This window comes from Apium graveolens, chromosome 3 (assembly GCF_009905375.1).
Source record: "Apium graveolens cultivar Ventura chromosome 3, ASM990537v1, whole genome shotgun sequence".
Taxonomy (NCBI): Eukaryota; Viridiplantae; Streptophyta; class Magnoliopsida; order Apiales; family Apiaceae; genus Apium; species Apium graveolens.
In genome coordinates, this window is record NC_133649.1 from 107,139,944 (window position 1) to 107,212,032 (window position 72,089).

At 35.4% G+C, this 72,089-nt stretch overlaps 3 protein-coding genes, 1 long non-coding RNA gene and 1 pseudogene across 4 annotated transcripts; 3 read left to right on the plus strand and 2 right to left on the minus strand.

Annotated features, from left to right (window-relative positions):
* Window positions 1–16,971: 16,971 nt before the first annotated feature.
* LOC141714509 (protein FAR1-RELATED SEQUENCE 5-like) lies at window positions 16,972–17,430 on the plus strand. Its single transcript, XM_074518025.1, has one exon. The coding sequence runs from the start codon at window positions 16,972–16,974 to the stop codon at window positions 17,428–17,430; it is 459 nt and encodes a 152-aa protein (XP_074374126.1).
* Window positions 17,431–26,311: 8,881 nt separating this feature from the next.
* On the plus strand, window positions 26,312–31,270 carry LOC141712683 (uncharacterized; annotated as a pseudogene).
* Window positions 31,271–33,680: 2,410 nt separating this feature from the next.
* Window positions 33,681–42,707, minus strand: LOC141714510 (uncharacterized). The gene is made up of 3 exons (XM_074518026.1): window positions 42,440–42,707; window positions 41,963–42,360; window positions 33,681–33,695 (listed from the first exon to the last, which is right to left on the minus strand). The coding sequence occupies exons 2-3, from the start codon at window positions 42,305–42,307 to the stop codon at window positions 33,681–33,683; spliced, it is 360 nt and encodes a 119-aa protein (XP_074374127.1). The 5' UTR covers window positions 42,308–42,360; window positions 42,440–42,707.
* Window positions 42,708–45,894: 3,187 nt separating this feature from the next.
* Window positions 45,895–48,534, minus strand: LOC141710850 (uncharacterized). The gene is made up of 5 exons (XR_012571094.1): window positions 48,268–48,534; window positions 47,604–47,832; window positions 46,435–46,520; window positions 46,307–46,348; window positions 45,895–46,221 (listed from the first exon to the last, which is right to left on the minus strand). It is a non-coding gene; the product is annotated as an uncharacterized LOC141710850 (long non-coding RNA).
* A 12,181-nt stretch (window positions 48,535–60,715) lies between these two features.
* On the plus strand, window positions 60,716–64,139 carry LOC141712684 (protein DJ-1 homolog D). Its single transcript, XM_074515715.1, has 5 exons — window positions 60,716–61,080; window positions 61,160–61,276; window positions 61,666–62,106; window positions 62,632–62,994; window positions 63,764–64,139. The coding sequence occupies exons 1-5, from the start codon at window positions 61,024–61,026 to the stop codon at window positions 63,950–63,952; spliced, it is 1,167 nt and encodes a 388-aa protein (XP_074371816.1). The 5' UTR covers window positions 60,716–61,023; the 3' UTR covers window positions 63,953–64,139.
* The last annotated feature ends 7,950 nt before the right edge of the window (window positions 64,140–72,089 follow it).

A 72,089-nucleotide genomic window follows, 5' to 3' on the forward strand; every position in this document is an offset into this window, starting at 1 on the left:
TTATAAAATCCTCTCCCAAGGTAGATAATAGTGTTTACAATTATCCCTTGAAATTCACTCTCATGGTCCTACAAAGTACAATTATAGACTATTAAAAACCAAGGATGACATGTTTCATAATTTGTATATTAATCTCCCGATCCAATACTTAAATTGTGTATATCATATCATGTACTAGAATTAAAACTCCTCTCCCGATTCGTTATAATTCCTATAGATACAATCAAAGGTTCGCGACTCCCTCAATTGTGTTAAGCCCTCAATGACAGATTATAAATCACAAGAAAATCACAATACAACTAAATAAACACAACAAGCCAAAGAATTCTACCCAACTCTTGGATTAAGGGATTAGCTACTCATGATATATGAAGAAAACAATTATATATTAAAACCATAAATCATGAGTTAAGAATTTGAATAGAGAGAATACAACTTGAAGAGTTTCTTTGAAATCCGGACGAATCCCTTCACTCCTTCCAATCTCCCTCTCAAGATGCTTCTATCCCTTCTCTCAAGAGTTGCAATTATCTAACTATTCTCTAATACGTTCTGTTCTTGTTCTCTATACAATATATAAAATCTAATATATAATAAAGAGTTTTTTTTTCTTTTCCCAAAATAAATTGGACTTTGATGTAAAATTCGTAGGCTGTCTTCCAGGCCTGATTCTGGGCTTCTCCAGTTGGATTCTTGATGATGGACTCTTTTAAACTGTAGATAATTATGTTAGCTTCGCGTGGACTATAAGATCGCCCAATTCTGATGTCTAGAACTCAAGTTACGGCCCAAATAGTGATGTATGCGCGTGGAGCCCAATAAATCCGAATTTCCTTATGATTTAAGTCCAAATAAGCCCAATTCCATATAAAGTTGGGAATTCTTTATTTCCTGTCATAAAATAATAAAATCTAATTAATAATATCCAATTAATAATGTAATATTTTAAATATGAGAATAAAATCCTTTAAAATATATATAAATATATACTCTATCAATAATCAGTTAGTGTGGTCACAATTGACACTGTGAAAGTGTTTACGAACTAATGACCTCAAAATAGTAAAAAAACTTAATTAGATCATATATTATACTACTTATGCTAGATTAATGGCTCTATCACAAATTCAAGGTAATAGGACTTAATATCATCATATACAACCTCCTTTTTGTTCAATGTCCACCATCTTATATTCCGGAAGAGCTGATAACCTAACAACCCAATATCAAAGACAAACCAATATCTAAGCTATCAACAATATCTTTGCTTGGAAACTTAGAAATTAGTTTTTTTTTCCTGCTAGATTGAACTAACACATAAGTTTCTTTTCGGACTTCAAACCTTGCTCTTTTTATAAGAACGGGTTGGGGTACTGATGAAATTATGTTTGTGGGTACATACTCTTTAATTTATATCATCATCATCATATTATTAGGTACTTTGTCTCCCATTTTGTGTCTGTTTATATGTTTATTGGTTATTGCGGAGGTAATAACGCAACCAGGGTGGAACCAAGATTATGGTTGAGGGGCAACAACTCTTACCACGTTTTTTAATCTCTTACCCTCAAATATACTTGACTTTGGCATTTTATCAAACAATATAAAAGAAATAAAAATATTTTAAAGAATCATAACTAATTCGAAGAAGCAAGAAAACAACAGTAGATAACAAAAGAAATCAATTTAAACTAATTCAAAGCAGAATTTAGTTCATGTGGAATCCTGAGAATTTGAACTAATTGTAATGATAAAATCCAAACAAAGTGGAAGACCTGTATGTATAGAGTGACGCATATGAAGCGGTAGCGGTGCAAAAGGCCGTGTGCAGAATGAGTTGCTCAGAGAATGAACTGCAGAGAGAGTGTGTAGAATGAATTGCTGAGGGAATGAACTGCAGAGGCGTCCGTGCCGTGGCGTGTGCATTCTCTAAAAGAAATTATTTACACTTATTTAATTATTATATAATAATTTTAAAAAGGATAACCAAACCCTGTTTTAGCTATTATAGTTTAGTAAGTTTAGTATAAATAGATTAGTTAATGGTGAAATTTAGCAGGATTGACAACTAGTCACCACTCTATAATTAACTCTCTTAAAAAAGCTAAAATATTAGTAATGGGTTGTTTGGTTCGTCAAAATCTGGAATCAGGCCAAATTCTGAAATCAGGTCGGTCAATTCGTGCTGCGTGGTTAAAAAGAAGTTTAATACTCATTCCTCAAATCCTTTTGGTACCCAAGTGGGGAGGTGGTTACGAGAGAGCGGTACGAGAATCAATTTCATAACTACTATTTTAATTTTTATTTAAGCATTTAAATGTAATTTTTTAATATCAAAATAAATATATAAACCAAAAATATATTAAAATAATAATAAAATTATATATTTAATTAAATTAAAATTATTAACTTAAAATATTTTAAATTAAAGACATTCATTCCGGGACTCAACCAAATACATAATATCTCGATCCCATACCGAATTTGTGGCGTCCTCCAAACCCGGGTCAGAAGTTTGGGGTCCACAACACATAATCAATATATAAACCTGTATATATAAAATATTATTTGTAATGACCCTGCTTTACATAACCACGGATCGCAACAGGTTAAAGTATGAAAATAAGCCACCACCTTAACTTTTATTACAACTTACCATATCCCAACTAATTTAATTTACAACTGGTAAAAAAAAATTATTCTTCAACCTTGCTATCTCACTACTGCCATAAGCTTTTGCTAGCTCGATCAATCATAATCTGGAATCCTAGCTCGAACATTGAACTGGGAAACCTCGCTATCAACCGTATCCTTCTTAACTGTAGAATACATAAAAAGATTCGCAAGAGTGAGCTAACTAGCTCAGCAAGTCATATTATCAATAACTGAGGTTAAACAATAATAAACGAGGTGATTCAAAAGAATCAAGTTTCCTGTTAAACAGTCAATAGAATTGGATATTCATTTTAAGTTTTTAAAACCAAGGTTAGGCTGCTGATCAGTCACGCACTAACCTCGAGCAAAGCACACAGCACTGCTCTAACTACTGGATCCAAGGCACACATTGGCCTAACTTAACCATCGATATGGTCTGACCACGAATCTGGTCCACACAAAGAAAACTATCCAATTCTAAAGCTTTCAATATGATAAACAATAGAGTTCAATAAAACCAGATCATAATCAATAACCATAAAACATTTGTAAAAGAGCATGGTAAAAATTCATAGTTACCAAAAAGGGTATGTCAAAATACATAAAAGAAGTGGCCTACAGCCGGTAGGATAATCGGATATTAGATGAATAGTGTTTTTACAAGGTTTTAGTACTTTGATATCGCAAGGTATGGTTGAGTATAAAAGTTTCTGTATGTGTAAACAATTCTGTTCTAGTGTTTTGTATATATGATGGATATATATTTGTGGAGTAGTATCTTATTTGTGTGGTTTAGTATCTGGTAAACCAACAAGAAATGGTTTACAAAGAATAAGGCTTACGGCTCAAAGATCAAATGTTGTGGCTCAGGTTCAAGGCTGAAGGATTCAAAATGTGTACAGTATAAAACAGAACTATTTTGGGTATTAACAATATGTCACAAGAGAATTTAGAAATATTTGCATTGTATTTTGAGAAAGGTTTAGAAATACTTGCCTTATCATAATCGATTTCAACTTCACTTGTACTTGTCTAATGACCCCATTCAACAATCACTCGTTTGTTTCTCTTATGCCTCGCTTCTATCCTCTGATCACTTGCGGTATTTTCTACATGTCAATTCTATTTTCTGACACCTGCTTCTCTTTCTTACGCCTTGCTTACTCTGCTAGGCATCATAAGTATCTATTAATATTTAACTCATACCATTCTATTCGACATACACTTCTATCTACCCTTCGTTTTACTCAAATCCGATTAACGGATTGAAAGTTACGCTATAAACAAGTAATCACCGAACATATAGACCGACAGTCAACCAACAAGTCACATATAACACATAACACGTTAAATAATCAATGTCATCCCATTTATAAAGAAGTCTCGGGTCATAAACATGCTTTCGGTTACTTAAAATGATTTTTAAAACATTTTTCGGAATTAAAACGGGTCGTTGGATCAATTTTGGAGTAATAAACAGGGTTCGGTTGGCCAATTCTAGCTCCGAAATAATTTTAGAATAATTATCGAGCCTTGAAAATAATTTAGAATAATATTTTAAAGCTCGAAACTATTTTTCGGAATTTTTAAATCATTTCTAAATAATTAAATCTAATTAAATAAGTAATTAAAATCAATTAATAATTAATTAAATCAATTAATCAATTAATTTTCGAATTAATTGACCAATTAATCAATTAAAAATTAATTGAAATTAATTAACTAATTAATTCAGATTTATTTTTGAATTAAAAATAATTTTCGGAATTAAAATACTAATTTTTAGAATTTTCAGAAATTAAAAACGAATTTTTATAATAAAAATAAATAGGAAATATGATTTTTAAACATTTTTAAAACAGGAATCCAACTTTTGCAAACTCTGGAAAGTTCAGGGACTGAACTTCATCGTTTTCAAAAGTTGGGGTATTAAACTGCAATTTTCCAGCCCTTCGCCGGAAAACAGTCGGGTTCGCCGGAGAACTCAACTCCGGCCTCCTCCCACCACCACAAACTCCAGATTTAATCTATACTTTACAAGGAACACAACCATGCCATCAATTCATTCCAATCATCCCGGAATTAGCCGGAAAATGATCAAGAATCTCGCCGGTTTCAGGCGAGTTCGACGAAAACTTTAAAACCTAACTCCCTCTTTTACAGACCTCGTTGATTCATGAAACTTATACGACTAGATTGCAAATTTCACAGAGAACACAACCCACTATAACACAACATCAATCTATCACAGAATAAGAAACCCCCAAATTTCAATTAAAAACATTCATACTGGTTATAAACCCTAATTTTAAAATTCGAAAATCAAACTCAAATTTGAACATGTTATTGAACTCCAAATCAGACGTATGACATATGAAAATTATCAGGAAAACAAGCTCTACAACATGCAATCATCAAATCATACAAACAATCATCCGAACAAAAATTCATATTTTTAATAATTTTAATTCGAAAATAAATAAATTTTCAGAAAATAAACCTTTGGTTCTGCAGTGAAACAAAGCTCAGAATCTGATAGAACACTTCAAATCCTTCGTTTTGGTTACTCAAGCTTTGAAAACAGAGATCGGTAACGCCTTCGTTTTGCTGTTTGATTCTTAGAACAGTTTATGTAATTAGGGTTTTTCTCTGAAAATTATAGAATTAACTATCTGCAAATGATTTTGATACGAAATAAAATACGGTAAAAGGCTATTTATAATTACGGAAAATTAGTATCCCGTTGGATCATTCCGGATATAAAATGGTACGTTTATTTGTAAAAACTGATCCAAACGGTATCGGTTTTCGAGATAATTATCCAAATCAGTACAATTTGTACTGCGGTCTTGGTCTCAGCGCCTGGTTACACGTATTACGAGGTGATAATTGTGATAGTTTAATAAAAAGCTCCCGTTTCTCGAAAATACAAGTTTTATTGATTTACCGAAACGAATACTGTATCGAAAATGTTGCGCCGGGACCCGCGCAGGACAAACCGTACGCCGGATCGAAAAAGTCGAAACATGGAATATGCTCGGAATATTACAATTAGGTTAGGAAGGAGTTCTCGGAAAAGTTTCGGGTTCTAAAAACGTAACAACGGATGACGTCGGTTGGTTCCCGTTTTTATAAAATAGATTTTAAATACTCGCAAAAAGATTTTAGAAATTTCAGATGATTCTTATAAATCCATAACCCAACATAAAAATAATTAGGAAGATATGACAATTATCTATATTTTATTTTGGACATATAAAAATTAAAATACTCAATTAATATTATTTTTGAATATCCAAGTACAGATAACATTTAACAATTAACTCACAGAATAGATACTGTACACACATAATAATTGTATAATAGCAAAAATAATTACACGATATATCCCGGATATTACATCCTTCCCCCCTTAAAAGGATTCTGTCCTCAAAATCTCCTAAGAAAACAAATGAGGGTACTTTTCTCTCATATCAACTCCCAGGTTGACTCTTCAACCTTTGGGTTTCTCTACAATACTCTTACTAACTTTACCACTTTATTCCTCAATATTTTCTCTCTATTCTCTAGAATCTCTACCGGATTCTCTACATATGACAAATCTGCCTGAAGCTCTATTGGCTCATATTCTATTACATGCCTGGAGTCTGGATTATATTTCTTAAGCATTGATATGTGAAAAATATTATGAATGTGCTCCATGTGCGGAGGTAACGTTATCTCGAAAGCTATTTTGCCAACGTGCTTTAAGATTTCAAAAGGTCCGACATATCTTAGGCTCGGTTTTTCTTTCTTTCCAAACCTCGTTAATCCCTTCCACGGCGCTACTTTCAGTAGTACTAAGCTTCCTTCTTCGAATTCCATGTCTTTCCTTGATTGATCTGTTTATTTCCTTTGACGGTCTGGTACGGCTATCAATCTCTTCTGGATAACTTCAATAACTTCCTTTGTCTGCTGTACTAATTCAGGTCCAAGTATTTTACGCTCTACTGCTCCGTCTTAATACACTAGAGATCTGTATTTGCGTCCATAAAGGGCTTCTTAGGGTGACATCCCGATACTAGCGTGATAACTGTTGTTGCAAGCAAATTCTATCAGAGGTAAATGCTCGCCCCAATTTCCTTTGAAATTAATAGCACAAATACGTAATAAGTCTTCTATTGTCTGGATTATTCTTTCACTTTGGCCATCCGTCTCTGGGTGATAATCTGTACTCATATTCAATCTTGTTCCTAAACATTCTTGAAAACTCTTCCAAAATCTCGAATTAAATCTTGGATCTCGATCAGATACGATAGACACAAGAATTTTATGACGAACTACAATTTCCTTCAGGCACCTATGGATCAACTTATCGAGCGAAAATCTTTCGTTTATAAGCAGAAAATGAGCTGGCTTGGTAAATCTATCCACTATAAGCCAAATGGCATCATGATTAGTTTTTGTGCTTGGTAACCCCAACTATGAAATGCATGGTGATATGCTCCCACTTCCACTCTAGAACTTCCAATGACTGTAACAATCCACTTGATCTTTGATGCTCTACTTTAACTCTGTTGACATATATAACATCTGCTAATTCATTCTGCAATTCCCCGCTTCATATCTAACCACCTATAATTTCCTTTAAATCTCTATACATCTTGCTACTCCCTGAATGGATTGAATACCTCGAATTATGAGCTGCCTATAAAATTTCATCCTTCAATTCCATCACTGGTGGAATCCAAGTTCTAGAAGAAAACCTAAGAATACCTTGATCGTCCTTTTTGCGTGCACTATTCTTCCCATACTAAATGATTTATATCCTGATTCATTACCTCTTCCTGAAACTTCTTTATCTTTTCTAACAATTCTGATTGAAAAGTTATACTTATACATTCTTACTCCTTTTTGGATTATGCACTCTGACTTCTAATTCCAACTTCTAGAATTCCATAGATAATTCTTCTCGTACAGTCTCTATGTTCATTCTCTCTCCTTCTTGCTCATCTCTTGCCACTACATTTGCTTTTCCTCGAGAGTTCATACTTCAACTCTTGTGGTCCGTATATATCTCACATCTTTCTCTAAACTTATAATATTTCCCAATCTTTCAAAACGAATATTATTGTTGCTTTTAATCCCCAGTTATGAGTAGGGTACTTCTGCTCATAAAGTTTCGGTTGTCTGGATGCATATGCAATAACTTTATTATTTTGCGTCAACACACATCCTATTCCCTTACGAGAAGTATCACTATAAACTACCAAATCTCCCTGATGCTTTCAAAGTGATAAAATAGGTGTTGTAACCATTCTTTCATTTAACTCCGCAAAACTTTCTTCACCCTTCTCCATTTCATATAACCTTCTTGCTTTTCCTGGTTAACTTCATCTCGAATATTACAACTTTCAAGAAATCTTGCACAAATTTCCAATAATAACCGGCCCATGATAAAACTTCTTACTTTTGTTGGTGCTTCTGGTCTTTCTTTATTCATACTATCTTTAAATTTTCTGCTGAATCCCCTTTTGTCTCCTCCTTACTGACTGTCTATACTAAGAATTATACCTCCTGCCATTAAAGTTTTCACCTGGTAAACTCTTTTTATACCGCTTCTTTCTTCTTTGACTCCTCAGCTATCATTGTATAGGTTGCATGGTTCTTCTTAATTAACACAAGTATATCTTATCCAAATTCTTCCTTCAAAATTCTACTCATCAAATTTAAATATCACTGGTATATCAGTTCATCCCACTAACATTTCTAGAATTTTATAACAACAGTACTGAGTTCTGAAAATTATCTTTGATACGTCCATAAGTTAAATTTTTACTTGGTAATATACCCAATCTCAAATCAATCTTATAAAAATACCTTGCTTCGTTCATTTAATTAAACAAATCATTGGTTCGAGATAACAGATATCTGCTCTTGAGAGTAACCTTGTTGAGTTTTCGCTAACATATAATCTCACACTTTCATCTTTCTTATTAACACATCGTGCTAGGGTACTTTAAGGGGTACGCTAGGTCCTGTTGCTTTTTCTTCTATTTATCTCCTACGTTTCCTCTAGTAACTTCTTTATTTTATATGGTGCCATTCTGTGCGAGGCTTTGGACACTGGCTTCATTTCAGGTGCCACATCAATCATAAATGCATTTTCTTTATCTAAAGGAAATATTGGTAACTCATCTGGAAACATATCTTGAGACTGTAAAATCTTCAAGTTCGGTTTGCTCCTAACTCTTATTTATAATCGCCATAGCACTTATATTCTGGTCGCTGTAATCTTAAATCGTTCTTAACAAGTTCTTTACTTTCCTTTGTCCTTTAAACTTCTTCATGTTCTCATTTGGCGTCTTCGGAACTATCTTCCATCACGACGGTCTACCTGGGCATCACACTTGAATAGTTAATCCACTTCTTAGAATAATGTCAAATCCTCTTATCTCAAATGATATCAATTCTTCACAGCTTATTGCCAGAAATATCGATTCCGCCATTGGTACTTACTTATTTAATAACTGCACGTTCTTAACTTGCTATTCCTTTAGTCATAAACTTATTGATTCGACAGGATAATTCATCTTATCAATAAAACCTTGAGAGATATACGATCCAATTGCTCCCACATCTTTCAATACTTTAACACATAAGGTATCCGTAATAATCTTCCATATCATCACATCCATATTCTAAATAACATATCGCAAATTCTCGTTCTTGGAGATGTATCCCTTATTGAAGTAATTTCCTTTGACTCGTAATGCATCCCTGGCTAGGGCCAGTAATTTGCAATTCTCACCATATGCCCTTGTTTCCTTTTCATGCATGAGAGGTAGATGAGACTTTGCCCGCTGGATGTATAATATGTTGACTTTTGTCGAAAAAGCTCTCGCAAAGAACAACAGTACAACGAAACAACTAGAAGGATTCACAATTTTAATAAACTTAGAGTTGAAAAGAAAGAAGAAGTAATGATTTGAATATGAATGAGACAACCACATTGGTACTTAAGATGGCCAGTCTTTCATACCGTATGGCATACATCACATGATTAGGTGGCGTCCCACCCGACTCTTCGTCATTCCGACAAAGTGTCTCATCATAACACTGTTTGTCCCAATCAGAAAACAAAACCCGAGGGGAACAATTAAATTTGAAAGGAATGCAAAATCCTTCTTTTTGATATTATCAGAAAGAATTTATTAAGAAAAGGAGTTCAGACATTTTAGGAATTAAAAAGGAATATACGCTGTAATGTTGAGGACGAGGATGGTACCATTGGTCACCATCCACATTTCACTTGTAATCATCTTTCAAGTTTACTCAATCATTTCCCAATTGTATCATATAACAACTTTAGAAGTATGCTAAAATGCCTTCGCAACTAAGCATTATGGTAGATTCTTACTCGTTAAGTCTCGCGTCTATAACGTCGCACCTACACGTATAATACTTTAACAATTTGATCATAATGGTGTTCTTATCAGATAACCTTGAGTTTTCTCTTTTTAATTTGGAATAACCGTAAATCATTCAACATAACGATCATTTTATTAATAATATTCTTCCTTTAGAAAAGTCTGGAAATTTTCCCAATCTTCTTCGGTCATGCTCAGGCTTCCGTTTAATCAATGAATTCTTTGAACTCTGATAATCCCAGTAATTGGATGAATAGTTATTTCGTACGCTGGTTCTGTTATTAATCCTATCAGACAATACTTGCACTCACTTCTTCATAATCGCAGGTTACCTCGTTCTCCGAATTAACAATACTGAGTCTGAAACAACATCCTTCCAGATAATCCAGGTCTTTTAACAAATAAGAAACTCAAGTAGTAACTTGACAACCAAGGTTTAAAACTTATTTTATTCAAAAAGGCTTTTAGAAATTTTGTGAGGAAAAATCTTTTTCGAAAACTTTAAAAAAAAATTGAAAATTTTGAAAATCACACCTCCGGTTGTCCTTACGGTAAGAGTTGGTTGTTTTCCTTCTTATGACCAGATACCAAGTTAAAGAAATGATCCCCCAAAGATCCATTCACTTTCATTTATCTCCTTTCCTTCATTAGGTCTATTACTTTCCGTAATCAATGAAAACTTCCGTTGTCGTTGCACGTTATCTTATTCGTAGCTTCACATTAAGGCTCCCATACTGGTAGTACTCCCGTTAACCACTTTGCAATCATTGAGTAGAACAGATTATCCAATAGTCAACAAGTCAGCTAATGTCACATCATCTTGTTAAAATGTTTATCACATCATTACAATACCATTTTCTAATCTCAAGAAATCTTCAGATCCCTAATCTCCTCTAACTCTCTCTTTTCAACACTTTTCTACTTCATTTCACGAGCTAGTCATGAGTGGCCTAATTACTAATAGCTTCTTTTAACCGGATACAGCCATCCTCCAGAACACTTGAATCTTCTTTCTAAACTCCTTCTCACCTTAATTTATATCTCAATACTCACCGTTTACTGCCGCTATCGCGTCCCTTCTCGCAAACGCTGTTGTTTCGTTGGAAAGGTTTTTAAACTAAGGATGTAGAATATGGTGTATAATAAATAGAAAAGATACATTCATAGTTGAATGTTCAAAAGAACAAGAATAAGCAAATAAAGGTTCTTGAATAGGTAGTCTCATATCGAGAGATGATAGAATAGCGTTGAATAACTTGGAGAGGCGCAACTATCATAACAGAAGGTAATACCGCTAATACTGATGGAAGATCAAGGCGCAAATCGAATCTGAGAGAAGATGACGATCCTTAAACGGAAGGTTCCAAAAGATCAGTTGATGCAGGGAAATCAGGATCTGCCATTGCCGTTGCCTGGATATCACGTCGCTAGTCAAGAATCCCGAATCGCAACACGAACCGTGCCGGAGACCTACTATACAGTCGCACTCAACCTCACAATGACCTATCTTTCTATTTCCTATTCCTAATCCTAACCCTCTACCCAATCCCGACAATCTAGGCTTGTTTCAGTGACTTATAACCTGTAGCTCTGATACCAACCTGTGGCGTCCTCCAAACCCGGGTCAGAAGTTTGGGGTCCACAACACATAATCAATATATAAACCTGTATATATAAAATATTATTTGTAATGACCCTGCTTTACATAACCACGGATCGCAACAGGTTAAAATATAAAAACAAGCCACCACCTTAACTTTTATTACAACGTACCATATCCCAACTAATTTAATTTACAACTGGTAAAAAAAAAATTATTCTTCAGCCTTGCTATCTCACTACTGCCAGAAGCTTTTGCTAGCTCGATCAATCATAATCTGGAATCCTAGCTCGAACATTGAACTGGGAAACCCCGCTATGAACTGTATCCTTCTTAACTGTAGAATACATAAAAAGATTCGCAAGAGTGAGCTAACTAGCTCAGCAAGTCATATTATCAATAACTGAGGTTAAACAATAATAAACGAGGTGATTTAAAAGAATCAAGTTTCCTGTTAAACAGTCAATAGAATTGGATATACATTTTAAGTTTTTAAAACCAAGGTTAGGCTGCTGATCACTCACGCACTAACCCCGAGCAAAGCACACAGCACTGCTCTAACTACTGGATCCATGGCACACATTGGCCTAACTTGACCATCGATATGGTCTGACCACGAATCTGGTCCACACAAAAAAAAACTATCCAATTCTAAAGCATTTCAATATGATAAATAATAGAGTTCAATAAAACCAGATCATAATCAATAACCATAAAACATTTGTAAAAGAGCATGGTAAAAATTCATAGTTACCAAAAAGGGTATGTCAAAATACATAAAAGAAGTGGCCTCCAGCCGGTAGGATAATTGGATATTAGATGAATAGTGTTTTTACAAGGTTTTAGTACTTTGATATCGCAAGGTATGGTTGAGTATAAAAGTTTCTATATGTGTAAACAATTCTGTTCCAGTGTTTGGTATATATGATGGATATATATTTGTTGAGTAGTATCTTATTTATGTGGTTTAATATCTGGTAAATCAACAAGATATGGTTTACAAAGAATAAGGCTTACGGCTCAAAGATCAAATGTTGTGGCTCAGGTCCAAGGCTGAAGGATTCAAAATGTGTACAGTATAAAACAGAACTATTTTGGGTATTAACAATATGTCACAAGAGAATTTAGAAATATTTGCATCGTATTTTGAGAAAGGTTTAGAAATACTTGTCTTATCATAATCGATTTCAACTTCACTTGTACTTGTCTAATGACCCCATTCAACAATCACTCGTCTGTTTCTCTTATGCCTCGCTTCTATCCTCTGATCACTTGCGGTATTTTCTACATGTCAATTCTATTTTCTGAACACCTGCTTCTCTTTCTTACGCCTTGCTTACTCTGCTAGGCATCATAAGTATCTATTAATATTTAACTCATACCATTCTATTCGACATACACTTCTATCTACCCTTCGTTTTACTCAAATCCGATTAACGGATTGAAAGTTACGCTATAAACAAGTAATCACCGAACATATAGACCGACAGTCAACCTACAAGTCACATATAACACATAACACGTTAAATAATCAATGCCATCCCATTTATAAAGAAGTCTCGGGTCATAAACAAGCTTTCGGTTACTTAAAATGATTTTTAAAATATTTTTCGGAATTAAAACGGGTCGTTGGATCAATTTTGGAGTAATAAACAGGGTTCGGTTGGCCAATTCTGGGTCCGGAATAATTTTAGAATAATTATCGAGCCTTGAAAATAATTTAGAATAATATTTTAAAGCTCGAAACTATTTTTCGGAATTTTTAAATCATTTCTAAATAATTAAATCTAATTAAATAAGTAATTAAAATCAATTAATAATTAATTAAATCAATTAATCAATTAATTTTCGAATTAATTGACCAATTAATCAATTAAAAATTAACTGAAATTAATTAACTAATTAATTCAGATTTATTTTTGAATTAAAAATAATTTTCGGAATTAAAATACTAATTTTTAGAATTTTCAGAAATTAAAAATAAATTTTTATAATAAAAATAAATAGGAAATATGATTTTTTAACATTTTTAAAACAGGAATCCAACTTTTGCAAACTCTGGAAAGTTCAGGGACTGAACTTCATCGTTTTCAAAAGTTGGGGTACTAAACTGCAATTTTCCAGCCCTTCGCCGGAAAACAGTCGGGTTCGCCGGAGAACTCAACTCCGGCCTCCTCCCACCGCCACAAACTCCAGATTTAATCTATACTTCACAAGGAACACAACCATGCCATCAATTCATTCTAATCATCCTGGAGTTAGCCGGAAAATGATCAAGAATCTCGCCGGTTTCCGACGAGTTCGACGAAAACTTTAAAACCTAACTCCCTCTTTTACAGACCTCGTTGATTCATGAAACTTATACGACTAGATTGCAAATTTCACAGAAAACACAACCCACTATAACACAACATCAATCTATCACAGAATAAGAAACCCCCAAATTTCAATTAAGAACATTCATACGGTTTATAAACCCTAATTTTAAAATTCGAAAATCAAACTCAAATTTGAACATGTTATTGAACTCCAAATCAGACGTATGACATATGAAAATCATTAGGAAAATAAGCTCTACAACATACAATCATCAAATCATACAAACAATCATCCGAACAAAAATTCATATTTTTAATAATTTTAATTCGAAAATAAATAAATTTTCAGAAAATAAACCTTTGGTTCTGCAGTGAAACAAAGCTTGGAATCTGATAGAACACTTCAAATCCTTCGTTTTGGTTACTCAAGCTTTGAAAACAGAGATCGGTAACGCCTTCGTTTTGCTGTTTGATTCTTAGAACAGTTCATGTAATTAGGGTTTTTATCTGAAAATTATAGAATTAACTATCTGCAAATGATTTTGATACGAAATAAAATACGGTAAAAGGCTATTTATAATTACGGAAAATTAGTATCCCGTTGGATCATTCCGGATATAAAATGGTACGTTTATTTGTAAAAACTGATCCAAACGGTATCGGTTTTCGAGATAATTATCCAAATCAGTACAATTTGTACTGCGGTCTTGGTCTCAGCGCCTGGTTACACGTATTACGAGGTGATAATTGTGATAGTTTAATAAAAAGCTCCCGTTTCTCGAAAATACGAGTTTTATTGATTTACCGAAACGAATATTGTATCGAAAATGTTGCGCCGGGACCCGCGCAGGACAAACCGTACGCCGGATCGAAAAAGTCGAAACATGGAATATGCTCGGAATATTACAATTAGGTTAGGAAGGAGTTCTCGGAAAAGTTTCGGGTTCTAAAAACGTAACAACGGATGACGTCGGTTGGTTCCCGTTTTTATAAAATAGATTTTAAATACTCGCAAAAAGATTTTAGAAATTTCAGATGATTCTTATAAATCCATAACCCAACATAAAAATAATTAGGAAGATATGACAATTATCTATATTTTATTTTGGACATATAAAAATTAAAATACTCAATTAATATTATTTTTGAATATCCAAGTACAGATAACATTTAACAATTAACTCACAGAATAGATACAGTACACACATAATAATTGTATAATAGCAAAAATAATTACACGATATATCCCGGATATTACAGAATTCGTGAAAGTTTTTTATCTACTAATTACTTATACAATCACACACTCTTCACACTCTTCGCTTGTCCTGGGATAAAAACTCAACAACCCCCCCAATCATTTTTTGGCTTAAATACTCCGCAATTTGTGGCTTTTATATTAAAAATATATTTTAAAACATATATGCTAAATTTTAAATTATTATAAAATTAAGTATAGATAGAACAAAGTTATTAAATTTGAAAATGTATAAGTTATAAGAGCAACTCTAATGGCTTCTCTATCTACTCTCCTACGTTAAATTTTAAAGAAATTACAACAAAAAACCAATTCCAACTCACTTCTAATCACTCCCTAAAAACTTAGGAACTTTAAATCTTTCCTCATTATTGAGAAGCATGCATTGCCTGTTAAGTGAATTTTATATTATATAAAAATGGGGAAGGGTCTGTAGCAACTGTTTGCTATTAACAGGTTGTTAACAAACAGTTTAACAGCCGTTGGATGGGGGATTAACGGGTGAGATGGTATCTGGACCGCGGAAATTTTCAGCGGTTGGTCTGCACGGACCGCGGAAAATTTCCGCGGTTGGGTACTGTCCCCTTATCCCCAACATCTCAACAACATCTCATTTCACCACAAAAAACACCAAAATTTTCAAGAAAAATTCTACTCTCTCTAAGTTTATATTTTAGGCGATTTTGGGGCATTTTCATCAAGAAATTCAAGTAGTTTTGTCAAATCAAGGTATATTTCTTGTCTTAAATTTTACATTTTCATGGCGGATAAATTATTTGCTCGTATGTTTCGTCATAAACGTTAAAATGAAAAAAAAGAGTCTATTGATCATAGCTTACATCTTGATGATTTAAATACTAGTGAAGAACCTAAAATCCCTGTATATGTTGAAGATGATGATTTTGTAGATAGAAATGAGGAATTTATTAATTTAGATGACGATTTGGTTGATGTTGAAGATGAAAATGAGGTTGAAAATGAGGTTGAAAATGATAGTGATAATGTTGAGGGTGAGGAGGAAGATGAAGATGATAATGTAGAGGATGCAAATTTGTATGAAAATGTTGATGGAGGGGGGAGTTCCACATTTGAATCAAATTTTTTAAAGTGTGGATGAGGCTGGTCATTTTTTAGGGCTTATGCTTTACGAAATGGATTTGCTATTAAAATGCAAGCTAGCCATCGTAATAAAGACAACGAGATATATGGTCGTTTATATGTTTGTAGGCTTTATGGAAAAAGTGTCGTCGCCGAGAGTAGTCAAAATAAATGACGTAGAGAGGTTCTTCCTAAAAGCGAGTGCAAGGTGATGATGTATGTCAATTATCAAAAGAAAAAACGTCACTGGGAGGTAACTAGCCTTGAATTGGTACACAACCACGGTCTTGTTTCCCCTAGTAAGATGAATTTGGTACAACGAGAAAGACATGTCAACAACGCGACCCATAGTTTGATTAAAACACTTTATGGTTCGGGGGTTCGTAATTGTCAAGTGATGAATGTGATTGATAACATTCATGGAGGTAATGACAAAGTTGGTTTCAATGTTCAACATGGTAGGAATGTGTTAAGAGACGAGAGGAAGAAAAGGTTTGAGATTAGTGACGCCCAAGCGGGGTTGGACTTGTTGCATAGGTTGAATGAAGAAAGTGTTCTAAATATTTTATTAGGATCGAAGTCGATGAAGAGAATTGCTTGAAGTGTCTAGTATGGATTGATCCGAGATGTATAATGGCTTACCAAAATTTTGGCGATGTTATGGCTTTTGATACCACTTATCGGAAAAATAGGTATGCAATGCCATTTATCCCATTTACCGGAGTCAATCATCATTATCAATCGGTAATTTTCGGGTTTGCATTGATGCGAGATGAACACGCGTCGACTTTTGAGTGGATTCTTTGTACTTGGCTTGAAGGTGTGGGGAATAATTCTCCATTGACTACAATCACAGATCAAGATCAAGCCATGGCAAGCGCTATTGCGGTTGTACTCCCGAATACTACCCATTTATTGTGTTCTTGGCACATTAGTCAAAAATTCCCTGAGAAAATAGCTCATTATTATTCGGCTTTTCCGGAATTCAAGACGGGCTTCAACAATTGCATTTATAAATCTCTCACCGAATGTGTTTTTGAAGCTAGATGGGCGTCGTTTGTGGAAAAGAATCACTTGCAAGATCATAAATAGTTAAATGGGTTATATGAGTTGAAGCACAAGTGGATTCCTGCATATACTAGAAACAAATTTTCGGCGTTTTAAAATAGTACATCGAGGAGTGAGGGGATGAATTCTTTCTTTGATAAGTATGTGAGTTCGGCAACGGGTTTGAAGGAATTCATTGAAAATGCCCAAAAAGCATTGGCAAGGCAATTCATGAGGGAGAAGGAAGAAGATTGGGTCACCATTAATCTAAAATGTCCCATGAAATTGCATACCATATTGGAGTATCGTGCTTCTTGTATCTACACTAAGGAAATGTTTTGAAGATTTCAAGATGAATTGGTTGAGTCTTCAAAATACTTTGTTGAAAAAGACCAACGAGCTAGTGAAGAAGGGGAGGGAATGGGGGATGTTTATACGTATTATAGTTGTTATAGGCCCATGTCCGAGCCTACGAGAAGAAATGTTTATTTTGTGGCATTCGAGAAAGCAAGCTCTTTGGGAATGTGTACGTGTAGAATGCTTGAACATTCGGGGCTACCTTGTAGACACCTATTGGCGGTCTTTACTAAGAAACGGGTTTCGGAAATTCCCCCGTATTACATAAACCGGAGGTGGACAATGCATGCCAATAGAGTTGATGGTGTGTTGCCTTACAATTTGGATGTTGGACAAAGTCATGAGATGACCTCAACCGATCGATTTAATAGCATGACAATGTTAACCATGAGTTTTTGTCAAAGTAGCATTGCATCCAAAGAACGGTATGATTATGTCGTTGGAGTGATGAATCGAGAAATACCAATTCTCGAAAGAATGAGCGTTGATGGAATTAAATCTTACGAAAGCAATTCGCAAGCTCCAAATGCAAGTGCTCATGAAGAAACAATTCTTGACCCTATTATGTCCGAAACTAAAGGGAGGAAGAAGGACGTTCGTTTCAAAAGTCCAATAGAATCGATTGGTAAAAAGGAGAAGCCGCCAAGAAGGTGCACTTATTGTCAAATGGAAGGCCATGATAAAAGGAAGTGTGCTAGTAGACTAGAAGATCTTAAAAATGTTCAAGAATCGCAATATAATTAGTAGTGTAGCATTTTGTAACCGAATGTTGTAATCTTTTAATGGATTTGAATTTTAAGTGTTTAACATTGTTTTTATTTTGTTATGTTTTATTGTCATATAATTGTCAATTATTGTCATATAATTGTGTTTTATTGTGATAGGTAACATGACTAGCAAGTATAGTGGTGACAACAACTCCGATCATAGTTGTGATTCGGTTTCCCACGTTAGCAAAACATTCTCGGACTCCCTACCAAGCGACTCGTGGTATGAGGATAATGACGAGGAAGATGTGGTCTCACCAACCTTTAGTGAGATGGAAGATGCATGTGCCGAGTTGATGCCCCTTGTGGACAATGACGAGCTGCCCCATGTGGAGGAAGAGGAAACAGACTTGTACCCACCCGATGAGGAGGCTTATAGGGCCAAAAATTGGATCGAGGCATGCAATTGGATGGAGGGTACTGAACCGTGGAGATTGGTGAACTCTCATCCGGATCCGCAATTGGATGGAGGGTACTGAACCGGTACCTCGGCTAAGTCATATCCTTGTGTGAAGTAGTCCATGTACTTCATCACATAAACACCACAATCATTAGAGTTTCGTTGCTTTGGTCTGGACGGTAGAGCTAGGACCTCGGCTGAAGTAGGGTCACGCCCCTCGACTGGGAGTACCATATGCAATAGCCTCGGTAACAACCATGACTGCAATGAAATTATGATCTGAGAATGAATATAATATACAATTGGTAAGGACTATATAGAATATAATAATAGTAGAGGAACATACCACCACTCGTATATCCTCACGATAATACGGCTCATCATTTATTGAATCTATGATAAGACCTTCAAATCGTCTAGTACCGAACATGAACAAAACCCAATGCACATCTCCGACACAACAGGGGATGAATATGTAGTCCGCCTCGAGAACAGAAGGACCAACAGTAGCACTGGAAAAACCAGTAAAACTACGTAATGCTTTATTCCATGCCCTCTGCAATGTATCTCAACCGACCATCGATGCTTTTCTGATTTTCTTCACATGTCCTTTCCCAAGAACCATAAAGTAGGGATCCATGAAATAATAGACGGGTTTCCTCTCCCATATACCTCCAGTGTGAATCTCCTCCTCCCGAGTCCTTAGCAAATCCTGAAAATATATAGGAATGAAACAAGTAAAATAAATGCAACAAGTAAAATGAATGCAACAAGTAAAAGGAATGCAATAACTAAAATGAATGTAAAACTAAAATATATTAGACAATTAAAATATATTAGACAACTAAAATGTATTAGACAACTAAAATGTATTAGCAATGAGTAACGAACAATACCATATAAGTGTATATGATCCCGTCATCAACCCATGTTCCTGCAGCCAGACTCTGCATAGCTGATGCATGGACGTGATAGTCCTGAACATTAAGACCACCGAGATTCCTCGACGCCATCCCAAAGCCCCATCCCCAATCTGAATATATAACATTCTTCGTTGTCATGCTGAGACTCTTAGTGATACTTCACTTCTCCTCTTTCATCCTGCGGGATGCAAGCTTCGCGGGCCTACTAGATGAGGCAATAGCCTGGGGTGGCTGAAACACATGCTGGGATGGCTGTGTCATGTCAACGACATCCTGGGCAGGAATGGCTGGAATGTCAAAGTCGTCAGCCAAAGGTGCAATGAAATCTGATTTTATGTTCAGAAATGTGGGAGGTCTATAGGCGGGTCCTTTGATCTTCTTCATCAACCGAGAGAATGGTGTGAGGAAGGTAGCAGAAATCCTCCCAAACTCCTCCACAAACTCGGGAGGAACCCTAGCATCCAGCTGCTTCAACATATTAAGCTCGGCAACCATCTACAAACAAAAACAAGCAAACATTTTTTTATTAATTCCACTAAGGATATCATATCATCAAGATGAAATACGTGTGAATGCAAATTTTGTAGTGTGTGGGGGTGTAATGTGAAATATGCATATTTGTAAAACACTTACAACTTCATATCCCTCGATGCTATCATACAACTCCCTCGTCTTGTACTGTTGCTGAGGCTGTGGATCGGGTTTCCCTATGCGCATACGAGATATATCAGCATACCACGCCATGTAATCAGCCTCCGAAGCTATGTCTACCGAGTCATCAACAAGGCCATCCAAATCTGAACAGAACCTGGCCCATTTGCCAATATCAATAAACCACCGCACCAGCCAATCCTCCCCTGCAAACGTGGCATCCTTAGCCCCCCTGTAACCAACCATGTTCACCGGTGCCCGTGGAATCTGGGGACTAGAACCAAACTGTCTCGACACCCTGTCCGGATGCTGCCACTCGACCACGTCGTAACATACAAGGGGAACTCGACCGCACTCAGCTAACTGTGCATGTATCATCTCGCTGTCCATAACATCGTCGAACCTAGCATACGGCCTCCAGACTACCTCATCACCAGCAACACCATCAAACTCACCCCTATAGAACGGTAAGCTGTGGTGAGGACCTGACATCCTGTGCTTCTTCAAAACCCCGACATGAGTATCACTAGCATAGGCTCATCCCTCAGCAACCGGATAATCCTCCTGACCGGGAGATCGTAAAGACACGCCAATACGAGGAAATCTCTCGTAAGACCAAACCTGTAACACCCAGACACAACAAGCAATGCTCTTGCTGCCCTTCATTGCAGAAATCTCCAAACCCCGGTATATATGAGCTAACACAGCTACACCCCAAGTATAATAAGGAATCTCCCGCATATTAATCAATGGGTGCATATACCGAACATGAACAAAAGACCGGTTGATGCTGGGGAAGAAGATACAACCCATAATGAATATCAGATACGCCTTGGTATGTACAACCGTGGCCCTCATATTGTGCTTTCTCAGGCTTCTGTGCACCATATCTCTCAAACAACCACCCCAACTTGATGTTATTCCGATACAAAGCCTCCTTCACCTCCTCCTCGGTCAAAGGCTTAAACCAATTATTAGCAAAATACGCCGCTTTGTTCTCTATCACCCCACAAGTCAACGCATCCCCATGAACTAACACCCCTAAAATAAACCCTACATCCTCCAATATAACAGTCATCTCCCCCTGCCTCGTGAAGAAAGTGTTGGTCTCAGGTCTCCAACGCTCCACCAAAGCAGATATCAACCGAGTGTCAGTAGCCAAGACAACAGCAAGGTCTGCAAAAATCCCAAACCCAAGCATGTGTAGCGATTCCCGCTGTGGTCTCCTTAACTTCCACAAGTGCAATGACTTGTTCCCCAAATAGCTCTGCAACTCATATCTCCCTGCACCATCCCATATATCCTCACTGACGTGATACCGATTATCCCAAATAACATTATGCGCGTTAGGACCCAGCAACATATTCCCGAAATCACCAAAATTATCCATACCTGAAAATATTGCCAACAAAATTCATCAATCACCACAATAAAAACACCACAACGTACACAATAAAAACAATCACCACATATATAAACACCAAGTTCACAATACATTCGAAATAACTACCCATTATTTGCAACAAAATCATATATTAATTGCATCCATACTTTTACACTAACATAACTCGAATTTAACACTAAATTTATCATTACAAATTCGAATTATAAATAAATTAAATTAACACTAAATTTATTTATAATTCGAATTTAACACTAAAATTATCACGAATAATCCTAAATTTATTCCTAAATATTCGAATTATCACTAAATTGTCACTAAATTTAACACTAAATTTAGCACTAATATTCGAATTTACAGATTTTTCATTACATTCAAATTCGAATTATAATATAAAAATCTTATTTTATACGCAATTATTAAAAATTCGAATTATAATTATAAATTCGAATTAATTCAAATTATAAATTCGATTATTAAAAATTCTAATTAAAATTGTAATTTCGAATTAAAATTATAAATTCGATTATTAAAATTTCGAATTAAAATTGTAAATTCGAATTAAAATTGTAAATTTCAATTTTATACACTAAATTAATTCTAAATTAACACGAATTTATCCTAAAATCGATTTACATCAAGTCCAAATTATGAACCCTAGAAATTATAAAAATTTGAATTTTCATAGTACGATTCATATGTTAATTCATATATTAATTAACCCTAAATATCAAAATTACATACACAAATTCAGATTTATAACAAGAAAAAAACACAAGTTTATATCAATAAAACTGTAAATAACAATTAAGATATCGATTACATACCTTGATTAGTGAAAAAGAAGACTGATTTTGCTCCAAATATGCTTTGCTGTGGGTGTTGCTCCTGCTGCTGGTTGCTGCTGCTGCTGGTTGCTGCTGCGTTTGTGTTTGTGCTGCGGCTGTGTGTTTGTGTATATCTGTTCTGAGAGTCTGTGTTTGCCAATAATTAGGTAAACAAAAAACACCACCAACCGCTGAAAATTTTCGCGATCCGTGCGGAGGGGTATGTTGGTAATTACTCCGGACGGAAATTTGCTGCTGTTTTAATTATCAGCCGCTAGATCCACCATCCAACGGTGGAAAACCTTTTTGTTGTATATCGGTCTACAACAAACGTTTGTTGTAGACCGGCCCCCTATAAAAATTTCCCTCTAAAATTTTGCATCATTTCCCTCCCTTTTGTTGATATTTTCCTCCTTTTTATTACCTTTTTTCATCTTTAATTATTGCTATGTTACTATACGGAAGAAATCTCTTGTGTGCACTTGGCTTTTGGTTGTTGTACATATGGTGCAGTGTTCTCAAGATGTTGCTGCAAGCCTGCAACCTCAACCGAAGGTTTAATATTAGAACATGAAACTTTTGAAAATTAGAACATTTCAAATTTGAAGTTACAGTGTAGGAATAAGAAATAAATATAAAAACTTCTGGGGAGGGTCATTGGAGTTAACCCAAATATTATGACTTAAAAATCTATTAAATATTAATTTTTTTAGGTGTATCTCAGATAACTCATGGAGTTGTTTTAAGTAATTAAGTTAGGCTTTGCCAACAACTTATAACTGAACTTATGACTTAAACGTGTAACAGCTTATCGATCATTGTTTGTCGGCCCAACTTATAAGTTGAATTTATGATAAGTTAAATGTTCATAACGACGTACTTTTTCTCAATTTATTTTGATTTTTGATTTTTTTATTAATTTTAATTAAAAAAATATCTTTGTAAATGTTAATATAATATAAAATTTACGAATTAAGATAATTATATTTAAAAGTTATTTATTTCAGTTCATTTAAATAAAAAAAATTCTAATTTATAAATATTATTCAAACACTTACTTAACTTATAAATATTTAGCTATTACCACTTATTACTTATAAATCACTTATTAATTTCATTTTAAGTAGTTACATATTTTAAAATTTCCCAAATGTGGTAGGTCAATATAAATCTGATATCAACTATTTTGGCAAATTACAATAAAATTGAGTGAGGGTTGAATAAGTTACAAACCGTAAGTTTTTAAATGATTTTTTTTTAAAAAAAATTATGAAATAAGTTTAAAATTAGTAATTAGTCTTTTTCAAACGCAAATCCCTGGCTAACCTAAAATAAGAAGGGAAACCCCAAAAAGCCTAGAATTGAAAAAAAAAATTGGTTGCCCAGCAAGAGCCATGGAAATAGGGGAGGTTAAGTCTGAAGAACGAAGCTTAATAGATATTGTCTTTTCTTGGTCTCTTGAAGATATTCTCAATCACCAGCTTTATAAACACAAGGTTCACATACGGTGAACGGGTACGAAACTATCACCAGCTTTATAAACACAAGGTTTGCAACCCCCAAATTTCTTGTCTTTTTTTGTTGATACGTAGAAACATATTACTTACACATGATAAATAAGTTTTGGCCTTTTCTTGTATCTATATCTTAGTTAAAGTACATGCTGATTCACTGCTTCATAAGCCTTTCAGTTAGTTTAGATTGTTGATAAATACCACATTATCACTAAATTGTAGTATATTTCTATGTTTATGTACATTTAAGAATTTTATGTGTATTGTATACGAATATGATATACTTGTGAATACAATCTGCGATTAATACATATAAATCAAATAAATGTGTGCGTGAGTAAACGAAATCAAAGAGAGAAATAAAGGATATAAACAAAGGGAGATCCTCGAGTCCAGTTTGTCTCCTTAAAGCTATTTCGTCTCTCACCGTATGTGCGAGTCGATAGCTTCCCAGGATAAAATGAGGCGGCGGCGGCGTTACGGATAATGAGCACCTTCAGCGAGTTTGAATGGGTACGAAACTATCACCGAGAGAGAGAGGTAGGGTTTGTGTTTAGGAGGACGGCGGTGTATATTGAGTTAGTAAACCCTAAACCCTATAACGAAAATATATAGGCTTAGAGAAACGTGTGCACTACTTCTCTTATTTAATTAAACGCGTTAATTAAATTTAATTCGAGAGTTAATTATTATCCGTTACGGATAACGAGTCCAGTTTGTTTCCTTAAAGCTATTTCGTCTCTCACCGTATGTGCGAGTCGATAGCTTCCCAGGATAAAACGAGGCAGCGGCGGCGTTACGGATAACGAGCACCTTCAGCGAGTTTGAACGGGTACGAAACTATCACCGAGAGAGAGAGGTAGGGTTTGTGTTTAGGAGGACGCTGTGTATATTGAGTTAGTAAACCCTAAACCCTATAACGAAAATATATAGGCTTAGAGAAACGTGTGCACTACTTCTCTTATTTAATTAAACGCGTTAATTAAATTTAATTCGAGAGTTAATTATTATCCGTAATTGAATCGAATTATAACTGTCAAATCAATTCATATTCGTATTTATAAAATAAATACTGAATAATGAATATTTATTTAAGAGCCCAAGCTCAGTTGAAAAAAAAATTAGCAAAACTAGTCCGTAATTATTCGGGCCAATTTCCTGCTACATTCGTGTCCGCTAATTGACTCTCGAATTATAACTGTCAAATCAATTCATATTGGTATTTATAAAATAAATACTGAATAATGAATATTTATCTAAGAGCCCAAGCTCAGTTGAAAAATAAATTAGCAAAACTAGTTCGTCATTATTTGGGCCAATTTCTTGCTACATTCGTGTCCGCACGTTGCATACGCGCCTTAGATTACCCCTCGAAATCCCACAATTTGCACCCCGCACGCACGTAGGAGATGGAACAACACCTTACTAACACTTTTAAACATTACTAAAGTGTTGTGCTATATAAAGCAATGGAAACCCCTTTTTCATTTCAATGTGGGATACAAGTTTTCACTTCTACAATTCCACCTTCAAGGGACCAACTTTGAATGATCGTATCTCATTCATCCCTTAACTATTTTGAGTGTTTCAAAGTGCCTCGGAAAGCTCTCACGGAGGAGAACATACTCCAAGCGACACCCACTCAAGAACGGCTCAAAATGACTTGACAATGTGAGGCTCAATACCCACATTTTCCAACAATACTCACTGTTTGCTTCTGTAACAAATTATGAGTTGGTTCAGTCTAAATTACTTGTTTACATTCATTTCTTAGAATACCAAGATTTTTAATTTAAAAAAGGTTATAAATCCAACTTTAATATGATTGTATACTTTTAGTGTTTACTGCAATAGTATTTTCCTCCCAGGTTGAGCAGATCCCGGATACATTTTCATCATCGTCACATTACATGAACTGTTTCGCTTTTCCACTCATTGAGGAAACACGGGCTGACTTGTGTTCAAGCATCACTAATGTGTCAACGGCACCGACATACAAAATATTAGATATTAAAGATGCATGAGCCTAGTTATGGAGATTTGATAGCCTTTACAGTTGTAAGGCCAAATGTCATTGATGATTTGCACACACCTGCAACTTCTTTTATTGTTGCAGTGGTTCAAAGGGTAAAAATCGAGAAGGATAACTGTGTACTACTTGTAATATCATCAAAGCCCATTGACCCTGAAGAAGGCATGCACAAGAATTTGGATATAAGAAATCTTTTTACTGTTTTTTTTTACAAACATGACGACAAATCTCCGTATATGGGAAGCATTGAACTTTAAACCGGAAGGGAGGAATGCAAATATTATTAACAAAGTGCTGGAACACCACAATTCTGTTGTAAGAATCACTATTTATGTCTTATGTATTATGTTACTTATTTACTGACTAATCATGTATTCCCAAAAAAAATTTGTCAACATATACGCCATCTTTCAATTCTTAAAGCAGTTCTTTATACTTTTTTGTTGATTGTGTTTGGTGTTACTGGAGGAACCATCTAGTTATGATTTTTGTTCTTATCTAAATTTACATCTTACAGATTCGTGATCGTTGTAATTATTGCTTAAAGGATGGGAATTACCGTATAACTGCATCGATTTTAGCCCCTACCATTCGCTCTTTCAACCTAAACACGTCACAAGCAGAAGCAGTTTCAAATAGTTTTGCCACGAAATATTGCAATCATGAGAATTATGTTAAGCTAATTTGGGGCCCTCCTGGTACAGGGAAAACAAAGACAGTGGCCGTGTTATTATATGAACTTCTTGGACAGAAGTGCAGGACTGTTACGTGTGCCCCAACTAACATTGCTGTACTAGAAGTTGCAGCACGGTTGATGAGATTGGTCACACAGTCTACTGGGTATGAAACTTATGGTTTAGGAGATGTAGTTCTCTTTGGAAATAGGAAGCGAATGAAGATTGACTATCACAGTGATTTACTAAATATATATCTGGATTATCGAGCTAAAATTCTTTCGAAGTGTTTTGCCCCAAGATCTGGCTGGAGGTATTGTCCATCATCTCTAATTGGTCTAGTTGAAGATCCTGAAGGGCAATACAGGCTGTACTTGATAAACGAGAAAAATGAGGAAAGTGATGAAGATGATGGCTGTGATGTTGATGAGGTGGAGCAGAGTTGTGTTCCTGGCAATAGAAGCCTGAAATACACTCAAGAGAAAAATGTTTGGAGGGGGTTAATTGTTCAGATCTTAAGAAAAAACGATAAAAAGATAAACTTTAGGTGCAAATATCCTTTCCAGAAGGATAAACAATCGGCGTTTGGTAGAAAAAAACAGGATAATTTTTCAGAGAACCGAAAGAAAATGAATTTTGAAGACTTTTTCAGAAGCAGATTTGATTCAAAACAAGAATTAATGAAGTTTTGTATTGTCAATCTGGTAACCCACTTGCCAACTTCCTTCATATCACAAGACGAAGTGAAAAACATGATGACAGCTCTAAGGTTGCTAGAATCTTTCAAGACTTCATTATATAGTGATGCAGTTAATGGTATAGGATTAAAGGAAGTACTAGCTCAAATTATGAATGTCGGACAAGTTGTAAATGTCTTTTCGATGCTGAAAAGAACTAGAAAAGAATTGCTAAATATTCTCAAATCCCTAGTTGTTGGAGTTTGTATTCCTAATTTTTTTGATGAATATTCTATTAAAATGTTTTGTTTGCAAAATGCGTGTCTGTTTTTCTGTACTGCTTCAAGTTCTTCTAGATTGCACGTTACATCAATGGAACTGCTAGTCGTTGATGAAGCTGCTCAGCTCAAAGAGTGTGAGTCCACCATCCCTCTCCAACTTCCTGGTCTTCGTCAGGTAATACTTGTAGGGGATGAACGGCAACTGCCGGCATTAGTTAAAAGCAAGGTTCACTTACTTTCTCATATTTCTTTTGTATCTTGTTGCAATTGTTCCTGGTTAACAAAATTTGTTATGTTTTGGTAAGGTTTCTGACGAAGCGGGTTTCGGAAGAAGTTTATTTACAAGGCTGGTATCATTGGGATTCAAAAAAGACCTTCTTGACATTCAATATAGAATGCATCCATCAATAAGCTTATTTCCCAACAAAGAGTTCTACAATAAACAGATTGCAGATGGTCCAAATGTGCGGCAAAATAACTATCAAAAGCATATCCTTGAAGGAGATATGTATGGACCTTACTCCTTTATTAACATAGCATTTGGAGGGGAGGAAAGTAGTGATGGATATAGCATGAGAAACATTATGGAGGTTGCTGTCATTGCAGAGGTAGTTGCAAGCCTTTTTAAAGGTAAAACTTATTTGTCGACTGATATATCCGTGAAAAGAGTCAAAATTTGTAGAGCTCGAAGGGAGAAACACAAATTCTCAAAGCCCATTTATTTGATGTGTTTCGTGTTCAGTCAATAATATTTTTCTTGTACAGCGTCTACTGCTTCAAAACAGAAGCTTAGTGTTGATGTGATATCTCCATATAATGCTCAAGTTTTTGCAATTCAAGAAAATTTTGGTACAAGATATAGCATGGATTCCAAGAGCGACTTCTCTGTAACTGTTCGCTCCATAGACGGCTTTCAAGGTGGTGAGGAGGACGTGATGATAATATCGACTGTTCGATGTAATGGGAACGGATCTGTGGGATTTCTTTCTAATCTTCAAAGAACAAATGTTGCCCTTACTAGGGCAAGGTAGTGTCATCTGCTGCGTACTGGGGTTTAATCATAATTAATTTTCTTCACTAAAAATTTATGTTATGCAATTAAATTGTGGGTACCGTATTCTTTGTAGATATTGCCTTTGGATATTTGGTAATGAAGCTACTCTATGAAGCAGTAGATCTGTTTGGAAGAATCTAATTAGTGATGCAAAGAATCGAGGGTGCTATTACAATGCTCATGATGACAAACGGTTGGCTAAAACTATTATTGCTACCTTAGTTGATATTAACCATTTTGAGATTTCACTCAGCATAGATTCTCTAGTCTTCCAAGAGGCAAGATGGAAGGTGTGCTGTTAATGTTAATTCTGTAACCTTTCCTTTTAACTTCATGTTCTGTGTGCTCAACCACTTATTCGCAACGTTTTCAGGTTTGCTTCTCTAAAAATTTCTGGACATCTATGTCTATTGTTCAAAATATTGAGATTCGCAAAGAAGCACTTTCTCTATTGACGAAGCTTTCTAGTGGGTTACGCTGGCCGTGCAATGATAAAAGCCTCATTGTTATGGCTGGGAAGTCTGCTCAGCTCATAGAGCTCTGCAAGGTGAATTGTATGAATTATATAGTGTGGAGTATTGATGTTGTCAAGGAGCAATCAAGTTACTCCCAAGTTTTGAAGGTTTGGGATATGTTACCGCCGTCTAAGATACCCAACCTACTAAAGGATCTTGATTACTTATTTCGGAGCTATAATATGGATCTAATGCATTTATGCAAATCAAAAAAGTTGGAGGGGTATGTATCTTAAAACTTAGTATATATGTTTATGATCGTGCACAATAATTACTAAAATCAAAGTTTCAGGCATTTGTATTCCAGGAAAGTAGATTTTACAGGATTCCTCAAGGACCCGAACCCGGTCCGTCCAGATCTACAATGCATATCCTACTTGGATTTACATAGGTTCTAACTTTCTGTCGTAAAAGAAATTTTTTCATACAGGCTAATTTGATAACTCTGTGATCTGCATGCAGTGGCGGAGGGAGAGAAGGGCTGGTGGGGGCACCGGACCCCACTAGGTTTTTTAATTTTTTATTATATTTATATATAAGGTCATGTTCGGCATTAGCCGGTTATTTAAAATAATTATTATTAACTGATTGAGTTAGTTGTTTTGACTAGTATGTTTCGAATAAAACTATTTAGTAAATAAATAGATATATTACTTAGTTTTTCGTACTATTTAGTTGAAAAAGATCATCCTAATAGCTTTTTCAAAATTAGTTTTTTTGGGAATGAAAAGCTAACTATAAAATACTAGTATCGATCAAACCTCTAATTTGATTCAAAAAGTTTTCATCCATGAAACTAAATAATTACTATATATTTTAATAGGAACTCAAGAATACAACTATGACTTGTAAAATATGTGAAACATACTATTTTTTATTATAAACTATTACTTGTTATAATGTTTCAAGAAAATATTTTTGCCCCCACTACACATTGCTGCTGGCTCCGCCACTGTTTGCATGTAACTGATTTGGGCTTCTCTGATCCCTTGATCAAAATTTTCAGTGTGCTTATCTTTAATGTAGAAATATGTCATTACGAATTTTGTCTAGGACATAAATTTTTTTATATATTTGTTTGGTTTAAAGATTTTATGTTTATTCAATTTCATGTGTAGTTAAAGTGATTAAAAAAGACTGATAAACTAAACCAAAATGACAAAACAATAATATTTCGTAGTCTCTGTAAAGGTATACAAACACTAAATTGTATGTACACGATCTTATTTATATTTTTACTTTTAGGTAATATGTAGGTTATACGATATTATTAATTATAGGGTGTTCTGTTACTGCTTTTATTCTACGAGAGCAAGGTCTGGAAACCACTTTCTGAATGCCAAAAATCTTTACTCAGTAATAGTAAAGAAGTGCATGTAATGTGCCTGCGGAGCATATATATTGCAAACTGAAGTGCATGCCTACTTGTGCTGATAAAAGACAGCTTTTAATATTTACTTAGAAGTTTATTTATTGAGCCATTCTTATTTGCTGCAGAACTTTGGAGGTTCCCATAACATGGCCAGTACAGTCAGATGTTGCGAGGAATTCAACTCTGGCCGGAACAGATCCCATGCAGCACTTATGTAGTAGATTTGCTGCACTGAGTTTGAATGATGATTAGTTAGCATAGCTGGAAATTTGTTACTAGCAAGTAGCAACATGGGCATGGAACTGCAAGGGCTATTATGGTTAGCTAGGATTTTGTATTTTCTCTGCCACTTGTACAAGCCATAACATTCACAATGGTAGTAATAGTACGTGCTCCACATGTTAATGTTATTATAATAAACCTCTTTTCCCTGTGACAACAAAAATACCAGTATTTATAAAATCTACCCCCCCCAAATTCTCGTACATATCCACAGAAATTTGATTTTAGCAAATCGAACTAACACTCTGCCATGACCTTGCGCTCTTTATAAAAGAGTTTGTGGGTGTATTGGTGGTCCAAAAGGTCGTGGACGGCAGGATTCGAACCTGCGCGGGCGAACCCACATGATTTCTAGTCATGCCCGATAACCACTCGTTAGGATGGCCACCTAATATCTAAGATTGTCTCCCAACTATTGTTTCATACACTACATCTTCACTGTGGCTCTGCAAATTCTTCCCTTACTGGACCCGTACTCTCGATACAACATAGCAAACTGAGATCATATGTCCCAAGGAGTGGCAACCAAAGGCTTATTAACATATACGAAACCTTGACCTCGACATTAGATTTGGCTCGAGCACTAGGATCATACAGTAATCAACAACCGGAATAACGTTTAGCAGCATATCACCTATTTTATACGAGTTATTTGTAAAATACATCACCCTGATTTTACCCAAATGCGTTTTTTACCTATACTTTATATAACTGTACTTTGCATCCCCTAACTATTTTTGGCGCAACAAATTGCATCATTTTCGTTAATTTTGTTAAAATTCTCAGGGGTATTTTAGGAAATTAAAATATTTAATTATTTTTAAATCTTTATTTAAGGTTTTTAACCCTCTAAACGATACATTCTGAAAAAAAATTAAAGAACGAAAGTTGTAGGGAATGAAAAGATCTTCCTGAAATAAAAAGGTTCAAAACTGAAATGTTTTTTTTTATAATTCTTTTTAATAAATTCATTAAGTATAGATTTAATTTAATTTTGGCTTCGTAAAATTTTTGATAATTTTTTAATGTTATTATTTTGAAAAGATTTTTTCGTTCTCTACGACTTCCGTTCTTTAATTTTTTTTGAAAAGTATCATTTAGAGGGTTAAAAAACTTAAATAATAATATAATTATAATTAAATATTTTGATTTCCTAAAATACTCCTGAAAATTTTAACAAATTTAACAAATTTTAACAAATTTAACAAATTTTAACAAGTTTAAAGTCATTTCTTGTCCCTGACAATTTTTTTCCAAAGGTTAAACTTGATAGAATTGATAGAACAAAAAAAGCATCATAACACCAATGCATAAGGCAGAAAGGAAAAAACTACTGAATACTCTGCAATACTATAAAGGAACTACTATATTAAATAACTAATGCAAATAATACATCTCCTAAAAAGCATGTTGCATACCCAATTTCAAATATGAAAATTTCAGTTACCATATAGTGCACATTAACTACTTGAGTAGCCTACATCTCTTCCTTGGGAAGTGAAAAAAATGTTCAAGGAACGGGTAACCACTATGCATAATCCCTCCCACATTGGCTGAAAAGGTATATTGGGTCAGGTTATCATTGTATATCTCAACATCGTGAAACTGTGGAGTCAGGAGGCAAAATCCCAAGGCCATCCTAATGAGCTCCTCAAACAACAATAAATGGGTTTTGAAAATATGCAGAGTTGATATATAATTTACATACCAAAAGTCACGGGGCCTCCGAAACTAATATCCTCATCATAATACTATTAAAGATTTGAAGAAAACTTGCATGTCAGTTATGCAGAGAATCATATTTTTATGTTTATGCACCTAATCTCCATTGATAGCCACAAATTCCATAAATACACTGCATGTTAGAATTTTCTCTTACAAAGCTTTTTGGCCAGTTTCTTAGCTCTACGGATCTCTGCAGTTTCATTAAGACTATGTCAAATCTCCCCAGTTCTATTAAGAATATTTTATACTGGAAAGCAAGCTCCTTTATAAGATAACCCATTTTTCTACTGCTTAGAGTGAATGGATCGTATATATTAGATGTTAGGTCCACAAATTCATTGATGCAAAACCTGTCAATACAATCCGTGTATAGAATGTTCCCAATCTCCAAAGATCTACCTATTGCGGTATCAAACAATTTCCTGGCTTCCAACACTTCCTCTCTAGAAACTAATCAATTAAACAATTAGCAATAAATTATTTTCTTATGGTCACATATACTCAGAGAAATATTGAACACCTCTCGTGCTGGAACTCTGCAACTTTACAAAAAGCACTGATTAATTATTTGAAGGAAGATCTGATTAGAGCAAACCCGTTAGTAACATTTCCCTAGACGATTAATTGCATCTTCTGATTTCTATTTTTACGCAAAAAACTTATCAAATTATTGTATGTATCCTGCATTAGGAGACACTCATCTTTCTTTTATTTAATCCATCAGTTCATACATTTCATATATTTGACTTTTCCTACTCAAACCACGAATTAAAAAGTTATAAGTTATTGATTTCTTCCCACATCATTTATTCATCCATATCCTTTAGAAGATGAAATGCAGATCATAGCTTTCCTACCTGAAAAAAATAATGTATGAATATATTATAAAGTAATGAATAAGGGTATAACTTTCTTTTCATCATTTCAATAAAGTTCTTTTTAGTTTCTTGAAGCCTCTCATCTTTGTATATAGTATCTATTAAGGTTGAATAAGTGACCAAGTCAGGCATGCATTTGATTTCATTAGTATCATTATCCTTACATTAGTTTAATAATATAACACTTCGGCTGGTAAGGTCTTTTTACACACAATATTAGATAATAATAAACCATCTTGCTATCTACAGCGTTCAAAATCATGACTTAAATTAGTTGAATAGTAATCATTTAACTGGGATTGTTATGTCACACACACTGTATAAGGGGGTTGAGTACAGTGTATAGCACAATCAAATCGAATTCAAATAACACAAGTAACAGAAAACAAACTTTATTCAATGCAATAAACTCTGTTACAATATAGAACTGTCCTCTCTCAGTGATGAACAAATATCACGAGAGCTGCTAGGGTTACAATTAATCATATTCTCGATAATGATAACACTTATAGTGTAAACCCTATGTCTGTGTTTATATATCACACAGTTAGAAAATAATCGCTAATTGATATGAAATATAATTCTGCTTCCTAAAATATATCAATCAGTTATCTTTTCTTCCAAGTATTCCATTCATCATAGAATTCCTTCTTCATGCATATCTCTTCTTACGTTTGCCTTGATCTTCTTTCCTTTCAATCAACCACCTTCCTTATCTGAAAGTTTCCTTTAAGTCCTGATATTATCTCCTGATAAATATCTCTTGAACCTTAAGTACTGATCACTTAAGTTCTGACTTCAGTATAAGTGCTGATTTCAGTTAAGTACTGATTTATCATGTTTAAGTAAGATCTGAAAACTAAACATAAATCATATTAGACATGACATTATCAAATATATCTTACAGGGATTGTGGCCCTTGATATAGATTAAATTGTGCTTGCTAGAAATTGGGGAGAAGATGTTAAAAGGAGCTAACCTAGAGTATACTGTTTGATGGGGATAAATAAATTATGATAGTATAATTAAATACTGCAAGATATGGGCTGCTAGGCCCAATAAAAAGATATATGATACTCAGACCGGAAAGGTTAAGCCTGATGGACCAGATCAGGCCTGATGAAATAAAGAAGGCCCAAAAGCCCTGATTATTAATTAATTTCATAATTAATTAATAAGGGAAAAATCAGCTATTGAGAAGAGTCCCGATAAGGATATAAATCCTTATAGATTAGCCTCAAGGGGACCTAAAAGGATAATGAATCAGTTTCCTACTATCTAGGACTCCAAAGTCCATTCTAATTATGAGACTTGCCCATCAAGTCTCCTATACCAAGTCCAATTCAAGGACTCCCAACATCTATATAAGGGGCCTCACCCCACAGATCAGAACGACGTTTTTTGGCTTGATTCTCTAATTCACAGAGATACGTAGGCATCTCATAAAGGCAGATCGAGCCACGAAACACGAGAGCAGCCATTAAAGGCCTTGAGCTCCCGAATCTTAGTACTAAATACAGCAAATAATAACCTTAGTTTTTTATCCATAACATTTGGCGCCGTCTGTGGGAAAGCACAACAACAACCATGGCGAAAACACGGAGAACAATTAGAGCTCTAGAGGAAGGAACACCATCAGAGACAACCCAGGTGATTTCGTCAACTGTGGAGGTTCCTCCCCATTCGACTTATGCATCTACTCAGGGGGAAGCCCAGATAGGGGGAACTCAACCTCAGCCATAAGGGACAACTCCCTCGACTATTCAAGGTACGAATCCTCAAGTTCAACAAGTACATATACCTGTGAATTCTCGACCCGCCGGGTATGAATATTCAACTATTGTTACTACTAACCCCCCTTATGGGATGCCCCTTCGCCCTGAGGTTGGAGGAAGCGGATATGCTGGGCGAGGCGAAGCACGAGGGCAGTCACCCCCCTATATACGAGGTTTGGGTCCTATCCCTGAGGATCGGGAATTTTCTGGTCCTTACACTGAGAGAGACTCCGAATCTTCGGATGATGAAGTGGCCCCGAGAAGGAGGCGTCCTGGAAAAGAGCCAATGGCCAATGGAAGGCAACGCCCCCAAAGCACCCCAGGGGTGAATCCCCAAGAAGTGTAGGAAAGGATCAGGGCTCATGAGGCTGAAATCCAAAGGCTGAGGCGTGATTTGGAGGCTCACCAGGCCACCAGACCCCAGATACCTCCTAGGGGGAGAAATCCTCCTCCTGTCATAGACCTGGATGGTCCGGTACGAAGAAGGGCTGCTGTCCCAAGAACTGATCCAAGCAATCTCCTTCCCCTTGGAGATCCTGATGATCCAACTCCACCCTTCACAGGAGAGATAATGAATGCCCATATCTCAAGGAAATTCAAGATGCCCACTATCAAAGCCTATGATGGCACGGGAGACCCCGCTAATCATGTTAGGACATTCTCTAATGCACTGCTGCTGCAACCCGTGAATGATGCTATAAAGTGTCGGGCCTTCCCTCAAACCCTGTCGGGTATGGCTCAAAGATGGTACAGTCGCCTGCCCCCAAATTCTATTGGATTGTTCAGAGAATTAAGTCAGGCTTTTATTAAGCAATTCATCAGTGGAAGAGTCCATGAGAAAAGTTCAGCATCTCTTATGAGTCTTGTGCAGAGAGCTAAGGAATCTTTGAGAGATTACCTGAATCGTTTCACAAAGGAGGCTTTAAAAGTCCCGAACCTTGATGATAAGGTAGCCATGATAGCACTGCAACAAGGAACTGGGGATGAGTTTTTCAAGATGTCCTTGGCCAAACGTCCCCCTGAAAATATGTTGCAACTCCAAGAGAGGGCAGGGAAGTATATCAAGGTTGAAGAAAGCATGAGGAAGACCGTAGTAAGTAATGAGCCCACTGGAGGCAAGAAGCGAAAAACTGATCTGGAGTATATCGCTAAGGACAAATATCCTAGAACCGAACAAAACCCTGATTCAACCCCCAAGAAGGGAGGACCTGGGCAAAAGTTCACTGAATACGCTAAGTTGAGTGCTCCTAGAAGTCAGATCTTGATGGAGATTGAGAAAGATAGAGATATTCGCTGGCCTAAGCCCTTGAAGGCTGATCCCGCCAAGCTAGATAAGAGCAAGTATTGCAGGTTTCACAAGGATGTTGGCCATGACACCGATGAGTGTAGGCAATTGAAAGATGAAATTGAGTTTTTGATTCGAAAAGGAAGATTGAACAAGTATACTGGAGATGGAGGGGACAAAAATAATAATGGAAGGAAGAACTTTGAAGATCGTAGGAGGGACCAAGACGATCAGGGGCGGAATCCCCAACCTAGAGGACCGGTTATAAATGCAATTTTTGGAGGACCGCGACGCCCTCGAGGGCCTGTGATAAACATGATCTTTGGAGGTCCAACTGCTGCTGGATTGTCCAAAAATTCCAGAAAGGCATATACTAGGGAGGTTATGCATATTGTTGGAGAAGCCCCGAAGAGGGCCAGGACAGAAGTAACATTGGCTTTTGATGATTCTGACCTAGAGGGCGTGAAGTTTCCCCATAACGACCCGCTGGTCATAACACCGATAATAGGAAATAGCCCGGTTAAGAGGGTCCTTGTGGATAATGGTGCTTCTGTGGATATCTTGCTCCACGAAACCTTTCTAAGAATGGGGTATAACGGCTCCCAATTGACACCAACCGACATGCCGATATATGGATTTGCTGGAGTAGAATATCCTGTGGAAGGGATAATCAAATTGCCGACCACCATAGGTACGGAACCAAGGCAAACAACGCAGATGCTGGATTTCGTTGTAGTAAAGGCTAGTTCAACCTATAATGCTATCATGGAGAGAACAGGGATACACGCCTTCAAGGCAGTCCCCTCTTCCTACCATTCAGTCATGAAGTTTCCCACCCAAAACGGGATTGGAGAAGAGAGAGGAGATCAAAAAATGGCTAGAAGCTGTTATGTGGCCTCTTTGAGGGCAGATGGAGTCGGGGGGCAGGTTCTTCCTATTGAAGATATGGATGTTCGAGAAAATGATGAGAGTAGAGGAAGACCAGCAGAAGAATTGGTTTCGGTTCCTTTAGACCCCGAGAATCCTGAGAGGATGACTTTCATTGGAGCCACATTAGAGGAGCCCCTTAGAGGGAAGTTAGTGAAATTTTTGCAAGAAAATAGTGATGTGTTTGCATGGTCAGCAGCTGATATGCCAGGCATAGACCCGGAGTTAATTACTCACAAGCTAAACGTAGATCCAAGCCGGAAGACAGTGAAACAAAAGAAAAGAAATTTTGCCCCGGAAAGACAAGAGGCTATAAAACAGGAAGTAGAAAAGCTCTTAGAGGCTGGTTTCATTGAGGAGATTCAATTTCCGGAGTGGTTAGCGAACCCTGTAATGGTGAAGAAGGCTAATGGAAAGTGGAGGATGTGTATAGACTTCACTGATCTGAATGATGCATGCCCCAAAGACTGTTTTCCGCTGCCTAGAATTGATACTTTGATTGATGCCACCGCTGGGCATGAGATGCTGAGTTTCATGGATGGATTTAGCGGATACAACCAGATCAAAATGCATAAGGATGACATTCCAAAGGTATCATTTATCATTGACTTTGGTGTTTATTGTTATCTTGTTATGGCGTTTGGTCTCAAGAATGCAGGAGCCACCTATCAAAGGTTAGTGAATAAAATTTTTAAGGATCTTATTGGAAAGACTATGGAAGTCTATGTTGATGACATGCTAGTCAAGAGTCTAGTAAAGACTGATCATATAACCCATTTGAGGGAAGCTTTTGAGGTCCTAAGGTACCACAAGATGATGTTGAATCCTACGAAGTGTGTTTTCGGAGTAGGATCTGGAAAATTCTTGGGATTGATGGTCTCAAAGAGGGGAATTGAGGCTAACCCCGATAAAATAAAGGCAATCCTGGACATGGAACCCCCAAAAACTGTCAAGAATGTTCAGAAGCTCACAGGAAGGGTTGTTGCGCTAGGACGATTCATCTCCAAGTCAGGAGACAAGTGCTTGTCATTCTTCAAGTCACTAAAGAACATCAAAGACTTTGTATGGAGTGAGGAAAATCAGAAGGCATTTGAAGAGTTAAAGAAGTATATGGGCCAGGCCCCGTTGTTGGCCAAGCCAGTTCTGAATGAAGTTTTATTCTTGTACTTGGCTGTTTTAGAGAGCGCCTTGAGCGCAGTGTTGGTTAAGGAGGAACTGAAAGTCCAGAAACCCGTATACTATGTCAGCAAAATTTTGCATGGTGCTGAGTTGAATTATTCAACTATTGAGAAATTCGCTTTAGCTTTGGTAATGGCTTCAAGAAAGTTACGTCCTTATTTTCAGGCTCACCAGATTGAGGTACTAACAAATCAGCCCTTGAGAAATATCATTCACAGTCCCAAGGCAAGTGGGAGACTGATTAAGTGGGCAATAGAGCTAGGAGAGTTCGATCTCAAGTATAAGCCACGTACGGCAATAAAAGCCCAGGCACTAGCTGACTTCGTGGTGGAGTGTACTATACCCAACCAAGAAGTCGGGGGGCAGGAAGATGCCATACCTCAAGACAAGGGAGTCGATAATGGGGGCAAAGAGAAGGATAAGAAAGAATATTGGGTTCTCTATTTTGATGGAGCATCAAAAACAAACTCCAGTGGAGCAGGGTTGGTTTTGCAAAGCCCTGATGGGTTCTTGATTGAGTATGCTATGAAGCTAGACTTCCCAACCACAAATAATGAGGTAGAATATGAAGCCCTGATAGCTGGTCTTGGTCTAGCTGGGACACTTAGAGTCAAAAACTTAAAGGTCCGTGGAGACTCGAAGCTGATCATATCCCAGGTAAAGGGAGAATTTGAAGCAAGGGATGATACGATGGCTAAGTATGTCCGCCTAGTAAGGGCTGTGATGACCCAATTTAATGAATGTCATGTTGAACACATTCCAAGGGAAGAAAATGTTAAGGCAGATGCGCTATCAAAGTTTGCTTCATCTGAGATAGAAGAAAGTTCAGGAAGTGTATACTTCCGTGTTTTAAAGACGCGAAGCATAGATGTTAAGCTTGTGGCTCCCATAGGCCTGGGGACGTCATGGATCGATCCCATTAAGGCTCACATTCAAACCGGATGGTTTCCAAGCGATGCAACTGAAGCACGAAAGTTAACTGTTCGAGCACTAAGGTACTCTTTGATAGATGGGATTCTGTATAAAAGATCTTTCGTGGTTCCTTACTTAAGGTGTCTCAGGCCCGATGAGGCACGCTTGGCTCTTGAGGAAGTGCATGAAGGTATTTGTGGACAACACTTGGGGGGCAGGGCCTTAGCTCATAAGATAACCCGTTTAGGCTTTTATTGGCCAGAAATGATGGCTGATGCCAAACAATATGTAAAGAAGTGTGATCGATGTCAGAAACATGCACCAGTTGTTAGACAACCCCCCGAGATGCTGACCTCTATCAACTCGCCTATTCCCTTTGCTATGTGGGGGATGGATATTCTAGGGCCTTTTCCTATGGCCACGGCACAAAGAAAGTTTCTGATTGTAGCCATTGATTATTTCACCAAGTGGATCGAAGCCAAACCTTTGGCCAAAATCACAACTAAGCAGGTTGCACAATTCCTGTGGGAAAACATTATGTGCCGATATGGAATTCCCCGTATCCTCGTCACTGACAATGGAACACAATTCAACAACGAGGAATTCAAGAAGTATTGTGAAGAAAATGAAATTGAGTTACGGTTCACCTCTGTGGCTCACCCACAAGCTAATGGGCAAGCAGAAGTTGCAAATCGAATAATCCTGGATGGATTAAAGAAGAGGATCGAGAAGTCAAGAAATAATTGGGTGGATGAGATACTTCCCATATTATGGGCCTATAGGACTACCTGTAGAGTCACGACAGGAGTAACTCCCTTCATGTTGGCATATGGGGCAGAAGCAGTAGTTCCAGTAGAGATATCACATTCCTCTCCAAGGATTCAGGCTTTCAATGCAGAAGAAAATGAGGAAGGGCAGAGGTTAGCCCTGGATCTGATCGATGAAGTGCGAGATAGGGCACATGCAAAGATAGTAGAATATCAGAAAAAGGCTTCATTCTACTATAACCTAAGGGTCAAAGAAAGGTTTTTTAAACAAGGCGATCTAGTCTTGAGGAAGATAGAAGCATCTGGTGTAGGACAAAAAGGGAAGCTTGCCCCGAATTGGGAAGGACCGTACAGAGTCAAGAGTGTTCAAGGTAGAGGAACCTACAAGCTAGAGACTATGGATGGTTTTGAAGTCCCGAGAACTTGGCATGCACAAAACTTGAAGGTTTACCATGTATAGGGCAGCCGGATACGATGCTCACTCGTCAGGATGACGAGTAGGTTGAAAAGCACCTTGAAGCTTTGCTTGCTTAGGATTTATATGTTTTAGTTTTATTACGAAGTTTATTAAGACTTGTGTAAGGGACGAATCCCAGACAATTTTATGAAATTCATGAATTCTTCAAAGTATGTTTGTAGCCTAACGAATAAAAACCAAATGCATGGATGCAAGCATAAAAGGTGATAAAATAAGATCAGATAAATATTACAAGAAATTTGATAAATAAAGTCTCGAAAATAAGACAAGCCACGCAGGGCTGAAAAAGCTCTAAGGAGCTGAGGTGCCCTCGGCATCCATATCATCGTCCTCTCCACTCTCGCTGGATGTCTCTGTCATCTCGGAGGAGGAGGAAGAGCTGTCGTCCTCAGCAGGTCTGGAAGAAGACTCGGGAGGAGGAAGGAGTGGATCCTGAGGAACATGGTCCGAGACAACTACTCGGGTACGAAACCTCTGTAGCAAAGCCTCGTCATCAGGCAGTTATAGTCCGCCGGGTTAATATCAGGACAAGCCTCGTTCACGGTCCCAAGGGCCGTGTCCCAACCAGTCCTAAAAAACCCGGGAAAGACTGAATCATCACTAATCCTCATGGATTGAGCAAACTCCTCCGAGTCCAGATAGTTGTCTATAGCTTTATCCTTCTCCGCCCGAAGTACCACCAGCTCGGTGTTAGACTCTCCGAGTTCTTCCTCCTTGCGCTTGAGCTTCTTCTCCAGGGTAGCATACTTCTTCTGTTGCCTCCTGAGGGCATTATCGGCCTTATCAGAAGCCCGCTTCCATGATTCGGCTTGCCTCACAGCGCCTTGAAAGTAGGCGTTAGACTGAAACAAAGCAATTAACAAAGTATAAGGCAAGAAAATGCTACAAGAATGAAAGATAAGTTCAAAAAAGAGAAGGCATACCGAAGCCAGAGACTGAGCTCCCATGAGCTTAATCCTCTCAAGATCAGGGGTGGCCACCACATCAGTAAAGTCCTTGGGAGTCACGCTATGGTAGGACCAATCCCAAGCATGTTTCGTGGAACCAACTACGGTGTCCCCTCGGCGGAATCCCCAGAGAGGCTGAAAGGCGCCTGTGGCAGCAGCAGTAGGGGCAGCAGCAGTAGGGGCAGCAGCAGTGATAGGAACACCATGGCCCCCAACTCCTTCAGTTGAAGCCTCCCCTATAGGCTCTTTATGCTTCTTCAAAAAGATAGGCTCCGTGGCCTTTCCCCGGGTGTCTAGGCCTGCGAGCCGAGCTTTCTTCATCCTAGCTGTCTCCTCAACCAGAGGAACATTGTCCTCGTTAATCTCCTTAGCAGCTGAAACAAAGCAAAAGACAAAATAAGTGATGTTAATAATGCATGAAATGAAATAAAGTTGAGAAGGGAAGAAAAATACCCTGTTGAGAAACAGAGGATAGTCCCACATGAATCAGGGAAAACTCCTCTAAGAGAGTCCAGCTGGTGGTAGTGCCATCATCCTGAGTAAGCCCATTATAAATAATAGTTTCTTCAGGAGTTAAGTGAATGGATTTGAGGCTACCATCACTGACCTTCCCGAAGGAAGATCGAAAAAGTGTGCCCCAGTCACCATTCTCCCAATGCAACCCAACGAAACTATTCCTCCAATTTTGATTATTATTAGGAATAGAGGCGCTGTTAAAGATATGTTTGCTTTTGGGCCTTGCTTGACATAGACCCAGCCACAGATACTGGAAGAACTATTATAACACTGAAAGACCTTCCTAAAAACAGCTACAGAAAGAGGGAAGCCCTCCCTAAGACAGCAGACCATAAAACATAGAATGTTCCTCCAGGCGTTTGGAGGAAGCTGACACAGGGTTAATTTGTAAATCAGCCAAAAGATGAGGAATAAAAGGATGGAAAGGAAACCTAAGCCCAACATTAAGGGCATCTGTGTAAATGAAGAGAGTGTCGGGTCTCTAGTGGCAAGTACGGTCACCACCAGAGACTGGAACTAATCTAAGAGGAGGAAGGACGTTATAACGAGCATTTAGTTTATTGAAATCTATGTTGTGCCAAGTATTACAATGATTAAAAGAGTCGAGATGTGCAGTGGAGGGATATTCATCCCCCCTAGTGTTAATCATATCAATTAAAGACATGTACGAAGAACGGATCTCGATATCCTTACCTCGTTTTGAAGCCGAGGCTATCTTGGCCGCCCTCTCGGAACTCTTATCAGCCATTTAGTAAAGCTGGAAAAGGCTTGGAGAGCTAAAGGAGGGGATTTGAGAGAGGAGAAGGTTAGAAAATTTTGAGATAAGAGGGAAGAGTGAAGAGTGTGAAGAGAATGCACACTCCCCCCACCTATATATAGGAAGAATAAGTGGATAATGGGCCTTAAAAAGCCCATTTGGGCCCAAAAGTTGGAAGGTTCTGGAATTATCCAGGAAATTCCTGGAAAATTCAAGAGAATTCTAGCAAAAATCAGAAGAAAACTTGAGTTTTTTTTGAAGAATCTGGAAGAATCCAGAAAAATCCAGAAGAATTTGGAGCTTGGGCTTAAAATAAAAGCCCAGTTGAATAAATATGGGCCCAATAAAAACAAAAGCCCAGAAAAGGGCCCAGATATTTGAGGTTAAAAGCCCATAAGCCAAAATCCAGTCATAACGGGCCAAAAGAATAAAGGCCCAGCTAAGTGAAGGTGGCCCAAAAATAAAGCCCAGGGAAAAGTGGATAAAAAGATCAGGAATATGACCCCATTCGACCAGGAATCATGAGGAAATCCTGATCGAAATACTGGAGGTCGAAATTGCTTCGATCAAGGCACGAAATGATGCTTAAATCGGTCAAAATATTAGTTCCTGACCGAAAGGGTCAGAATTTTGATCGAGAACGAATAAACCAGAAAAACTGTCGACCAGAAAGCAAGGCAAGATCCTGGTCGAATGGATCCTGCTCGAAATTGCTTCGACCAAGGCAAGAAAGATGGCTAATTCGGTCAAAAAGCATGAAATCCTGACCGGAATGGATTCCTGGTCGAAAAATTCTGCTCGAAATATATATAAAAAAAAAGAGGAAAAAATCCTGGCCGAAATTCGACCAAGATTCCTGATCGAAACCATCCTACCCGAAATCCTGTCGACCAGGGCAATATGGAGGTTAATTCGACCAGGATCCTGGTCGAATGGATTCCTGGTCGAAATCTGCATTAAAAAAAAGAAAAGAGAAAAGGAAGAAAAAAAGAAGAAAAAGGGAGGGAAAAATTCCTGAAAATTTACAGAAAAATAAGGAAATTCCTTAAAAATTTCTGAAAAATACTAATATTTTCAGAAAATTAGGGAAAAATCCAGAAAATTAGGGAAAAATCCAGAAATTAAGGATAAATCCCAGGAAATTAGGGAAAAATCCAGAAATTAAGGATAAATCCCAGGAAATTAGGGAAAAATCCAGAAATTAAGGATAAATCCCAGGAAATTAGGGAAAAATCCAAAAAATAAGGATAAATCCCAGAAAATTAGGGAAAAATCCAGAAAATTAAGGATAAATCCTAGGAAATTAGGGAAAAATCCAGAAAATTAAGGATAAATTCCAGGAAATTAGGGAAAAATCCAGAAATTAAGGATAAATCCCAGAAAATTAGGGATAAATCCCAGGAAATAAGGGAAAAATCCAGAAATTAAGGATAAATCCCAGAAAATTAGGGAAAAATCCAGAAAATTAGGGAAAAATCCAGAAAATTAGGGAAAATCCCAGAAAATTAGGGAAAAATTCCTGAAAATTAAGGAAGATTCATTGTAAATGTGTAGGTCGCTCCACACTTTACGCAAAAACAAAACCCTGTAAGGGAACGAATAGATTTTACTTCTGCGAAACCTAATCAATGTTTCCCAAAAGTTGGGGGGCAAATGATGGGGATAAATAAATTATGATAGTATAATTAAATACTGCAAGATATGGGCTGCTAGGCCCAATAAAAAGATATGTGATACTCAGACCGGAAAGGTTAAGCCTGATGGATCAGATCAGGCCTGATGAAATAAAGAAGGCCCAAAAGCCCTGATTATTAATTAATTTCGTAATTAATTAATAAGGGAAAAATCAGCTATTGAGAAGAGTTCCGATAAGGATATAAATCCTTATAGATTAGCCTCAAGGGGACCTAAAAGGATAAGGAATCAGTTTCCTACTATCTAGGACTCCAAAGTCCATTCTAATTATGAGACTTGCCCATCAAGTCTCCTATACCAAGTCCAATTCAAGGACTCCCAACATCTATATAAGGGGCCTCACCCCACAGATCAGAACGACATTTTTTGGCTTGATTCTCTAATTTACAGAGATACGTAGGCATCTCGTAAAGGCAGATCGAGCCACGAAACACGAGAGCAGCCATTAAAGGCCTTGAGCTCCCGAATCTTAGTACTAAATACAACAAATAATAACCTTAGTTTTTTATTTATAACACTGTTGAACATGGTAATTAGGTGATCATGGAATCAAAGGACATATGTAATTATCCGAGTGTGTTTATATTCCTGCAGTCCTTGTATTCTTGCCTCAAGAAAAACTCTGAGTGACAACAATGAAAATAAATCCTTCGTGAGGTTAATTCTGACCTTAAATGATTAAATGAAAAAAATTCTTTATGAAACAATACTTTTGAAGGCATAATCTTGGTTCCAGGATTCTTGTCAATTTTTATAGTATAATTTTAATAAAATCATTTAATTAAATACATTATCATCATCTTTATTTTGCTTTCTCCAATAGATGGTAAATGCATATACTTCTTATAATTATTCATTCTAGAACAAAAAACATTTGAGCGGCTTAAAAGTCTACATTACACAAATGCTAAATATTTGTATTGTGTAGTTTAGTGACGTGTTTAAGGAAGCAAATATAGAGGGAAAATGTGATAACCTGAGTGCCCATACTGACCTTTTCGGTTTCAGCAAGGTAATTTACACCATAAGCAATGTATGTCTTTGGATCCAAATAAAGTTTAAGTACATCAGGTGGCAACTTCACAGCAAGATTGAGAAAACCATCCCTATGATATGTGTATGCCTGGAAGGTAATGCACTAATAAAGTTGTCACAATGGCGAGGCAATAAATCTTCAAACCTATTTGATGGAGGCCAGTCATTTAATTTGAGCATCCGAGAACACAAATTTGCATAGGTTCTTCCTTCAACATAACCATAGAGAAACCTGCAAGTATGAATCTCAACATGTTTATGAAAACATAAATTAGACTTAAGACGCGCTCTTTTCGTAGAAAGGAATAAGATCTTACACTGGTCATTTAATTAAAACTTAATCGTGATCTTATTTTAGCCTGGAATAAAAAAAAAACATGGATCTCAAAAATATTAGTAGGTCACTTAATTTTATATAAATCAATAAAGTAGGTCACTTAACTACCTGACTGAAGTGCTGATGATAATCTCGAAGTTTTCCGTCGCGCCAATAGCTCATTGACCATAAAATGGCTTGCACCAAGTTCAAATCTGATTTAGAGTCATCACATTCAGTTTAACAGATTAAGTATAATATGTGTTATTTGTCTTTCCATTCAATATTTAGAGTAAATAGATGTTTCTGCAGTTTTGCATAACACCAAAAATGTCCAACTGATGTGCATTCCTTGTATTATTAGCTGGGATAAATATATGAGATAAACTTGACTTACAGAGTTTAAATATATCGAACATGTAACCTGATAAATTATAAATTATAAAGTGATTTTTCTTTATTTTATAGCTGTTTCAGAATAAATGTGTATCACATTGAACAAATTGTAGGTCATAAGCAACTTTCAAAAAAAAACTCGCAGCTAAAATTTTAAAGATCTTTATGTAGGATTCCAAAAATCACATGACTTAAGATATGCAAGTCGGAGCTGAAAAAAAAGTTGACCAATAGAAAAATGGTTGGCCAACATCAGTTTTACACCACTCCTCATAATAAAAATATAAGCTAGTCATGAATCAATCCAATGCTGAAGTGCCAACTTTTGTGCTTTGTCTAATATATCAAGTATTTTTTATGGAAACATAAATTGTAAAATGTTAATTAGTCCATATACAATTCTAAGTGCTAAAATTGCATCATCCTCGCTACTGAAACATTCATTAGTTGAACTGTTCCGGAAATATAGTATCATAATAGTTTACTTTGTTGTTTAAGCCCGACTTTAGAGATCTTATTCACTTATATAAGTAGCCCATCTATGAGGCACATACACTTCCACATATTACAATCAACATAGTTTGTATATATTGAGGCTATAAACTTGTAAACAAATGAAACTCAAAGATTTAGTAAGGAACTTTGATGGAAGGTCGGTCCATGTGAAAGATTTCTCGACATAAGTCCATTAAATATTAGAATACATAGTCCTATATTGACATTATATCTACGTCACAATTTTGTCATATTATTTATTAGTAATATCAATGTAAAATATTTTACATATTAAGGTTGAAATATATAAAATCAATTGAAGACTCTATCAAAACTTTAATTAAATATTTAATCGACAAATAAAATATATAAATCATTAATAATATTTAAAAGAGAAAATATAATACCTTCAACAACTACTTTCAGAATTCACAAACTGTCCACCAAGATTAGCAACCATGGCACCAAGATTAAAAACACTTCTACGCCCAATAACACCAAGGTTGCCAGTGACTGAATGGATGATCAATTTATCAAGCAAGCCAGCTCTGTTATATACTCTGTCATATACTGTCCTTCTGTGGAGGTGCATTTGGCTTTAAATCTCCATCATTTTCTTCACATTCTGAATCATCACTATATTTCAAAAAAATCATCAAACATGTCATAAACAAAAATTACACATTTTAATAATTAACTCAAACATTAAATCATGAAAAAACTTAAAAAAAAGATAAGGTTATAAAAGTAATATCATTGTCTGGAAAACTTACTTTATTTGAATGAACCCATATATCATCTATGTGATTTTAATAACTATATTTCACCATAATCGTACTAATAGAATTGCACAAACATGAAAACATAAGATGAACCGATTGTGATATATGAATAATAAACCAATCAAACGATATGTATAAACAAAAATTACCTAAACATATAAACACAAATATATCTATACACGCTGAAATATATATTCATAGAAATACAACTAAGAAAAAGAGGTGAGAGAATTATTGAGAATTAAATTTTTAATAGATGCAATGATAATCAGAAAATACACACACAAACCTGAACTAACACTTTCGAAATAATTGGTGTATGATCAATTACAGTTTCATCCTGCATAAATCAAACAAATTATACATAAATATATGAATATATATATAAAAAAGGCTACGAAAGAAGAAGGAAAAAGAAAAGTTTAATGCTTTTTGTGTGTGTATAACCATTCTTGGGAGAGATCTGAGAGAAGATATACAATCAGTTACGATTTTGAATTCAAAAAAATTCAAACTTAATATTTAATTGCTACAATATCTTAGGCAATATCTTGGGAAAAATTACTAAAATCCATCATCGTTTTAAAATACCTGAATAAGAATGTAAAAATCAATCATATATAACATGTATAGATCAAGATAAACGTAAAAGTACATATACACATACCTCGTTCATGGTATCAAATTATTCACCATTGGTGTCAATTTATTCACTTTCTACACAAAATTAAATATACATCGTCAAAATATAAGCATTTCATTGAGACACCAGATCAAGCAGTGGGTAAACATATATTGATTACATGACACAATTAATCAGATAACATCTTAGGCAAAATCAATAATTTTCATCATCATTTTTAAAATACCTCATCTATGGTAGGTACAAATTAAGATAAATGTAAAAACATATACATACCTCCTCCATGGTTTCATATTATTCACCTGTTGAATTTGTTTATTTATTTTATGCACAAATCAAAGAAAACTAAATAATAAATATAGGTAAACAAAGAATTTGAAGAACTTTTCCAAACTAACACATAATATCATATATACAAACACGCATATATATATATATATATATACATACCTGAATTAACACTTTTCGAATTAATTGATTTAGGGTTCATCGTCGTTTCTTATGCATAAATCACCCAAATATGAATATATATAAATATATATACAAACAATACAAAAATCAAAGCAAAAGACTTATTAAACAGAGATAAGAGATAGAATAGAAATAAATAAAAAAAGATTGATTGTGAGATAAGAATTTGAATTTTAAATAATTGATTGTGAGAGATGATGAATCAGGAATGTATTGATTTCACATATAAGCATTATCAATTAGTGGTTATCAAGTTTTAACAGGATTACCATGTTTAGAATTTAAAGAATACAATTCAAATAATTCAAAATATTCAGTTCTATTATTAGGGAGCAGTTTAGCTGTATAACTTGATATGTTAGGTTAATTTCTATATGGGTTAAATGGATTTAAATGTGAAACATCCATGGATATGTGTATAATATAAAGTTTTATGTGGAAAAAAATAAGGTGGGTCATAAATCATGGGTCATGGGTAAATTAATGGGTAAAAGTTATATGGGCAATAGTAGCCTTTAAGATAATATATATATAGATTATCAGCACCAAAAGGTTGTCCTATCACACTAGCTGAATGACTCGGACCTTTAGCTGTCCAATAAAATTTAGGGATACACTAATAGCTGAAGTGATGGGCTTATAGTTCTTATTGAAGATTAAACTCTACATTCACAGAATTTACATCAATTAAAATAAGTTAAATTCACAAAATGTGTGGCTGGCCTGCGGGCATGCACTAATCCTTGTAAAAATATAATAATCCTCAGGATAAAACCATATTTTTCTGATGGACCAAAATATTATTAAATTATTAAATAAAGAGTAAATTACAAAGGGGTGGCTGCATTTTACACCGATTTTCTGGCCAAATTTTCAAATTCTCAAAACTGTGGTCAAATTTTCTTTCCGTCTTTTATAAAAATGATTGTCGTCACTACCCTCAAGCATTCACCGTTAAATAAAATATTTAAATCGTAAATTACAGAATGATGGTTGTACTTCACACTTATTTTCAAAATAGTGGTTATATTTTTATAAATTGTTGAAATCTTTTTCGCCTTTTAAAAACCGGTCTTGTCAAATTGCTATCCGGACTCACACATTTATTGTCACTAAAAATATATGTGTTGTGCAAGACATGCCTGTACAATAACAAGACTAAGTCAAATTGACAACTCTAAGTGAGCTGTATTGTAATCTTAGTTTGCATTTTATATTGTAACATTTAAAGTCTGTAAAAATGTCAAAAGAGTAGACTTGAGTCTTTTTCTTTAAACAATATCAAGCCTAAGAATTCTATCTGGAAGAAGATCAAGAAGATCATGCTTCAGAAGAATTATGAAGAAGCTTGGAGTTGAATAAATCTATTTTAGGAAAAATGTTCTAAGTCAAGATCTCTACAAGTCACAAATTTAGTGTTATAGAGAAGTCATTCAAAAACTCCAGAATGACTTATAGAGAACTCAGGAAAGATACTAGAGAACTCAGAGATATCCACAAGCCAAATTGAAGACATGAAGATTGGAGATATTGACAAGTCAATTCTTCACAAGAGAACTCGGAGTTATCGACAAGTCAACATCATTAGAGAACTCTGAGTTATCGATAAGTCAAATTTCATTGGAGAAATCAGAGATATCGACAAGCCAAAATTCACTAGAAAACTCTCGACAAGTCAAATTTGACTAGAGAACTATAAGTTATCGACAAGTCAATAAGTCACTAGAGAACTCAAACATATCGATAAGCCAAAGTGAAGATATGGAGATGAGAGATCTCGATGAGCCAAATTCTCTTATAGAGAACTAAGAGGCCTCTACAAGTCAAATCAACTATAGGGTATTAGAGATCTTGATAAGTCATTATACTTATTGAGATGTCAAGATCTCCGTATGCCTAACTGGATATCTCGAGGTGAAATCTCAAAGTATAAATTGCAAACCAGTTCAATATCCAAGATAAACAATCAATAAACAATCCAACTAGTTGGATTGACAAGTCTACAAAAAGTAGCTTGAAGAGTGTGCAAGATCAAGGGTGAAGATTAACTGACAAAGGAAGATCAAGATTAACACAGTATGCAAAGATATGTTAAGCCATAAATGGAAGATATACTTTTCCTAAAATGAAAATATTAAGTGACAGTTTGCTAAAGTGAATAGCATCTCTTATTATACACTGTGAAAATATTAAGTGACATTTTCCTAAAATGTTCTAAGTCAAGATCTCTACAAGTCACAAATTTAGTGTTATAGAGAAGTCATTCGAGAACTCCAGAATGACTTATAGAGAACTCAGAAAAGCTACTAGAGAACTCAGAGATATCCACAAGCCAAATTGAAGACATGGAGATTGGAGATATTGACAAGTCAATTCTTCCTAGAGAACTCGGAGTTATCGACAAGTCAACATTCATTAGAGAAATCTGAGTTATCGATAAGTCAAGTTTCACTAGAGAACTCGGAGATATCGACAAGCCAAAATTCGCTAGAGAACTCTGAGTTATCGACAAGTCAAATTTGACTAGAGAACTCTGAGTTATCGAAAAGTCGATAAGTCACTAGAGAACTCAGAGATATCGATAAACCAAAGTGAAGATATGAAGATGAGAGATCTCGATAAGCCAAATTCTCTTATAGAGAACTCAGAGACCTCTACAAGTTAAATCAACTATGGAGTATTAGAGATCTCGATAAGTCATTATACTTATTGAGATTTCAAGATCTCTATATGCCTAACTGAAGATCTCGAGGTAAAATCTCAAAGTACAAATTGCAGACCGGTTCAATATCCAAGATTAACAATCAAAAACAATCCAACCAGTTGGATTGATAAGTCTACAAAAAGCAGCTTGAAGAGTGTGCAAGATCAAGGGTGACGATTAACTGACAAAGGAAGATCAAGATTAACACAGTATGCAAAGATATGCTAAGCCAGAAATGGAAGATATACTTTTCCTAAAATGAAAATGATAAGTGACAGTTTGCTAAAGTGAATAGCATCTCTTATTATACACTGTGTGTTAGATATATTTGAGATGTCAGGTCTAATATGATTCATGTTTATTTTTCTGATCTTAAAAAATAAGACATATCAGGACTTACTGAAATCAGGACTTACTGGAAGTCAGAACTTAATATCAGAACTTAAGGTCATATCAGAACTTAAGTGCGGGAAGACTTACAGATAAGGAAGGAAGCTGATTTACAGTAGAAGGTCAAGACTAAAATAAAAGAAGTGCATGGAAAGAGTTAGAGGACTAGAAGACTTGTAGAAGATATCTGATTGATATATTGTAGGAGACAGAATTGTATTCCATATCAATTAGAAATTATCTTGTAACCGTGTACTATATAAACACAGACTTAGAGTTTACACTATATGTGTTATCATTATCGAGAAGATTATACATTGTAACCTAGAAGCTCTTAGTGATATTTGTTCATCACTGAGGGAGAACAACATTTCTTATTGTAACAGAGTTTATTCAATATACTTGATCTTTGTTACATACTTGTGTTAAATCGATTTGATTGTACTAACACTATATTCAACCCCCTTCTACAGTGTTGTGTGACCTAACAATTGGTATTAGAGCTATCTGTTAACACACATACAGTAAAGATCCATACAATCATGTCTGAAGAAGCACAAACTCCAACCAAGCCCGCCAAAATTGAAGAAACTCAAAAGACTCAAACCCACAATCGATATGAGACTATTAGGGTTCCCATACTGAGACCTTATGAGTATCCCATATGGAAAGTGAAGATGGCTATGTTTCTGGAAGCTACAGATCCAGAATACCTTGACATAATTAATGAAGGACCACATAAGCCTACCAAGCTCCCTATCGTAGTTGCTGACCAACCAGCAAAGACCATACCAAAGGAGAAAGGTGAGTACACAGCTGAAAACATCTCATCTATTGCCAAGGATGCAAGGGTAAGGCATTTGCTGCATAGTGCCATTGATAATGTCAGGTCAAACAGGGTAATTAATTGCAAAACTGCAAAGGAGATATGGGATGCTTTGGAGACAAGATGTCAGGGAACTGATGCAATCAAGAAGAACATGAGAACTATACTCACTCAAGAGACTTTGACTCAAAAGCTGATGAGTCTTTAACTGACTTATATGACAGGTTTGTCAAACTCTTGAATGATCTGTCACTAGTGGACAAGAATATGATCTTGAAGATTCAAATTTAAAATTCCTTTTAGCTCTTCCTGAAAATTGGGATTTGAAGTCTACTATCATAAGAGACAACTATGATCTTACTGAAACTACTCTTGATGAAATTTATGGTATGCTTAAGACTTATGAACTTGAGATGGATCAAAGGAGCAAGAGGCATGGAAGAAAGTCAAGGACAGTTGCTCTTAAGGCTGAGGAGGAATCTTCTAAATTTGCTGCCTCAAAAATGGGCAAAGGAAAGGCTCTCATCATAAAGTCTTATTCAGAGTCATCATATTCTGATGATGATGATTCAGAAACTGAAAGTTTACCTAAAATAGATGTTAATGAAGAGATGATGAAATTGTGTGCTCTTATGGTAAATGGTATCACAAAGATAGCCTACGGGAATTTCAGAAAAGGCAAGAAGTTTTCCAGGAAAAGTGGAAGTTCTGATAAGAAAGGGTTCAGAAAGTCTGAAGGTAAAGGAAAGTCTGATAGAGGAGACAACTCAAATGTCAAATGCTACAATTGAGGTGAAAGAGGCCACATATCTCCTGACTGCAAGAAAGGAAAAAGTGACAAAGGCAAGGCACTTGTCACGAAGAAGAAAAGTTGGACAAACACTTCAGATTCTAAACATGAGGTGAATTATGCCCTGATGGCAAATGCTGACAACAGCCCTGAAACTGCTGAATTGAAGGTACCTCAAACAACTTATGCCTTTCATACTGATGACATTACTGAGTTGAGATTGTATCTTAAAACCATGTTCATTACTTATAGAGATCAGACTTTAACATGTGAAAGATTAACATCTGAAAATCTAGCTTATAAAAAGAGAAATGATTATTTAGAAAAGGAGTTAGTTTTTTTTCATCAAACTAAGAAAGAAAAAGATGATGCTTTATATGTTAGAGATGAAGTGTTAAAATTGAACGAATCTCTAAAAGCTGACTTAGAAAAGGAAAGAGAGATTATAAGAACTTGGACTAACTCTGGCAGGACAACTCAGAATTTATTAAGTAGTGGAAACTGGAAAGAGGGCTTAGGTTATGGAGATGATAAAAGTGAAAAAGGAACTAAACAAATTGAGCCAATTTTTGTTAAACAGACTGCTAAGCCAAAGGTAAATCCTGTTAAGTTTGTAGCAAAAACTTTAAAGTCTGATTCTGAAAAGATGAAAGAATCTAGGACAGAATTAAAAGAAAAATCAACTTCTGACAAATTAGAACAGGATAAACCAGCTGAAGTAAACATAGGCTTAATGATAAAGAAGCAGCTTAAGCATAAACTGAAAGAGATTTGGAATGTCAACAAGGTAAAGGAAGCTAGGAAAAATAGGAATGAAAAGGAAGGTGTGAACAAAAGCAATAATTATATGCATGTTCCTAACGCTCCTAGAAAAAAATATTATAACTGTGGAAACTCTAACCATCTTGCTTATTTTTGCAGGAAGAATAAAGATATAAAGTTTTTACCTCCTAGATCAGGAGTTAAGAGTCAGTCTGTTAGGTTTAAACCACAAAATCCTTATTTTCATTGTGGTAGTTTATGGCATTCCATTTATACTTGTAAGGAATATCATAGTCTGTACTATGATTATTATCAAATAAAACCTTTTTTGAAGAAAGTTACTTTAATTCTTTTTAGTGTAAAGTCTGATGCAAAGTCTGATATAAACTCTGATAAACAGAATGTTAGCATAAACTCTGAAATTAAATCCGCTGCAAATGCTAACAAACATAAAAAGGCAAAAGGATCCAAGCAAGTCTGGGTCCTTAAAACTAACCAATAGTATTCTTTGTGATTGCAGGGCAACATGAAAGATATCCTGGTGCTGGACAGTGGATGTTCAGGACATATGACTGGAAATAAAGCCCTGCTATCAGACTTTATGGAGAAAGCTGGCCCAGGAGTTTCTTATGGAGATGGCAACATGAGAAAAACTCTGGGATATGACAATATCAATCTTGGGAATGTCATCATTGAAATAGTAGCTCTTGTTTCAGGACTTAAACACAATCTGCTAAGTGTGAGTCAAATCTGTGGCAAAGGTTATCATGTGGATTTTTTTGAAGAACACTGTGAAGTTATAAGCAATTCTACAGGCAAAGTGGTTTTGAAAGGTTACGGGCATGGTAACATTTATGAAGCCAGACTTTCAACAAGTTCTGATGGTTCTGCAATCTGTCTGTTGAGTAGAGCATCAATTGAAGAAAGCTGGAATTGGCATAAAAGACTCTCTCATTTAAATTTCAACAACATAAATGAGCTTGTAAAGAAAGATCTTATGAGAGGACTGCCAAAATCAGTATTTGCTCCTGATGGCCTTTGTGATTCATGTCAAAAGGCAAAACAAAGAAAATCTTCATTCAAGAGCAAAACTGAATCTTCAATTCTTGAGCCTTATCACCTACTGCATGTTGATCTATTTGGTCCAGTCAATGTCATGTCTATTACAATACACTTGGGTATATTTCCTGCACAAGAAGAATGAAACTGCATCTACTCTAACTGATCATGTCAAACAGCTAGATAAATTGGTCAAAGATTTTGTCAAAATTATAAGAAGTGATAATGGCACTGAGTTCAAGAATTCAATCATGGAAGAGTTCTGCAAAGAGCATGGAATCAAACAGGAATTTTCTACACCTGGAACTTCACAGCAAAATGGAGTTGTAGAAAGAAAGAATAGGACTCTCATTGAAGCTGCACGAATAATGCTTGATGAAGTAGAGCTACCAACCTACTTTTGGGCTGAAGCTGTGCAGACTGCTTGTTTTACACAGAATGCTACACTCATAAACAAGCATGGAAAAACACCATATGAGATGGTGAAGAAAAAGAAGCCAAATTTGAAATACTTTCATGTATTTGGATGTAAGTGTTTTGTTCTTAAGACTCATCCTGAACAGCTGTCAAATTTGATTTAAAAGCTGATGAAGGAATTTTTGTTGGATATCCACTTTCCACAAAAGCCTTCAGAATCTACAATTTAAGAACAAGGGTTGTCAGGGAATCTATCAATGTATCTTTTGATGATAAGAAGATTACTGGACTTGAAGATTTCAATGATCATGATCAACTGAGATTTGAAAATGAAGATTTAAATTCTGATGACTTAAACTCTGATCTTGTAAGTTCTGACGGGTTAAGTTCTGATGTCATTGAAACTGTGGTAACAACTCCAAAGGAAAATGCACCTGTCCAGGGGGAGCAAGCTGAAGATCCTACCATAACTCAAGACTCTCAAGAAGCATCAGAACCTGTCACTGGCTCTTCAAGTTCTGATTCATCAAGTTCTGATGAGCCATATTCTAATAATTCTGGAAACTCTGATTCTTCAAATCCTGAAGGATCTAACTCAAATTTTGAAGTCTCAGAGAGCATAACTACAGAGGGAGCATCATAAAATGCTGATGGAGATAGCATGGATCATGGGGGAGGATTTAGTTCTAGAAATCAACTTTTATCTGCAAGAAAGTGGACCAAATCACATACACCTGACTTAATAATTGGAGATCCTGAAGCAGGTGTCAGAACTAGAACTGCAACATCAAATGAATGTCTCTATCATTCTTTTCTATCTTAGACTGAACCAAAGATAGTGGAAGAAGCTCTTCAAGATGCTGATTGGGTGCAAGCAATGCAGGAAGACTTAAATGAATTTGAAAGAAATAAAGTCTGGACCCTAGTGCCAAGACTAAAGAACAGATCAGTTGTTGGCACAAAGTGGGTGTTCAGAAACAAAACTGACAGTGATGGCATAATTACAAGGAACAAAGCAAGGCTGGTTGCTAAAGGCTACTCTCAACAGGAGGGTATTGATTATGATGAAACATTTGCACCAGTTGCTAGATTGGAAGCCATAAGAATCTTTTTGGCTTATGCTGCTCAGAAAAAGTTTAAAGTCTTTCAAATGGATGTAAAAAGTGCTTTTCTAAATGGAGAATTGGAAGAAGAGGTGTATGTTGAACAACCTCCAGGTTTTGTAGATTCAAAATTTCTAAATCATGTCTACAGGCTTGACAAAGCACTTTATGGTCTTAAGCAAGCTCCTAGAGCATGGTATGAGACTTTAGCTCAATTCCTTCCGGAAAGTGGATTTCACAGAGGTAAAATTGTTAAAACACTGTTCTACCTCAACCATGGAAAGGACTTACTTTTGGTACAGATATATGTTGATGATATCATATTTGGTTCTACAAATGCCAAACTCTGTGAAAGGTTTGCAAAGCTAATGCAGTCAAGATATCAAATGAATATGATGGGAGAACTTAGTTATTTTCTGGGACTTCAAGTCAAGCAAAATGAAGAAGGTACTTTTATCTGTCAATCCAAGTACACCAGAAATTTACTCAAGAAATTTGGAATGCAAGACAGTTCAACTGCTTTCACTCCCATGGCCACTGCAACCAAGTTAGATAAAGATACTGGTTCATCAGTAGATATTACTAACTACAGAGGTATGATTGGATCTTTACTCTATTTAACTGCTAGTAGACCTGATATCATGTATGCTACCTGTCTTTGTGCAAGATTTCAGGCTGATCCAAGAGAAACTCATCTAATAGCAGTGATTTTTTTTTTCAAGTACCTCAAGGGTGCAGCTGATCTAGGATTGTGGTATCCTAGAGAATCACACTTTAAGCTAATAGGTTACTCAGATGCAGATTTTGCAGGATGCAAAATAGACATGAAAAGCACAAGTGGAAGCTGCCAATTTCTTGGAGGCAGATTGGTTTCTTGGTTTAGCAAGAAACAGAAATCAATTTCCACATCAACTGCAGAAGCAGAATATATTGCTGCAGGAAGCTGTTGTGCACAGATTCTTTGGATGAAGAATCAGTTACTGGATTATGGGTTAGAATTTTCTAAAATACCTATTTACTGTGATAATCAAAGTTCTATTGCTATGACAGGTAATCCAGTTCAACACTCAATAATAAAGCACATCAGCATTAGGTACCATTTCATAAGGGAACATGTGATGGAAGGTACAGTGCAATTGCATTTTGTTTCAACAGATCAACAACTAGCAGATATCTTCACAAAACCACTATGTGAAGCTACTTATTGTAACAGAGTTTATTCAATATACTTGATCTTTGTTACATACTTGTGTTAAGTCGATTTGATTGTACTAACACTGTATTCAACCCCCTTCTACAGTGTTGTGTGACCTAACACCGTGTAAACCAGTAGTTAACTGTGATATAAAGTTAACACTGGTCCTTTGTTAGTTGTAACTATTTAGATAAGAAAATCTTGTATTTCTCTCAAGAAAGAAGCTAAGCTCTTTATTAACAAAGAGCCTAGAAATTTTGTAGCAAAACATTCTTAATTTTAATATAAAATTAAGTGAGTTTTGAAAGATCCGTGCTCATTGTTATTGCTTGTTTAATTTTAGTATTAACACATATCACTACAAGATTTACATTTATTTTGTTCAAACCATAAATACTTCAAGAAAAGCATAAAAACAGAAAAATACATTCACCCCCCTCTGTGTGTAATTCATTACCTAACAATATGATACCGCTAAACAAATAGAAACAAACACAAGTCAAATACTAATCGGTTTTTTCACTTCTTCTAATTCAATCAAGTGTCCGATTTTCATGTTTTTTCAACCTCCATACACAAAAACACGAATAAAAAATTTAGCAAAAATATAGAGAAAAACATCCACCTACTGAAAAAATTTATAATCAACGTAATAGTGATTTATTAATCGACGCCTAGTATTAGGATCAATCTAGATGAACACTTTAAAACTCTTCCTATAATATGTCATTATTTTGAAAATTTAAAATTGTATCCGCTATTTTTAAAATAAGTGTAAAGTATGGCCACCATTATGTAATTTGCACGAGTTAACGGCGAAAACTTAACGGGAGTTGATGGCAGCCATTTTTTTGAAAGCCGAAAAGAAAAGTTGGCAACTGTTTTAAGAATTTGAAATTTGGCCACTATTTTGAAAATTGGTGTAAAGTACGACCAACACTACGTAATTTTTTCTTAAATAAATTTAATATTATAGAAATTTTTATAGAAATTATATTGTAATTGAATGGTCAAATTACAGACCGACAACAAAAGATTAATAATTCATTTTGATATTTGTCAGGTTCGGAAGTTAGATATTTGAGTAAAAATTATTGAATTGAATCAAATTAGAGTATTGACAAGATGAATAAGGGGTCATTTGGTTCAGAAGATAATATAGGTTTGAAATTCAGGTTTAGTTGGTATGAGGTTGATGAATGATTCATAATATATTGTGTTTGGTTTTGAAATGAATTGTTTAATTTTAAATATAAGTGAAAGCTCAAATGTATAAAAATAAATTATACATTATCATTAAGTTTTTATACAACTCACAAACAAAAATTTAATAAAAATGTATATGATTGATAACATATATTTAAATAATTAAATTGTGATATAATATTTTTTAAGAAATTAAAATATAACTAATCAACATTAAATAAAAGTAAAAATATTTTTATGTAAAATTAAATAATATATCGTATTTGAAATATGGTAATTAAATTTGTATTTAACTACATAAATAAAATTGCCTTCCTCCTAATCAACCTCCACAAGTTATCAAATCTGATTGATTTCCGAAGATTGCAAGTATGGATTTCATCTGACAAAAATTAGAAACCAAACACCAAACATGAGAAACCAAACACCAACTACGGATTTCAAATGGACAAAATCATACATCTACTCAAATAAACGACCCCTAAATAATTTTGATATTTATTAGCTAACAGATTAAAATAATGGTTTGACTTCAAACCATATATTTTTGAATAAATTATCTAGATGATTTTTATTAAATAAACAATAATCACGTATTTAGTTAAAATACAAAATATCTATTTAACAAATAGTTTCATTATCTCAATTCACTGATCAAAATAATTTATTTAATTATGTTACTGAAAATAGCTAATGTAATTCGTTAAGCTAATAGTCATATATGACATAAGATCATCTCTAACTCAACTCTAAATGTGCACTTTTACACCGTTTTAATGTAAAACTCCCCTCCAACTCAACTCTAAAAATTAGACCATTTGGTGTGACGGCAAAAATTACATCAAATTTGGTGTCACCCTAAATTTTTAGAGTTTTTGTATATATTCCCATGTTATGCTTTTACTCATTAAAAAACAAATTTGTTCAATTTGTATTCTAGCACTTTAATTTTTTTAACTTAACTTTTGTACATTTATAATAAAATAATCCATATAGTACAACAATGATGTAAAATTAGTGTTATTAGATTGGAATTGAATTCGAAAAATGATGTAATTTTTACACTATTTTTGATTTTAAAATTACATCAAAATAATGTCATAAGTGGGAGATGTTCGATTTAAAAAGAAAAAGTGTAAGAAGTGACGGAAAAATCAACGTAAGCGTCTACTTGCGAAACTGGGGAAGGGAGGAGTTCCTCCACAAAATCAGGTTGAAAAAAGTTACTTACAGTTACAGAAATTCATCCCCAAAATCCAACTTAATAATTGTATAATAAAAATTATATCCCGACAGGAGTTACTTGGGAAAACCCGACCCTGTTTCGTATTCCTACCCGCTATATATTGCTTGGCTTTGCCTAGATTATTACTATATAGGGACTTGAGTGGTGATTATTACAGTCATCAGTGAACAACATATAATATACACACACACCTCAACTTTGGAGCTTCAGCGGTCTGAGTTGAATCTACAAGAATGGCGACCTCTAAAAGTGTTCTTCTTCTATGCGGCGATTACATGGAAGATTTTGAAGTAAGTTAATTTTATATCATAACATTCAGTTCTAGTCTAAATCAGTGGTTTTATATGTTTGTGCTATACTAAATTACAGGCGATGGTTCCTTTCCAAGCATTGCAAGCTTATGGGATATCTGTAGACGCTGTTTGTCCTGGCAAGAAAAGTGGTGATATTTGTCGGACTGCTATTCATCAGAACTCTCAGTATCAGGTCTCTCTCTCTCTCTCCCTCCCTCCCTAACCCTTGTTAAATTCTCCCTCCCTTAACCTTGTTAATCTCTCTCTCTCTCTCTCTCTGTATATATATGTGTATTATTACTGAAAGTTGTATATTTATACGATGAATCTGAAAATTTGTAGTCAACATGACTCCATGTCCTTAAGCATTATCTATTTCAATGTAACTCGGAAGTTAATTGTAGCACAACAGGGAATATGGAGATTTTTTTTATTGTTTCATTAATTTGTTTGGTTGCAAATAAAGCTAATTGGCTAGTTGGATGGTGGTATAGAAAGAATCAACGTACTCTAAATTTTTGTTTCATTAACTTTATTTATGAGGCTTCCTGAAGCTTACACATCCGTCCCTAATGTTGGCAGAACTACTCCGAATCAAGAGGTCATAACTTCATTTTGAATGCAAATTATGATGAGATTGAAGCCAGCAAGTATGATGGGATAGTGATACCAGGAGGACGTGCTCCAGAATATCTTGCAATGGATAAATCTGTGCAGGAGTTGGTGAAATCTTTTTCCAATTCTGGAAAGCCGATTGCCACTGTATGCCACAGCCAGTTGATTTTAGCCGCTGCAGATTTACTTAAAGGCCGGAAATGCACTGCATACCCTGCTTTGAAGCCAGTACTTATTTCCGCAGGTGCTCATTGGGTTGAAGCAGATACTTTGGCCAAATGCCATGCTGATGGCAATTTCATTACTGCTGCTACATATATGGGGCACCGGGAGTACATCAACCATTTTATCAAGGCACTAGGAGGCACTATAACTGGCTCTGATAAAAATATTATGTTCCTTTGCGGGGTAAGTTAAATATTATGTATTTGTTTATTTTGCTCAAGCTAGGGCACTATAATTTTCAGAACTGTTCTTGCAAATATATTTTTATTTTATATGCAGTTCTAGTATTGGAAATGAATAATCTATATTAAAATATAAAAATAAATCAAGTTATTCAAAGGCCATAGTCAATTCATCTGCTGTACAAACTATGAGGCTAGTAGGCTTGTATTGTTCATAGTACGAGTCTAGTTTAATGTTAACAATGACTATGAATACCGGGCAACCTCAGTGTTTTGTTCCTGTCAGCTCTGTTATTCTTAATAGGTTAGGGGAGTCGGTCAGGTTGAAGGATTTGCAGTATGATTATCTTTTTCACCCTTTAAATTGTATTGTAACCTTTACGGATTTACATGTACAGTTTTGGTTTTTTAATCTTGTTAGCTCATTGCCCTGAGTGAATCACGGTCATAAGCTAAAGAAGTCTGTCTTATTCCGAAGTTTGGAATATGCAATATCTTTTATTATCAGACTGCATGTTTTTAACAGGATTACATGGAGGACTACGAAGTAGTAGTACCTTTTCAGGCTTTTCAAGCTCTTGGCTGCCATGTAGATGCAGTCTGTCCAAATAAGGGGGCAGGCGATATATGTGCAACAGCTGTCCACGATTTTGAAGGGGACCAAACTTATAGTGAGAAACCAGGTCATCTTTTCACTTTAACAGCCAGTTTTGAAGGTATAGATGCTTCAAGCTATGATGCTCTCGTCATTCCTGGAGGCCGGGCACCAGAATACTTAGCTTTGGACGAGAGTGTCCTGAAACTAGTGAAGGAATTTATGGAAGCTGGAAAGCCAGTAGCATCCATATGCCATGGGCAACAAATTTTGTCAGCCGCAGGTGTCCTCAAGGTACTCTATTCACTTATTGCTGTTATAATATAGATTCTGTACATTATTATTTGTAAGTGGATATGTATTATATACATTTTTTATAATCACTTATCTTTCCAGTTATATCCTAGTTTATACACGTGTTATGCTAGTAGGAAAAATGAAATTGGGTGAATAAAATTTCACTGTATTTTTTTTTTTGCGAACAGCTGCTTTAGTGCTTTGGGTCAATAGGCATTTTGGTACCCCCTTATACTCGAATTAGTGTAAAAAAGGCCTTGACGCTATATATTATCCCATCACATTAACACATTTAGATATTTGATTATTTGCAAGTACTGTGTTTTCTTATTTCAGACATAAAATCCTAACTGACATTGATGTTACTTGTCTCTGTTTTCTCTGAATTTGTACGGCCACGGTCCACCCTGAATAGCTCTTCAAACTCAAAAGAGGTTGATCAGGAAAATAACATGAGAACTGCATTACTAATTAAAAAATGATATGTTAATATGAAGAAATAATGGTCTGGTAATTATCAGTGGATTTTTAAGCCCAATGATATATGATAGATGCAATTTTTTAATCCGGCCCAAATCCTGAACACAGAAAAAAAGAAGCTCATCACTGAATCCTGAACACCAAAAGAAGAGTTCATCTATTAAGAAAAAGAGTTCATCTCTACTTCTTTTTGATAAAATGGACTTTGACTTCTATATGATTCTTGATTTATATGTTTGAGGATCCCATAGAACTAAAGTGTGTGCTACCTTACCATTGCATACAGGGCAAGAAATGCACTGCATACCCTGCTGTGAAACTTAATGTTGTCTTAGCTGGTGCAACATGGTTAGAACCTGATCCAATAACTCGCTGCTACACTGATGGGAATTTGGTGACTGGAGCAGCCTGGCCAGCTCACCCTGAATTCATTTCTCAGCTCATGTCACTTCTCAATATCCGCGTAACTTTTTAGTCCGTGAAGTGCATCTGAGTAACTAGTGAGTTGTATCTGAGTAATAATTTGAAAGACTGATAGCTTCTCGCAATAATATGGCTGTCGTAGCCAAAAATAAAATGGCTTTCTGTGTTTGTGATGAGATGTAATAATAATACTATAATGTAGTGACAGTCTTTTAGAAAGTAATTATGGTTAAAAGTAATTGCTCATTTAGCAATTTGATTTGATAGGGGATAATATGAGACAAGTTGTAGGGCAATTTTCCTGCCTAATGGGTGTGAATGAATGTTTGAAGCGGGAAAATAAGGTTTGCATTGAATAGCATAAAAGTACATAAATACAGATGACATGAATATAGAATAGATGTGATGAAGGGGAATGGAGAGAGTATGAGCTGAAGTATTTGAAACGTAAAACATGATGGGTAAGGGGTAACGTTCATCTTCAATGGCCATGGTCGTGTTCTGTATAATAATGTTATTTATTTCTGTTTATGATCATTATTAAATAGGCAAGTTCATGTATCCTCGTGTTAGAAAAAGATGAACACTATTCAGACTAATTGCAAATAAAATAGGAAAGAAAAATATAACGGGAATGGATTTATGTTTGGAGATTCCAAGCAGAGCGTCCAAACCCCCCCAGAATAGTGTGATGTATACGTGTCTACTGCTTATCCTTTTCGATAAATGCACCATCCCCGTCCCCCCCACTCTATCTCTTTATCCAAAACACGTCACAATCATTGCTATTTTTTTTTAAAAAAATATTTTCAAAGTCACACCATAATCCCGCTGCTTCACTTGCATCCATACAAATGCAATTCTAGATAATTCGTTTTATATTACTAATAATATTTATCTTTTTTCACTGTACGAAAATACATGATTTATCCCAACCAAAACATATACTCCGACTTATTCATGACTCGCCAACATGATCATAAAAACGTGAGACAAAAACTTGTCAACTCGATGATATCTCATCCCAGTATCCAAGTTTGATGTTCTTTCCCGATTGGTGGTTTGGTTAAAGATGCGATATCAGGTTGAGATTAGAAATCCGGTTGGAATACTACGTGGATCATTATCATATCTCGTATTATATATTTGATTGAGTGTTATAATAAATATTTTTAATTTAAAATATGTTAAGTCAATAATTTTATTTTAATTAAATATATTAATTTTATTATTAATTTCATATTTTTTAAGTTCATAGATTTCTTTTAGTACTAAACATTTTATTTAATTCAAAATCTTTAGTTTGGAGAGCGATCTCCACGGAAAAGATTGAGTTTTGGGTATCAAAAGGTGTGGAAAATGAGAAATAGAACCGACTCACGACAATGAATCAATGAACGAAACTTTTTACGGTTTAGATAAATCTCATGTGAAGAAAACCATGTGCTAAGGTATTGTATCATTATTTTTGTCTCGCTTACTGTTACTTGTATACACTCCCTAGGCGGTATTATGAGGTACGATTGATTGATTTATTGATTTATATTTAATTGCTTAAATAAAAATTAAGACAGTGAAGTAAAAGTTGATACTCATACCCTCATGCACACCTCCCTAATTGGGTATTAAAAATCTATACCTCGAGGGTTTAAAGAATGAGTATAAAATTTTATTTTTCGGAACCAAATATCAGGTATGAGGTTGAAATGACTGAAACTCGTACCTGATTTCAAAATGTGTCCAATCAAACGACCCTAAAAGATTTATTAGAACATATATTCAATTATAACACATATGTCGGAAAATATATATATCTAATTCGTTAAAAAAAAAAATTCTAGAGGTATCAAAATGATATCCAAAATGGTTCCAAAATAACACTTGTCATGATTTGATTGAATAGTGTTCACGTAAACTTTCCCAATAATATACTCCTAAATTGCCAACTCGTGTCACATTATTTGATACTAAATTTTGCTATCCAATTTGTTATTAAAAAAACTTGTACTTAAATTTCAGAACATGTAATCAATCAAATATTAGTAAAAAAAGAAGATAAAAAGTTGTACTCAAATTTCGGAAAAATTGATATCAAATTTCGATACAATATTATAATGTAACTAGCTTCAATACATGAATATACGTGGAGGTGGAGGATTAAGATATACGCAGAATATATATTGATTTGTGTTCTCGATTAAAACGTGATTTTGTAGAATCATTTTCAAAAAATATAACACAAATCAATTAGCCAAGAATTTTTTTTTTTGAAAAAAAGAACTTTAATCTATGTGTACGGGTACTTATATGATTGGATAAGGGGGGGTGTGGGGGTTCACAGTGATAGAGGTGGGGGGTGGATAGGGACAACATAAAAAGGAAACCAAGGCAGACAAAAAGAGGAAACTAGATAACGCCGAATCTTTTCCCTTATGTACTCTCCCTCCTCTCCCCCCTCCTCCGATAATTCATCTTATTTCATACTTGATATAATCTTATCAAATCCCTCCTCATGTCTCTCCCTGTCACACCCCTTAATTCACGTCTAGCCTAACAAAGTTAGTTTCGTTCATTCATTCTTTTAATCCCTATATATATCATATTTCCTGTATGTTTTTGATTCAGAGTTGATCCAATATTTATCGAGTAAAAATGGGGTTTGGTTCTTTTGATGTACAAGTCAAGAACCATAACGGTCATGTGAGTGTTATAGACTTCAACTTGTCAGCTACTTATTCTTCTGATGAGATTTCAAGTAGTGTTTCATTTAATTCTTCTTCTGATGATGATGAAGATAATGTTCATACTTCTTCGCAAGCAGCTCATTCCTTGAATGATATGTCCTCCCTTCTTCAACATCTCCCAATCAAGTAAGTCTTTAATTTATATACTTATATTGCACTTATGACAGACCTTTTAGGGTTTTCAAATATGTATGTCACAACAATCCTTTGTCCCTGCACGCTTACATAAATATTTATGTTGTGTGTCTAGCTGGATCTCTTCTTTGTTTTCGGGCCATATCATATGACTCATTATTGTCAGTCTTGTTTATTGCTTGATAGTTTTGTGTTATATTTGCAGAAGAGGCTTGTCTAAACATTATGAAGGCAAGTCAAAATCCTTTGCTTGTTTATCAAATGTGATGAGTTTGGAAGATCTAGCAAAGCCAGAACATCCGTACAACAAAAAGCTCAAGTTTTGCAAAAGCTATGCTGGTTTATATGGAAAGAGACAGAGATCAAATCAGCAAATGAGTAGCAATGTTATTCCACAGAGTGCTTCTTCAAGGCTAATCTCAAAGAAAACATCAAGGGGATCTTGTTCTTCCTTTATTAATACTGCTGCAAAGAGGAATAATAATAGTAATACCAGACCATCTACTCATCCAGCTTCCTATAGATCTTCCAGTACTCAAACACCTTCGTTTCAGGCTAAGGATTCTTTGAGATCTGCCATCCCCTTTTTTACTGCTTAATTAATCTTTGCATTTGAGTATAATATTGTATATTTAATGCCATGAGCATGAGCTATAGAAAGGCTTGAGAATTTTCCCTTTATTTTGCAGATCTTTTTATGGAAATGACCTATTTGTTATTATTAAACTTTACAAGGTTTCTTGGTTGGACATGGATCAGATCTTAATTAATCAAGAATTTTTTGCTGTGATTCCCCATGATTTTTGCTTTGAGGCTGAGGTTTATAAATGATCTTGTCCTATAACATCTCCAATGGTTCAACCCGCTAATATTTTAGATATTTTAGATAACTCAATGATCACATTTGTTGAACCTCCGTAGACAATAGCAATATATCAAATTATTTAGTTAATAATAATGTTAAAATAAAATATTCTATTTATAATAAAAAAATAATAAATATATACTATTTTTAAAATATAGCTAACTATTAACTACAAGAAATTCCAATTTTATTAACGAAACATAATAACAGAAAACTAACAGTTCACCAATAAATTTTTGCCCAACGGATCAATCTATTGGGAAAAAAAGGCTTCAAAATTACCCGTCCATCATCACTAACAGCACCCCAATAGATTTCCAACGATATACTATCAACGGGGTTGCAACAAAATTATAACAGTTTACCAAGGAATGACTCATGGTCTACCCACATATATATTTCCGTTGATAAAGTTCCATTGGTAGTTCGTTGTCAGCCCGTTATAAATGTTAGTACTCTCGTTTCGTTACGAATCAGTTACTTTTTTAGATCAGTTATATTTATTATGTTACTAAATCATTACAATTTTAGACCGGTTAAAATTATTTCCGTTGCTAATCCCTTGGTATATTTACGAATTATCGATGAATTAAGAAATTAAAAAAAGAATCCAATCAATTATATATATTTACCATATGTAATATGTAGACCTGTCAATTTGTTTATTTCGTATAATTTTGTTTCGTGTATTTTCGTGTTTCGTTTACTTGAAGGTCAAACACAAACCGACATGTTAGGGTTCGTTTACTTTCGTGTTCATGTACTTTCGTTTCATTTTGTATCATTTCGTGTCGTTTCGTGTCGTGTTTTTCGTATAAAATCGAATTTTAATATTAATTAAAAAAATAAAAAAATATAAGATGTTTAGGTAAATTTTTTATGAAATATATTATATATATAGATCATATTTTATAGACATATTATAAATTAAGTAATTATTTTAAAAATGAATATGCATAAATCTATTATAAATATTGTTAGATATATTTGATAATGTCATGTCTAATATGATTTATGTTTAGTTTTCAGATCTTACTTAAACAGGACAAATCAGTACTTAACTGAAATCAGTACTTATACTGAAGTCAGAACTTAAGGTTCAGGAGATATTTATCAGAAGATAATATCAGGACTTAAAGGAAATATTCAGATAAGGAAGGCAACTGATTTACAGGAAGAGAAGATCTAAACAAACGTAAGAAGAGATATGCATGAAGATAGAATTCCGTGAAGAATGAAATACTTGGAAGAAAAGATATCTGATTGATATATTTTAGGAAGCAGAATTATATTCCATATTAATTAGCGATTATCTTGTAACTGTGTAGTATATAAACACAGACATAGGGTTTACACTATAAGTGTTATCATTATCGAGAAGATTATTCATTGTAACCCTAACAGCTCTCGTGATATTTGTTCATCACTGAGAGAGAACAGTTCCATACTGTAATAGAGTTTATTGTTTTGAATAAAGTTTATTTTCTGTTACTTGAGTTATTAAAGTTCGATTTGATTGTGCTATACACTGTATTCACCCCCCTCTACAGTGTGTGTGACCTAACAAGTGGTATCAGAGCCTATCTGTTAACACACAAACAGTTTAAGATCCAAAAACAATCATGTCTAAAGTAGAAACTCCAACTAAGCCCACCAAAACTGAAGAACCTCCAAAGACACAAATCCATAACCGATATGAGGCTATTAGAGTTCCCATATTGAGACCATCTGAATATCCCATATGAAAGGTGAGGATGACCATGTTTCTGGAAGCTACAGATCCAGAATATCTTGATAGAATCAAGGAAGGGCCTCACAAACCAACCAAGCTCGCTGTTGCAGTTGCAGGTGAAGTAGCAAAGTCAGTACCAAAGAAAAAGAGTGACTACACTGTTGAAGATATCGCATCAATTGCTAAGGATGCTAATGTACGACACTTACTGCATAGTGCCATTGATAATGTAATGTCAAACAGGGTAATAAACTGTAAGACTGCAAAGGAGATATGTGATGTCTTTGAAACAAGATGTCAGGGAACTGATACGATTAAGAAGAACAGGAAGACAATACTCACTCAAGAGTATGAACACTTTGACTCAAAGGCTAATGAGTCATTGACTGATTTATATGATAGATTTGTCAAACTCTTGAATGATTTGTCACTGGTTGATAAGGAGTATGATCTTGAAGATTCAAACCTTAAATTCCTGTTGACTCTTCCTGAAAGCTGGGATTTGAAGGCAACAACAATAAGAGTCAACTATAATCTTGATGAAACGACTCTTGATGAAATTTATGGGATGCTCAAGACTCATGAACTTGAGATGGAACAAAGAAGCAAGAGGAAAGGAGGAAAGTCAAGGACAGTTGCTCTTAAGGCTGAAGAAGAATCCCCCAAAGCAGCTACCTCAAGGAAAGGCAAGGGTAAAGCTCTCTTCACAAACTCTGATACTGAGTCATCAAGTTCTGATAGTGATGATGACTCAGAATCTGAAAGCTTGCCTGAGACGGATGCTGATGAAGAGATGATGAAGCTGTGTGCCCTTATGGTGAAAGGAATCACAAAGATTGCATACAGGAAGTTCAGGAAGGGAAAGAGGTTTTCCAGGAAAGGATCAAGTTCTGATAAGAAGAATTTCAGAAAATCTGAGGGCAAAGGAGGAAAGTCTGACATAGGAGATTATACAAATGTCAAATGCTACAACTGTGGTGAGAAAGACCACATATCTCCTGATTGTAAGAAAGTGAAGAGTGACAAAGGCAAGACTCTTGTCACAAAGAACAAAAGCTGGACAGACACCTCAGATTCTGAAAGTGAGGAGAATTATGCCTTGATGGCAAATGCTGATATGGCAAGTGCTGAAAGCAGTTCTGAAGCTGCTGAGTTAAAGGTATCTCAAACTACTTATGCCTTTCATACTGATGATATTAATGAGTTGAGAAGATATCTTAAAACCATGTTCATTAGCTATAGAGATCAAACTTTAACATGTGAAAGATTAACTTCTGAAAATCTTGCTTGCAAAAAGAGGAATGATTATTTAGAAAAAGAGTTAGTCATGTTCCATCAAACTCAGAAAGATAGAGATGATGCTTTCAATGTTAGGGATGAATTACTTAAAATGAATGAATCTCTAAAAGCTGAGTTAGAAAAGGAAAGAGAGATTATCAGGACTTGGACTAACTCTGGCAGAACAACTCAGAATTTGTTAAATAGTGAAAACTGGAAAGAGGTGTAATAACCCCAAAATTTTTGAACTTTTTGTAACCCTTGTGAATAGTATTTTTGCTGAATGAGAAAACTTTCATGCCACACTATGTAGGGGTTCTGTTATGGATATTCTGAGATTTTATTAGTACTCTATATGGTATATAAGTGTATGTAAAGATCGTCAGAATCCAATTCCGAACACTTTGATTTTTCCCGGAAATCCACTAGATACGGAAAGAATTGAGTATAAGGTAACAGGATAAAAAGGATTTAAATTAAAGGATTATAAGAGAGGATCATAAAAGGAATATAATATATTGAGAAAGGTTAAGGGAACTTAAGTAATAAGATCCCGGGTATGATCCCTCAAACGATAAACGAAAACGAAAGTTAAGCGAACCGTATAACAGATCAGCGGTCATTAGGCAAACAATTAGGAAGTTAATCAAGGGATTAGAGAGGATGATGTCACCCAATCAATGAGAAGAGGACAAAGAGGGGAGGATGACATCATGAGCATGACATAAGCATGACATAAGGGAAGGAGATGTGGTTGAATTAGAACCACACAAAGTTCAAGGTTAATAAGGTAATTAACTAAAACAAAAACAAAACTACATCCACCAAGCCAAACAAATCATTTTCATCAAAACAAAAAATTCTATTTCTCATCACCAAGAACATTGCTCTCGGCTTTTTGCATTTTCAAAGGAAAGAATTTTCAAAATCCAAGATTCAAGCTTCCTAAATTGGTAAGATAATTCCCTAGTATTCCTTATGCATAGTTATGGCTATATTATGAGTTTAAGCCACCAATTCATTCTCTATCTTCTCCAAGAAATCAATGAAGAAGACAATGAATAGTGATTTCAAGGTTTTAACTTGATTTTTCTTGTTTTTCCTTTAAGATCCAAGCATCCCTAAGACTCCTCAAGGCTTCTTAAGGCTTCCTAGCTACTCACACCACTTCAAGGAAGGTATATCATCTCCAAACCCTAGCTTTACTTTGTATATTAGGATGATTTTGGTTGTTATGGTATTAGAGTAGCTTAATGATGGTTGGTTTAGAGTTGGGTTGGAATGGTGGAGATTGGAATGTTGAAATCTTATGATTTGGTTAAAGAATGTAGTATAGTTTAAATTCAAGTTTAAGAATAAGTATAAATTGTTAATGTTAAGTGTTGGGACTGTTATGATGTAGTTTGGATGGAGTTTTGATTGGGTTGTGAATTGG

What these genes read in the sequence shown, in the direction of transcription:
- LOC141714509 (XM_074518025.1), top strand. Translation starts at nt 16,972, where the DNA reads ATGGCTTACCAAAATTTTGGCGATGTTATGGCTTTTGATACCACTTAT.
- LOC141714510 (XM_074518026.1), bottom strand. Translation starts at nt 42,307, where the DNA reads ATGAAGAAAGCTCGGCTCGCAGGCCTAGACACCCGGGGAAAGGCCACG.
- LOC141712684 (XM_074515715.1), top strand. Translation starts at nt 61,024, where the DNA reads ATGGCGACCTCTAAAAGTGTTCTTCTTCTATGCGGCGATTACATGGAA. An exon ending in ATATTATGTTCCTTTGCGGG is followed by an intron (nt 62,107 to 62,631) that starts GTAAGTTAAATA and finishes TGTTTTTAACAG; the next exon opens with GATTACATGGAGGACTACGA. An exon ending in CAGCCGCAGGTGTCCTCAAG is followed by an intron (nt 62,995 to 63,763) that starts GTACTCTATTCA and finishes CATTGCATACAG; the next exon opens with GGCAAGAAATGCACTGCATA.